This window comes from Suncus etruscus, chromosome 17 (assembly GCF_024139225.1).
Source record: "Suncus etruscus isolate mSunEtr1 chromosome 17, mSunEtr1.pri.cur, whole genome shotgun sequence".
NCBI lineage: Eukaryota > Metazoa > Chordata > Mammalia > Eulipotyphla > Soricidae > Suncus > Suncus etruscus.
Window position 1 is genome coordinate 330,239 of NC_064864.1, and position 71,705 is coordinate 401,943.

The window sequence follows — 71,705 nt, forward strand, 5'->3', positions numbered from 1 at the left end:
GTAAGAAAGAAATAGTGGTTCCCACTGTGGCACACGCAAGACCATAATCTGAATATTCACATGAGGACAGCATCTGCATTTTCTCTGTGACAACCTGTAAACCAGCCAACAGTATGCTTATCATCACATCCTTGTATAATCTCTGAAGCTCTCAGTTGTTCAAACATTCAAGCAAGAAATATCCATACATTGAATAATATAAGCATGGGGAAACTTGCACTGGCATGACATAAGCCGCCATCTACATTATAGTGATACTTGTTAGGTGAGTGGCTCATTCCATGGGGGAAAACTGTCCACTGAAATCTGTGCCTAGGGGCCCTGCTCTCAGGAGAGAATGGACATTGCAGCGCATTTCCTGTCATCGGGGTGTATGGGTATATTATAAAAGCAGGCTTTTAAGCCTACCACAGCCAAAGCCAGTCTTTGAGAATAAGTGCCTCGGTTGGGAGGCTAGGTTGCAGGGCCTCCCGGGGAACAACGGTTTAATTCACAGACCTTAAGTCAATTAACAATTGCCATCTGCCCAATTTCATTTGTATAGCAAAGTACATGATTCTATTTTTTCCTAATAGCTACATTACTCCAGTGTCAAAAAGATCCTTTATCCTCTCATCCAGATCACAAATGTTGTAAATAGTGTCTCTCAAGAGTGACTGTGAGCACATGGCCCGAGTAAACGTGACCACCACCTGGTGGGGACCCTGGAGCACATAAAATACTGAAAGGGAAAAGCCCGACGTCTCAGAGGAAGAGGCTACAGTGGGACGTTTACATTTTTTGTTCAGGGCCCACAAATAGCAAGGTTCGGGGGTTCCTTCCGTCTGCATACAGGAGTTGCTCCTGGCTACCTCAGGGAACCTCTGGGATGTCTGGGCTGGAACCCTGCTGGCCGCTGGGAGGCACGCTCACTCCTGAAGTCCCATCACTCGGGCCCCGGGGAGGTCTTCTAGATGGCAAAAGGGGCGTTTCCTTGCGGTTCTTGCGGGCCATGCCCCTGGCCTTCGCACCCGTGTTCATTGCTCCACCTTGAGTCTGCACAAGTCCCAAGGATCCATGGGAGCGTTGGACGCGTCTTTGGACGCGATCCTTCCGTCTCTGCAGCCAACCGATCCCCAACACCCGACGAGAGAGCAGGAGGAACCTTTCGCTCCTTGCGGGCTAGGGGGAGGCGCCAGCTCCCCGGCGCCTGCGTCTTTAAGGCCCGCCGGAAGTCGCGGCCGCCATTTTCCCCTCCCTGGGAAGCGCGTGGCCGCCTGTCTGCCTGCCGGGAGCGGCGGCTGCTGGTGGGTCCCGCGGGCCGGGCCGAGGGGGCTCTGGAGGGACGACTTTCTCCGCGCCTCGGCAGGGCCCGCTCTGAGCGCCGGCTGCGCGGCCCGCGGGCTGGACTGGGCTTTGCTGGGGTGCGGGACTCGGCCTTTGCCCGGCTCTGCGCTCAGCGCTCGCCCCTCGCCCCGCGCTCCCTCCTCTGATCGCGGGCCCGGAGAAGGAAGGAAGGACCGGTTCTGGCTTTGCCGAGCACTTCCCGCGCCCCGTCGCTCAGGTGAACCCCGGCTCGGGGGTGAGGACTGGGGGGGGGTGGACTTTCCCGCAAGGTGGTTCTTTCTGCAGGGGAGCGTGGGGTCGGTCCGCCCCCGAGTGCACCGCTTGCATCAGCTGCCTGCAGGCAGAAGCCCGCCCTCCCCTCCCCTGCCCTCCCCTGGGGACTCTGCCCACTCCCCAAAGAGCCGCGACCTTTTCTGTGCCCGGCTCACCCCCGGGAGCAGTCGGGCGCTGCTCCGTGTTCTGCGCTCCGGACTCGCGCCTGGCACGTCGGGGACCCAGTGGCTGCCTGGGCACGAACCCGGCTCCTTCCCAGGCTTCCACGTGCTACCACTCCAGCCCCCCCACCCCCCCGGCAGAGTTTCATCTGGAACTTGGACGTGCGGACACACGGCGCATGGCCCTTGGAAGCGCGCGGGATGGTGGGCTAGTTTTGCCGGACAACACGCTTTCCGGGCCCTTGCCACACGCTCCCTCTCAACGGGGCAGTTGCTGGATGCCGAATTCAGATGTGCGATCTGCTTAGGGTCTAGCAAGATGCAGCTGGGCAGAGGTGGGCAGAGCCCATCTTTGTTGCTCTGGGCTGTGACTTTTCTGCAGGACTTTGTGCAGGACTTGTGGCTGCTCTTCAGCAATAATCCAAGCTGGAGAAGAGGGGACTACACCGTTTGACATCCTGTCCCCAGGCAAAGGTGCATTATGTCCTCTTTGGAGGACAGTGTAGGGGGCAGTCGTTTGAAACCCCCATCCCCTGGGACCTGCGGAGGCCCAGAGATGTTTTTAGGAAGGAATTTGGGGTGGGGTGTGACGGCTGGCACTCCTTGCCAGGGGCACTGGTCTCTGTAGTTTGAGGACACTTTCATCCTTGTTTTTGTCTTGGATTTAGTTCGAAGCCCACTCCAGGTGGTGCTCCAGTTTTCCTCCAGGCTCAGTGTTCTTGGGTCACTTCTGGCAGCTCTAAGACCCTATTGGATGCCAGGTTCTAGGGTTGAGCTCCTGGTAACATGGACCTGGATGAGACCCTGATTGTAGTAATCATTCCTCAGGTGGGCAGGAATAAATAAATAAGTAAGTAAATAAACAAATTCGATTGATTTCTAGCTTCCGGCACCACAACTGGAAGGGGATTCTCCTGGCTCTACATTCTGGAATCATACTTTCTGGACTAGGGGATCCTATGGGGTGTCTGCGATTCAGACTGTGACAGCCCCATCCGAGGCCAGCACACACCACATTGTCTTGTTGGTCCAGCACGAAGTTCTTTTGTATTTTGCTCTGTCCTAGATGCCAGGCTGATGTCTGAGGTCTCTCTCTCTCTCTGAGCTCCTGCTCAAATGTTTTCTGCGTACCTGAAAGAACACATCAAATTCTTTTCGTACATGTGTATTTTCATTTGGTTTTAGTTTTGGGTGCATTGTGTTAGGCTGTGCCTGCTTGGTTTTTTTTTTTTGTTTTTTGTTTTTTTTTTGGTTTTTGGTTTTTGGGCCACCCCCCGGCAGTGCTCAGGGGTTATTCCTGGCTGTCTGCTTAGAAATAGCTCCTGGCAGGCACGGGGACACCATATGGTCCCCCGGGATTCGAACCAACCACCTTTGGTCCTGGATTGGCTGCTTGCAAGGCAAACACCGTTGTGCGTGCTATCTCTCCAGGCCGCTTGTTTTGTTTTGTATTTACTTTTGTGCCACATTGACGGTACTCAGGGACTTTTTTTTTTTGGTTTTTGGTTTTTGGGCCACACCCGGCAGTGCTCAGGGGTGACTCCTGGCTGTCTGCTCAGAAATAGCTCCTGGCAGGCACGGGAGGCCATATGGGACACCATATGGTCCCCCGGGATTCGAACCAACCACCTTAGGTCCTGGATCGGCTGCTTGCAAGGAAAACGCTGCTGTGCTATCTCTCCGGGCCCGACTTTTCTTGACTCTACACACAGAGGGTTCACTCCAGGCAACATTATGGGACACTAGCCTAGGATTAACCTCGTGTTGGCCCTGTCTGTATCCTCCCCAGCTCTGTTGCTTCTGTTCCAGGGCATGCAGCTCAGCTCTTGTCCTTCTCTCTACAGAATCTCGCGTCCTCCCTGCATCCACATTTCTCCTCAATAAACCTCTTGCACTTTTAAAGCCTCCCTGTCTGCAGTCCCATGACTGGCAGTTCTGATTGGGAAGCAGGAGCAAAGGATTTTTCTGGAAGCCATAGTTGCTGGGTGTCTGGTCATTTTGACCTGTACCAGGAGGGATTTGTTTGGGAGTGAACTGTGAGTGCTTATAGCCCGGAGCAGAGGTTTGATTCACTTGATGGATCCTGCATTTACCTTCTTGCCTCTTTTCTCCTGGGCAGAGATGGGCTCTGGGAGCAGAAGGGGCTACTATGTTTTTAGCATTTGGGTCATTCCCAGAGTTGATTTTTCATCTTTTTCTGGCTCTGTTGTCAGTGCTCAGTGAATCTAGTGCAAGAATTGCACTGGGTGATCTCTGTGCAAAGGAGCACCTCTAATCTAATCTTCTAGATTACTGTCCTCATATCACATTAGCTGATCTGGCATTCTAGCATGTTGTCTGGGGACCTTCCCCTCTGCGTGCCCATGCAGTGGGATATGGAGACTAGGTGCTCAGGAGGACAGAAGGAAGAGGCCCTGAGTCCTTCTAGGACCCTTGGTGGGATGGGGGGCTGGCTGGTCCTGTCCTCTTCCCAGGGCTCTGGGTTTGCCTTGGCATTGATCTCCTCTTTGTGTGCTCAGGACATGGTGACCTTCCCTGACGTGGCCGTGAGCTTCTCCCTTGAGGAGTGGCCATGTCTGGACACCTCTCAGAGGAAGCTCTACAGAGACGTGATGCTGGAGACCTACGAGCACCTTCGGGCAGTAGGTGAGAGTTTCTGGACAGCTACTGCTGTGGGCTATATCCCGGGGTGGGGATGTGCTGGGATCAGGCAGGGATCTCGGTTCAACTGAAGACATGATGTCTGACTCCCCAGCCCCTGACTTTATTCCTCAGATGAGTTCAGCCTTTATATTTTTAAATGTCTTTTGAGTGGTCAGATTAAACAGTCCTAAATTTTGTCAGGAGTTTGCCATATCTGAGCCAAATTGGATTTGATACCTGGTTTAGTTACTAAGCCTGCCAGGTTTTCTCCTCAACTACAGAGTCAGGAGTCGGTCTTGATCACTATATGTTTGGCCCAAAGTGAAGTGATGTCATGTACTGAGAGCTCTTACCCACACCTAGGTGTGCTCAGAACTTATTATGAACTCTGAATTTAAGGGTCACTTCTAATGGGTTTCGGGTATCATCTGGGGTACTAGCAAGCATTTCTTGGTTGGCCTTGCTTGTGGTTACTTGTGCCCTTCTCTACCATTGCTTCAGTTTTCATGACTGACTGCAAAATCTATTTTTTTTTCTTCATTTATTTTTATGATTTCAATAGTGCCACTCAGCAGATCCTGGGGTAACTTCAGTGCTTCTTGAGACATTATATTGTCCCAATATATCTGATCTTTCTGTATGCAGACAGAGCATGTTCCCCAATTCATTACATTCTGTCCCTGGCCAGCCAGGGACAGTGTCACTTTATATATATATATATATATATTTTTTTTTATGTGGATTATACAGGCAGTCCAAGAGCTTATCCGCAAGGTCTGCACCCAAGATTCCCTTCTGGTGGGGCTTGTTGGAAAGTATATGGATTTTCGGGATTGAATCATTGTTAACTGTCCATGACACATGTCATACCTACCATAATATCACCCAGTGTCTAACCCCAAAGTCCTTCCTCATGGTTCCAGGAAAAGTCCCTTCAGTCACATTTGTTGCAGTCATGCTTCTGTAATTAGATATTTTGGTTTTTGCACAGATCTTATGTCATAGGGAGGGTGTCACAGAGCATCTCTTGGTTTCATCTCACCATTAGGTGGTGAGGCAGGGAAACCCATCTTGAAATTGAGTAGTTGCTGTTTCCCAGTCTTCAGGGTGTCCTCTAAACCCGCCCTGGTGTAAGTTGGTGCCAGGGCATCATTAGGGCCTTCAGCATTAGAAGTTTGATTCCTGGGCCCGGAGAGATAGCACAGTGGCGTTTGCCTTGCAAGCAGCCAATCAGGACCAAAGGTGGTTGGCTTGAAGCGAATCCAGGTATTCCATATGGTCTCCCGTGCCTGCCAGGAGCTATTTCTGAGCAGACAGCCAGGAGTAACCCCTGAACAACGCCGGGTGTGGCCCAAAAACCAAAAAAAAAAAAAAAAAAAAAAAAAGAGGTTTGATTCCTGGTAGTGGAACAGAAAACAATTCCAAGGATGGGATCCAGGGTTCGCGGTGGGGTGGAGGGGTGGCCAATGTACTACCAACTAAAGCCTGCCAACTCACTGAGATAAATCTGACAAATGTTCAGGGTGAAAGGGCCCCCTGCAATATAATTTAGGAGTCCCTATCCCTATTAGATATGAACTTTCTGTACCCAAGATTTTTCCATTTTAATGTGTCTATGCAAAAAAGAACAATGACACATGATGCTACTGGTGCATGGGGGTGTGTGTGTAAAAATAACAAGCTAAGCAATCCCTATAACCTGAACTAACATGAACTCACAACCCAAGAGACACTTACTTACTAGACTTTTCTCTTAAACAAATTTAAAATGGGATGGGGAAAACTGCATCTACATTACTACATAATGAAATACACCATAAAGTTATATCTATTAAATATATGCATGTAATGAAATATTCAAAGGAAGCATCCATATCTTCTTTAAGTATTAAAATAATCTTGTTTGATGGGAATAAAATCTGGAGCACAGCTTAAGCCTGCAACATGGTCTTTTGGAGTCTGAAAAATAACTCACAGCAGCCAGAGATCAGGAAATGTTCTCAAGCTGAGAGTCTCACAAACGGTGAATCCAGTAGTGAGTAAAGCAAAGGTTGGTGGGAGAAAAGTGGTCACAGAGAGCAAATCTGCAGCAGCAGAGGTGGCAGCTTCTTCCTGGGCCGAGGCAAGGTGGGGTTGGAGGCATTCCTTTCACTTTGTTGGGAGACTGGCAGCCAGTTTGGGAGGGTAGTGTTCTGGGTCCTGAGGAGTTAAGAACTGAGGGTGAAAAGGAAGAAATAAGAGATCAGGGGTGAAAGTACAAAAGAATTTGTAAAGTGGTAAGCAGAGGGAGGGAAAAAGGAAAGATTATATATAACACGGAACGACTATTACATTATTGATAGACATTACGTACAATACAGAGAAGTAGACAATGAAGATTGATCCACAGGTTACAGTTGAAACACTGACCCATGTGGAACTGGTCAGAGCACTTAAAAAATATCAAGCTGATAGGTCAGATGGAAAGGTTTTCAAATTCCTAGGTAAATCACCATTGGTGAGGGTTAACTTTGTTGAAAGGGTTTCAGGTTAGATTCTGCATAGAGGTCTACAGGGCTGGGGCTGGAGTGATGGAAATAAGGTGCTTGCCTTGCACGGAGCCTTCAGAGTGGACCCAGTTTGAATTCCAACAGCCCATATCATCCCCCGAGCCTTCCAGTAGTGACTTCTGAGTGCAGAGCCAGGAGTAACCCCTGAGAGGTACAAAACAGACAAAAATAAAAAGAAGACTACAATGCTAAATTACATGGTAATGAGTGCTTGAGCATCCAGGTTAATTTCCTGAAAGCAAACTGAAAACGTGGACATCAATATAATAGTAAACTAGCTTGAATTGAAAATAAATTGCAATAACATACTCAGTGAATGAGCAGTGTAGCGAGTCTGGCAGTAGTTGCCTATTGCATTGGTATATGTGGACATAAACATTAGATCAGGTTGGGCAGGTATAATCAAATGGAAAAGGAATAGAATATTTTCAGGACATAATGAGCACTGTATTTGGAGACTAATCTAGCACTGTCATGCATAACTAGAGCTACCAATCTATATGTCCAAGAACCACTCTGAGCAAAAAGATTCAAGAATTATTATAGACATAGTAAAATTAAGACACAAAAACAGTCGTATAGTGAACACTGTAGTAGGGGTCCATGACTTCCAAATGCATTGTGCCCCTCTTTCTGTGGGGAAAAGCATTTATACATTATGATAGCCCTTTATAAAGAGCAATTGATTGAACATCTGCTCAATCTAAACAGCTATCTCCATTGCTGCAGTTCTTTTTGATGAATAGAAGGGAATATGTGCTTTTGTGTTTTCTTCTGACGCAGTTTGTTTTCTTCTTACGGTTTCTTGGATGGAGTCAACGGTGTTCAAGACAACTACCATTAAGACCAGGGGTCTCCAACTCAAGGCCCGAGGGTCTTTTGGGGCCTTCCGTACAACACAACAAGAAAAATAAAAATTACACGATCACATTATTAGTCATAGGAAAAGCATTTGATAAGGTCCAACACCCATTCTTGATAAAAACTCTCAGCAAGATGGGAATGAAAGGAACCTTTCTCAATCTAGTCAAGGCAATCTACCACAACGTAATGGCAATCAGTCTTTTTCTGTTTTTGTTCTTGGGCCACACCCTGTGACGCTCAGGGGTTACACCTGGCTATGTGCTCAAAGACATTGCTCCTGGCTTGGGGTACCATATGGGACTCCAGGGGATCTAACCGCGGTTCGAGCTAACAAGCACATGCAAGGCCTTACCAGTTGCGCCTTCACTCTGGAAGAGCCACAAAATGTTGTACGGAGGGCCTTTTGCGGCCTGCAGGCTGTGAGTTTGAGACCCCTGCTTTAGGGTTTTCTAAGTAAAATATCATGTCATCTGCAAACAGTGAGAGCTTGATTTCCTCCTTTCCTATCTGGATTCCCTTGATATCTCTTTCTTGCCTAATTGCTATAGCAAGTATTTCCAGTACTATGTTGAAGAGAAGTGGTGAGAGTGGACAGCCTTGTCTTGTACCAGAATTTAGTGGGAAGGCTATTAGTTTTTCTCCATTGAGGATAATTGCCATTGTCTTGTGATAGATGGCCTTGACTAGGTTGAGAAAGGTTCCTTTCATTCCCATCTTGTTGAGAGTTTTTCAAGAATGGGTGTTAGACCTTATCAAAAGCTTTCTCTGCATCTATTGATGTGATCATGTGATTTTTATTTTTATTGTTGTTGATGTTGTGTATTATGTTGATAGATTTACGGATGTTAAACCATCCTTGCATTCCTGGGATGAAACCTACTTGATATTAGTGAATGATCTTCTTGATGAGACATTGGATCCTATTTGCCAGGATTTTGTTGAGGATCTTTGCATCTGTGTTCATTAGGGATATTGGTCTATAATTTTCTTTTTTTGACAGCATCTCTGTCTGGTTTTGATATCAAGGTGATGTTGGCTTCATAAAAGCTGTTTGGAAGTGTTATAGGTTTTTTAGTTTCATGAAAGACCCTGGCTAGGATTGGTTCCTCTTGAGAGATTTGAAAGAATTCATTAGTTAATCCATCTAGGCCTTGACTTTTGTTTTGGGGCAGACATTTGATTACTGTTTTAATTTCCTCAATAGTGATGGGGGTGTTCAGATATGCTACATCCTCCTTTTTCAACTGTGGAAGGTTATAAGAGTCCAAGAACGCATTTTTTCCATGTTCTCATGTTTAGTGGCATAGAGTTTCTCAAAGTAGTCTCTGATTACTCTTTGTATCTCTGCAATATTTGTAGTGATCTCCCCCTGTTCGTTTCTAATACGGGTTATCAAGTTTCTCTCTCTCTCTTTGTGAGTTTTGCCAATAGTCTATCAATCTTGTTTATTTTTTTAAGACCAGATTCTACTTTCGTTGATCTTTCGGATTGTTTTTTGGGTTTCCACTTCATTGATTTCTCCTCTAAGGTTTGTTAGTTCCTTCTGTCTCTCTACTTTTGGTTTCTTTTGTTGATGGTTTTCTTATTCTATAAGCTTCATCATTAAGCTGTTCAAGTATTCTCCTTCTTCCTTAATGATATGTGCTTGCAAAGCTATAAATTTTCCTCTCAGTATGCTTTTGCTGTGTCCCATACATTTTGATAGTTTGTATCTTCATTGTCATTTGTTTTCAGGGAAGTTTTGATTTTCTCTTTGATTTCCTCTCGGACCCATTGGTTATTCAGTAGTAGACTGTTTATTTCCAGTTGTTAAAGGTTTTCTTCTGTGTCCCTTTGTGTTTTAGATCTAATTTCAGAGCCTTGTGGTCAGTGAAGGTAGCCTGCAAAATTTCTATTCTCTTGGTTTTATGGAGGTATGTTTTATTTGACAGCATGTAGTCTATGCTGGAAAATGGCCCATGTACATTTGAGAAGAATGTATATTCAGGTTTCTGGTGATGGAGTGTCCTAAATCTATATCTACTAGTCCTCTTTCTTCCATTTCTCTTTTCAGGGCTAGTATATTTTTGTTGGGTTTCAGTCTGGTTGACCTATCAAATGTTGACAGGGCCATGTTGAGGTCTCCTACAATTATTGTGTTATTATTGATGTTCTCTTTCAAATTTGTCAATAATTTCATTAGATAATTTGCTGGTCTCTCATTGGGTGTGTATATGTTTAGTAGTGTGATTTCTTCCTGTTGCACATATCCCAAAATTAGTAGCAAGTGTCCATCTTTGTCCCTTACAACTTTTCTGAGTCTAAAGTTGGTGCCATCAGATATTAATATGGCCACCCCAGCTTTTTTTTGGGGGGGGGCCACACCCGGCGATGCTCAGGGGTTCCTCCTGGCTGTCTGCTCAGAAATAGCTCCTGGCAGGCACGGGGGACCATATGGGACACCGGGATTCGAACCAACCACCTTTGGTCCTGGATCGGCCGCTTGCAAGGCAAATGCCGCTGTGCTATCTCTCCGGGCCCCACCCCAGCTTTTTTAAGGGTGTTGTTTGCTTGGATGATTTTCCTCCAGCCTTTAATTTTTAGTCTATGTTTGTTCTGACTATTCAGCTGTGTTTCTTGTAGGCAATAAAAGGTTGGATTCATCTTTTTGATCCATTTTGCCACTCTGTGTCTCTCTCTTTTTTTTTTTTTTTTTGTTTTTGGGCCACACCCGGCATTGCTCAGGGGTTACTCCTGGCTGTCTGCTCAGAAATAGCTCCTGGCAGGCACGGGGGACCATATGGGACACTGGGATTCAAACCAACCACCTTTGGTCCTGGATCGGCTGCTTGCAAGGCAAATGCAGCTGTGTTATCTCTCTGGGCCCCACTCTGTGTCTCTTAATTGGTGCATTTAGTCCATTGACATAGGATTTAATGTCATCTTTGTGTATAAGTTTGGTGTGTTTGTTGGTCAGTCTTGTCTTAAGGTAGTCCTTTCAGTTTTTCCTTTAAGGGTCGTTTTGCATCTGTGAAGTTTCTGAGCTGTTGCTTATCCATGAAGTTAAGTATCCTTCCGTCAAATCTGAATGTGGGCTGGGCTGAGTGCAGTATTCTAGGTGAGATATCCATTTCATTCAGTCTTGTCACAATATCCTGCCACTATCTTCTGGCCTTGAGAGTTTCCTGTGAAATGCTAAAATTCACCCATCAACCTGTCTGGTCCTGGACTTTTATTCTTAGAGTCTTAATTACAGTTTGACTTTTCTTACTTGTGATTGGCCTGTTTAGGCTTCTAATTCCTCCTCATTCTGTATTGGTAGATGATATGTTTACAGAATCTGTTCATTTCTTCTAAGTTTTCTAGGTAACAGAGTATAATTACTCACAATAAGCTCTCATGATATCTTGTATTTATGGGGGTTCTGTTGTAATCTGTCCCCCTTTCATTTCTGATCCAGTTTGAGTATTTTCCCTTTTTTATCCTTTTGATTCTTTCCAGCAATTTGACTATCTTCTTCATTTTTTCCCATAAAAACAATCCTGGTCTCATCAATTCTTTGTATTGTTTTCTTTGTTTCCTTATTTATTTCTGCTATAGTTTATATTATTTTCTGCTGTGTTTGGGTTTCTTTGCTGTTAGTTTCCCAGATATTTAAGGTGTGCCTTTAGGTTGTTAATTTTATCTTTTTCTTTCCTATTGTAGACTTGTATTGCTCTGAGTTTCCCCCTAATTACTGCTTTTATTGGGTCCCATAGTTTTTTTGCAATTTTTTTCTTCTCGATTATCATTTGTCTGAAGGAATCCTTCCTTCCTTCCTTCCTTCCTTCCTTCCTTCCTTCCTTCCTTCCTTCCTTCCTTCCTTCCTTCCTTCCTTCCTTCCTTCCTTCCTTCCTTCCTTCCTTCCTCCTCCCTCCCTCCCTCCCTCCTTCCCTCCCTCCCTTCTTTGATCCAGTTGCTGTTGAACAGCCTGTTGTTCCTTTTCTAGGTGTTAGATTTTCTCTGCCCCTTCTTTTTACAATCAGTTGGGCGTTTTTGTTTTTGTTTTTGGGCCACACCATGTGACGCTCAGGGGTTATTCCTGGCTATGTGCTCAGAGATTGCTCCTGGCTTGGGGGACCATATGGGACTCCAGGGGATTTAACTGTGGTCCATGCTAGGCTAGCACATGCCAGGCAGACGCCTTACCGCTTGTGCCACCACTCTGGCCCCTCCAACCAGGTTTTTTTTTCTGTGTGTGTCATACCCAGCAGCGCTCAAGGGTTACTCCTGGCTCTACGGTCAGAAATTGCTCCTGGCAGGCTCAGGGGACCATATGGGATTCTGGGTTTCGAACCACCAACCTTCTGTATGCAAGGCAAACGCCTTACCTCTATGCTATCTCTCTGGCCTCTCAAATCAGTCTTGATCTTGTGTCGTTTTGATCTGTTAGAGTGTCCTAAAATGTGGTCTATCCTAGAGAAGGTTCCATGTGCACTTGAGAAGAATGTGTATTTAGCTTTCTGAGAATGAAAGGCCCAGTGTAGATCCAAGTCAGGCTTGGGAGACCATATGCGTTGCTGACGGACTTGAACTGCAGTCAGTCCTAGGCCATTCGCTAGCAAGGTAACCCTACCGCTGTACCACCACTCCGGCCTCATCTATACATTTTTTAAGTCTGCTGGATCGTGACTCCTTGATTTCTGGTGCCAAAAGAGTAAGCATTATTTTAGGTTCTCATCTATAATCAGGTGTTTTGGTGGACTTGGAAATTTGCCAGGTTTACTCTCCATATCCCCAACTGCAGGTGTCTTCCTTAATTTTCTTTCCCTTTCAGGGTGTTTAAGAAAGTGATCCATTGAACTGTTCTTTTAGAGGTTGACTAGAGTATTATCTACATTAGAGGTTGTTTTTTCTAATGAGGCAAGGTTATCTGTATAAGATAAACATATTGTTAACTAATTAATAGGTTTGTTCAACTGGGTTTTGACTGTACTTTTTTTTTGGTTTTGGTTTTTGGGTCACACCCAGCAGTGCTCAGAGTTTACTCCTGGCTCTACACTCAGAAATCACTCCTGGCAGGCTCGGGGGACCATATGGGGTGCCAGGATTTGAACCACCGTCCTTGTGCTTCTAAGGCAAATGCCTTACTGCTGTGCTATCTCTCCAGCCCCAACTATACATTTTCTAAGAGAAAGAATTGCTTGGTCCAATCTTCCTGAAATATATAAATTGAAATGTCTTTGCACAGATGCACTAGCATGCAAGTGAATTGAGAAAAGGAGGGTTGATGGGAGGGACCAGAGGGTTCCTGTCTCCATCCACACATAGACCTGAAATAGGGCACAGGACAGCAGGGGATCAGTACCAGCAGTCTCCAGCCTTTTTCTGTTTTGTTTTGTTTTGTTTTGTTTCTTAGCCATACCCGGTGGCGTTCAGGGGTTACTCCTGGCTTTGTGCACAGAAACCAGTCCTACCAGGTTTAAGGGATCGTATGGGATACCAAGGATCAAACCCAGGTTGGCTGTGTGCATGGCAAATGCCCTACCACTGTGCTCTCACACTGACTGCTAGCCTCCTCTTTTTAAGACACCATTGGGCTTTGGCAGTACTTTGATTTACTCCTTTCTCTTCACTCATGCTCAGTCTCTGAGGGATTCAGAGAGCTATAGAGGTTGCCGAGGTCAAATGCAGGTCAGCCATGTAAAAGGCCAGTGCTGTTCTATTGCTCCCCCATCTCCCCACTGTATTATCCAGACCCCTCAGAATCTTTCATTTCAGCCTATTCAGTCTGCAATAACCAGTGTGCATATGGAAAGCAGAGATTCTGTTTTCATCTGGTCTGTGATTTGGTCGTTTTTATTAGAGACCTAGACTCATGCATGGGCTGCTATCCCCTTCATTGTTTCTAACCCATAATTCATCCTTCGCAGGCTATTGTGGAGTGAAGCCAGAGCTGATCTCCTGGATAGAAGGAGAATTCCTTGGGAGGCTGCCGAGAGGCGTGTTTGCAGGTGAGTGTGGGAAAAGACCCCTGGGCTCAGGGCCTGCTAAGATGTGGAACATTGTAGGCACTTGTGAGATGTGGGCCGGGGGCATGGACATTGGTCACCCAGATTGGATTGCAGGGCCTCTCCTGCTCCCATTGACTGCTCTTGAGCCTGAGTCCCAGAATGATCTGGAGCTTTGCTGTCTTGCCTTTGCCCTTTCTTGTTCCCTCTCTCTGTGTGTTTCAAACAGATCCTGAGATTCTGAGCTATCACTCACTATGCTCTCAGGATGGCTTCAGAGCCCCATGTTGGAATGCCCTTCTCAGTCCCCTCAGCCCTTTTCCTTTACTCTGGCCTTTGCCCTTGGATCATTGTGGGATTTTTGAATTCCCCAATAAAGTCATTTTCTTTTCTCTCCTTTTATTTGAGGTTATCTCATTGATGGTACTTGCGGATATTTTTTTTTTTTTGTTTCGTTTTTGGATCACGCCAGGCAGTGCTCAGGGGTTAATCCTGGTTCTTAGCTCAGAAATCACTCCTGGCAAGCTCAGGGGACCATATGGGATGCTGGGAATCAAACCACCTACCTTCTGCATGCAAGGCAAACACCTTTCCTCCATGCTATCTCTTCGCCCCACTTGCGAATATTTCTGACCCCGTTCTACAGGAATCACTTCTGGTGGTCTTTGGGGCGACATTATGGGATGCCAGGAATTGAACTTGGGCCAGCCACTTGCAAGCCAAGCACACTCAAGGATTTGTGCTGAGGGATCACTCCTGGCAGTGCTTGGTGAGCCAGATAGAAAGTCAGGGTTTGATCTGGAATTCGCCACAAGCTAGGCATGCACTGTAAACCTTGTACTATGTCTCTGGCCCATAAATATGCCTTTTAGATGGCAAGACTCAAATTTAAACTTACTCATATATAATCTTTCTAACCATAATCCTTTCCTTCCATTGGTAAAACTGCAAGGTAGATACATCCTAACTATATTAATACCTTTTTCCTTGTATGATGTCACTAAGGATGTTTTGACCTCATGAAATCAAGTATCACTACATCTTAGCAGGTTTAAAAAAAATTTTTTTAGGGCTCGGAGAGATAGCACAGCGGTGTTTGCCTTGCAAGCAGCCGATCCAGGACCAAAGGTGGTTGGTTTGAATCCCGGTGTCCCATATGGTCCCCCGTGCCTGCCAGGAGCTATTTCTGAGCAGACAGCCAGGAGTAAACCCTGAGCACCACCGGGTGTGGCCCAAAAACCAAAAAAAAAAAGAAACCCCCCCCCCCCAAATTTTTTTAGTGTAGAATATCTTTAGAAACCACATCACAGAGTAATGATTTCATGGTGCTGTATATGCAAAGGTCACTTAAGATCTTCTGTCATAAATTTCCAGGATAGCAAGTTGAAGCAATAGTACAGTGGGTATGGTGTTTGTGTTTCATATACCAAAGCAAGTTCAGTCCTCTGGACCCTATATGGTCTTTCGCTGCCATACAGGATAACAAGTACTCAGTGATGGTCCTTGGGGTTATTCCTGGCCCCATTCTTCAAAAATCACTTCTGGTAGGGTTAGGGTTAGGATTAGGGTTAGGGTTGGGGACATTGTGGGTTGCCAGGAATTGGCCTTGGGTCAGCCACTTGCAAGGCAAACACCCTCCCTGCTTTGCTTTATCTCTTGACCACCCAGAAAAACTTTTTGTCAGTAGTTTCAAACCATTGATGTGTAAGCCCAGCACAAAGTTAATGTGGATTTTACTAAGCTACTCACCATGATCCTCCCTACTTCTTGCATTTTCTATCAGCTGATATAGTACGTGAAAATAATGTGTATTTCATGCCATCCAGGTTACCACATTCAACCAGGTTTTATTTAACTAATTATTTTATTTTAATTATTTTTTTCCGGTGGGAAAGAATACTGTGCCCTCCCTCCCAAATAATATATTTTTTATTATTATTTTTAAATATCTTTATTTAAGCACCATGATTATAAATATGTTTGGAGTTGGGTTTTCGTTATAAAACGGAACACCCCCCCTTCACCAGTGTAACATTCTGACCACCAGTCCCCCCAAATTCCGCTCCTCTCCTACCCCTTGCCTGTATTCATGACAGGCATTCTATTTCCTCACTCACTATCATTGCCATAATAGTTGTCAGTGTAGTTATTTCTCTAACAGGACTCACCACTCTTTTTGGGGAGCTTCATATCTTGAGCCAGTCCTTCTGGCCCTCATCTCTGGGAATTATTACACTGTCTTATTTTTCTTAAAGCCCATAGATGAGTGAGACTATTCTGTGTGTATCTCTCCCTCTGACTTATTTCACTCAGCACAATAGATTTCATTTACATCTATGTATAGGAAAATTTCATGACTTAATATCTCCTGACAGCTAGCTACATAATATTCTATTGTGTACATGTGTCATGGGTTCTTTAGCCATTCATCTGTTGAAGAGCATCTTGATGTTTCCAGATTCTGGTTATTGTAAATAGCGCTGCAATGGATATAGGCATGAGGAAGGATTTTTGTATTGAATTTTTGTGTTCCTGGGCTATATCTCTAGGAGTAGTATAGCTGGTTCATATGGGAGCTCAATTTCCAGTTTTTTGAAAAATCTAAATATTGTTTTTTTATAAGGGCTGGATTAAACGGCATTCTCCCCAGCAGTGAATGAGGGTTCCTTTCTCCCCACATCCCTGCCAGCACTGATTGTTCTTTGTGATGTGTGCCAATCTCTGTGATGTGAGATAGTACCTCATTGTTGTTTTGATTTGCATCTCCCTGGTGATTAGTGTTGTGAATCATTTTTTCATTTGCCTTTTGGCCTTTTGTATTTTTCTTTTTTTTCCTTTTTTTCTTTTTCCGGGCCACACATGTTTGATGCTCAGGGGTTACTCCTGAGCACTCAGAAATTGCCCCTGGCTTGGGGGGACCATATGGGACGCCAGGGGATCGAACCGCGGTCTTTCCTAGGCTACCGCTTGCAAGGCAGACACCTTATCTCTAGCGCCACCTACCCGGCCCTGGCCTTTTGTATTTTTCTTTGAGAAATTGTTCATTTCTTTTTTTTTGTTTTTGTTTTTTTGGCCACACCCGTTTGATGCTCAGGGGTTACTCCTGGCTAAATGCTCAGAAATTGCCCCTGGCTTGGGGGGACCATATGGACGCCGGGGGATTGAACCACGGTCCTTCCTTGACTAGCGCTTGCAAGGCAGACACCTTACCTCTAGCGCCACCTCTCTGGCCCCAAATTGTTCATTTCTTCTCCTCATTTTTTGAGGGGTTAGAATTTTGTTGGTGTTTTTTTTGTTTTGTTTTTTGTTTTTGGGTCACACCAGGCAGTGCTCATGAGTTGCTCCTGGCTCTAAGCTCAGAAATCGATCCTGGCAGGCTCGGGGGACCATATGGGATGCCGGATTCAAACCACCATCCTTCTGCATGCAAGGCAAATACCTTACCTTCATGCTATCTCTCAGGCCCCAGGTTTTTTTTCCTTGTTAAGATTTGTCAGTACCTTGAATATCTTAGGTATTATTCCCTATCTGATGTGTAATGAGTGAATAGTTTATCCCATTCTGTGAGTGGCCTTTGTATTATCCTTACTATTGTCATTGAAGAGCAGAAGCTTCTCAGCTTAATATGGTCCCATCTGCTTTTCTCAGTTTCCACTTGTTTGGAGATTGCTGTTACGCCTTGAAGATGCCTTTAATCTCAATGTCATAGAGTGTTTTACCTACATATTGTTCTATATACTTTATGGTTCCAGGTCTGATATCAAGCTCTTTAATTCATTTGGATTTGACCTTTGAGCATAGTTAGGTGGAGTTCCGAGTTCATGTTTTTGCATGTGGTGATCAGTTGTCCCAACACCACTTGTTGTAGAGAGTTTCCTTGATCCATTTTGCATTTTTTGCCCCTGTATCAAAGATTAATTGATTTCATGTCTGGGGAACATTTTCTGAATACTCAAGTCTGGGCCCGGAGAGATAGCACAGCGGCGTTTGCCTTGCAAGCAGCCGATCCAGGACCAAAGGTGGTTGGTTCGAATCCCGGTGTCCCATATGGTCCCCCGTGCCTGCCAGGAGCTATTTCTGAGCAGATAGCCAGGAGTAACCCCTGAGCACCGCCGGGTGTGGCCCAAAAACCAAAAAAAAAAAAAAAAAAGTGAATACTCAAGTCTATTGCACTGATCTGAGGGTTTGTCTTTATTCCAATAAAATGCTGTTTTAATGAGTATTGCTTTGTAGTACAATTTAAAGTTGGAGAAAGTGATGCCTCCCATTCTGTTTTTCCTCAGGGTTGCTTTAGCTATTTGTGGATGTTTATTGTTCCAAATGAATTTCAGATGTGTTTGATCCACTTCTCTGAAGAATGTCAGGAGTATCATTCGAGGAATGGCATTAAATCTTTACAATGCTTTGGGGAGTATTGCCATTTTAATGATGTTAATCCTTCCAATATATGAACAGGGTATGTGTCTCCATTTCCTTGTTTCCTCTTTTATTTCTTGAAGCAGTATTTTGTAGTTTTCTTTGTATAGGTCCTTCACCTCCTTAGTTAAAGTTGACTTCTAGGTATTTGAGTTTGTGTGGCAAAATGTGAATGGGATTGTTTCTTGAATGTTCATTTCTTTTCTATCATTTGTGTATAAGTAGGCTATTGGTTTTTGCATGTTAATTTTGTAACCTGCCTCTTTGCTATATGAATCTATTATTCTTAGAAGTTTTTGGTAGTTTTAGAGTTTTCTTTTTTTTTTTTTTTTTTTTTTTTTGGTTTTTGGGCCACACCCGGTAACGCTCAGGGGTTACTCCTGGCTATGCGCTCAGAAGTCGCTCCTGGCTTGGGGGACCATATGGGACGCCGGGGGATCGAACCGCGGTCCATCTCCTAGGCTAGCGCAGGTAAGGCAGGCACCTTACCTCCAGCGCCACCGCCCGGCCCCAGTTTTAGAGTTTTCTACAGATAGTATTATGTCATCTACAAACAGTGACAGCCTGACTTTTTCCTTTCCTATCTGGATGCCTTTGTTATATATGTATTTGTTGTTGTTGTTTGTTTTTTGTTTTGGTCACACAGGCATGCTCAAGGATTACTCCTGGCTCTGCACTCAGAGGCCACTCCTGAGGGGCTTGGGGGATCATATGGGATGCCATGATTCAAACCAGATTTGTCCTGTGCTGGTGCATGCATGTCAAAACGCCTTATTGCTGTGCTATTGCTCTGGCCCCTGTTCTTTTTCTTGCCTAATTGCTTTGGCAAATAGTTCAGTACCATGTTGAATAGGAGTGGTGAGAGGAGGCAGCCCTGTCTTGTGCCAGATTTTAATGGGAAGACTTTTAGATTATCTCCATTGAGACTAATATTTGCCATTGACGGAGTAAATGGCCTTGAGTCTATTGAGTTCCTTCCATTTTCATCTTGTTGATAGTTTTTATCATGAATGAGTGTTGGATCTTATCGAATGCTTTCTCTGCATCTATTGATATGATCATATGGTTTTTATTTTTCCTTTTGTTGATATAGTATATTATGCTGATTGATTTGTGCATATTAAACCACCTTGCATTCCTGGGATGAATCCTACTTGGTCATGGTGTATGATCTTTTTGATGAGGCATTCGATCCTGTTTGCCAGGATTTTGTTGAAGATTTGTATCTGTGTTCATCTGGAATTTTGGTCTGTAGTTTTCTTTTTTTGTGTTATATCTGTTAGGTTCGGTATTAGGATGATGTTATCTTCATAAAATCTACATGAGTGTGTTTCTGTTTCTTTAATTTCCTGAAAGAGCCTGAAAAGGATTGGTAGTAACGTGTATACTCAAGTATAAGCCGGTTTTTCCAGCACAGACTTGACTTATACTCAGGTTGTACAGGTTATTTGATTCAGTGCGTGTGCACTGAAGAGGTAGGCGGCTGAACTGAGCTGTATGCCACTGAAGTAACTCATAGTACTCAATGGCAAATTTAATGAAGTGAATAAATCATTTGAGACAGTAAAGGCTTGTGAATGTTTCTAAATACCCTCACATCAGATAAAACTGAAGCTCATTTTGGATATACAGATGAACTGGAGGAGGAATCCAGTTTTGAAAGTTTTTAACGTCTGTGATTTAGCTTGATTACCTTTTAAGGTACAGTTTTCTGCACTTTATTGAAAAATTTAAAGTTATTTTTTCTAGTCTACAGTTTTTCCCAGCAATAAATATCATAAAGCTTTTAACCTACTGATTCCTCAATTATTGTAATTGTTTTGGATATATATTTTTCTTTTTGAAATGTACCAATGGCTGCTGCATTTTTTCATCTCAGCTTATACTCGAGTCACTAAGTTTCCCAGTTTTTAGGGTAAAATTGTGTGGTCTTATACTCGTGTCGGCTTATACCTGAGTCTATATGGTAGTTCCTCTTGAAAGGTGAATGAATTTATTAGTGATTTATCTGGGCCTGGGCTTTAGTGTTTGGGAAGACTTGATTACCTTTTTAATTTTCTGAAGAGTGATGTGTCTGTTTAGATAGGATATATCCACGATGGCGAACCTATGGCATGTGTGCCAGCGGTGACACACGAATGCCTTGCACCTCGCATGTGGGAAGGTCCGCAATTAAGATATGCGGCACGTGCTGCATAGTTTTTAGATATTAAAATCTTGTTATTAAGGTTTAATTGATGTGCTGGCACTTTTGAGGAAATTCTTTGGTTTTGTGCGGCAGTTGGGCACTCAGGCTCAAAAAGGTTAGCCATCATTGGACTAGATGATCCTGATTCAACCACGGAAGATTGTAAAAATTCAAGAATTTAGCCTTTTTTCAGGGTCTTCTGATTTGTGGCATAGTGTTTCTCAAAGTCTCTGATTACCCCCTGAATCTCTCAGTATCTGTAGTGATCTCCTCTCTGTTTATTTCCAATCCAGTTTATTGAGTTTCTCTCTCTTCATTGTGAATATTTTGCTAGTGGTTTATCTATTATTTTCAAGGAACCAACTTTTGCTTTCATTGATCTTTCGAATGTTTTCGGGATTTCCACTTCATTGATTTATGCTGTAAGCTGTGTTACTTTCTTCTGCCTACCTATTTTTGGTTCCCTTTGTTGATCCTTTTCTAATTTTATAAGCTGTGTCATTAAGCTATTCATGTAGGCCCCTTCTTCCTTAATGTGTGCTTGCAAATCTATACATTTTCCTCTTATTAGTGCTTTTGCTGTGTTTCATAAATTCTGATAATTATGTTCAGGAAATCTTTTGATTTCCTATTTTATTTCATTTCTTTGATTTCATATCTTCACTCATTTTTTCAGTAGTGAGCTGTTTAAATTTTCAGTTTTTAAACTTTTTCTTCTGTGTTCCTTTGTAGTTGGCTTCTAATTTCAGTGCATTGTGATCTAAGAATTTCTGTACAATTTCTTCTTGATCTTATGGAGGTATGTTTTATGGGCTAGTATGTCTATCCTGGAGATTGACCAAGGTGCATTGGAGAATGTATATCCTGTTTTAGTCTAGGTTCAAGCCCACCTTCTTTTATTTCTCTTTTCAGAGCTAGTATATTCTTGTTGACTTTTAGCCTAGTTGACCTATTGAGGTTTCCCACTATCATTGTGTTGCCATTGATGTCTTTTAGATTTGTTAACAATTGTATTAAATATATTCCTGGTCGGCCATTGGGTGCTGCAGGCATCTTGCATCTCAGCATCTCTGGTAAGGATGAAAATCCTTCATGAGAGGAAAATGAGTAACACAAGTGGTCGAAATGAAATATGAAATGAGACCACACAAAATACATTGTATGGGGACCCACGTCTGCAATAGACATGAGACAATTTTACTTCTCGGGCTGAAGAATTTTAAGCACACTCTGGTATGCCAGGTTTTTTCATGAAAACAAAGGGCAGGGAATCTTAGGAGAAGGAAGACAATTATAGCAGGCCCTAGAATATACATATCAAAAACTAGGCGATACAGATGAAAAGAATCCCCAACTAAAAAATGAGGAAGTGCATAATGGGGTGTTCTGGTTTAGCAAGTATGTTTTTATAACAAAGAAAGAGAAATTGGTTTTGTTACAGTTTTGCAGCCTGCCAGAATAGTAAAATGCAAGGAAGATAGGAGCTGTGTGTTTACTACCTAAAAGCTGAACACAGAAAAACAGGTTGCAGGTAACTGGCTCGACTTGTCTTTGAGTTGCAAATATACTTAGCCAGCGGGGAACTTTGGCAGCCTTTGGTACTGAAATTTTTCTGACTGCACATAGACTGAGGCTGAATTTTGGTCTGTAGTTTTGCAAGAGAGACAAAGCCAAATGATAAGAAAAGAGATTTAATGTTACCGCCGTCACATAACAGAAATAAGCCAGTGATTCACGGAGTGGTTATGATTAACTTCCTCCAACGGGCCTGCTGGCTAAAATATTTCTTGGGAGAATATCAAGCACTGCACAAGGAAAGCCAATAGACACATCTGGTGTGTGCTTCCCCTAAGATGGAGACATCTATGCTGTATGTTGTGGCAATTGCGTGCATATATATTTAGGAGTGGATTCTTCCTGTTGTATATATCGTTAATTATTAGAAAATATCCATGTTTGTCCCTTATAACTTTTCTTTTTTCTTTTTTCTTTTTTTTTTTTTTTACCACACCCGGTAACGCTCAGGGGTTACTCCTGGCTATGTGCTCAGAAGTTGCTCCTGGCTTGGGGGACCATATGGGACACCGGGGGATCGAACCGCGGTCCGTCCAAGGCTAGCGCAGGCAAGGCAGGCACTTTACCTTTAGCGCCACCGCCCGGCCCCATCTTTTCTAAGTCTAAAGTTTGTGTCATCTGATATTAATATGACCATTCCAGCTTTTTTTTTTTTTTTTGGTTTTTGGGCCACACCCGGTGACGCTCAGGGGTTACTCCTGGCTATGCGCTCAGAAGTCGCTCCTGGCTTGGGGGACCATATGGGACGCCGGGGGATCGAACCGCAGTCCGTCTCCTAGACTAGCGCAGGTAAGGCAGGCACCTTACCTCCAGCGCCACCGCCCGGCCCCCCATTCCAGCTTTTTTACAGATGCGTTCTTTGCTTGGAAGATTTTCCTCTAACCTTTAATTTTGAATCTATGTTTGTTCTGCCTATTCAGAAGTTCTGCCTGTGTTTCTTACAGACAGCAGAAAGTTGGATTCAGCTTTTTATGCATTTGCCACTCTGTGTCTCTTAACTGGTGTTTTAGTTCATTGAAGTTGAGAAAGATAATTGTCATGGGTTTTAGTGTTATCTTTATGTAGGACTTTGGTGTGTCTCTTTGTCTGTTCTGCCTTAAAGTAGACTTTTCAGTTTTTCTTTTAATATGAGTGGCTGTTTATCCATGAAGCTATGTATACATCCTTCAGACCTGAATGTGAGTTAGACTGGGTACAGTATTCTAGGTGAAGCATTAATTTTATTTAGTTTTGTCACCATATCCCCCAGTGCCTTCTGGCTTTGAGGGTTTCTTGTGACAGATTTGCTGTAAATCTTAAGGATGCTTCTTTGAATGTATTTTCCCTTTTTGATCTTGCAGCTTTTAGTGTTCTGTCTCTATCTGTGGGACTCATCATTGTTACTAGAATGTTTCTTGAGGTGCATTTCTGTTTTGTTTTATTTTGTTTTTTAGTTATTTTGGCCACACCTGGTGATGCTCAGGAGTTACTCCTGGCTATGCGCTCATAAATCGCTCCTGGCTTGGGTGATGCCAGAGATTGAATCAGGTCCTGGTCAGCCATATGCAAGGCAAACACCCTATTGCTGTGCTATCATTCAGGCCCTAATATTTCTTGGGGTGCTTTTCTTTTTCTTTTTGGTTTTTGGGCCACACCCGGTGGTGCTCAGGGGTTACTCCTGGCTGTCTGCTCAGAAATAGCTCCTGGCAGGCATGTGGGACCATATGGGACACCGGGATTCGAACCAACCACCTTTGGTCCTGGATCGGCTGCTTGCAAGGCAAATGCCCCTGTGCTATCTCTCCGGGCCCGGGGTGCTTTTCTTCAGGCGGCTTTTAAGCTGGTACTCTTCAAGCATGCAAGATTTGGTTACATGCACTCTATCTCCAGTAATTTCTTTTTTTTTTTTTTTTTTTGGGCCACACCCGGCAGTGCTCAGGGGTTACTCCTGGCTGTCTGCTCAGAAATAGCTCCTGGCAGGCACGGGGGACCATATGGGACACCGGGATTCGAACCAAACACCTTTGGTCCTGGATCGGTTGCTTGCAAGGCAAACACCGCTGTGCTATCTCTCCGGGCCCTCCAGTAATTTCTTGGCAATGATGTCCTTGACTGAATTCTTCCTGGAGTTTTGCTTCCTGGGTCTCTGGGACTACAGGGATTCTTAGGTTGTTTCTGTTGAGTTTATTAATGACTTCTACTTTCTTCTGTTTACATTCTTTGAGGAATTTTTCCATTGTTTGATTGTTTGTGTTAAGGTTCTTTTCCAGTCTCCTCTTTTGTATGGATTTGCTATGCATCTCCTCTTCCTACTCACTGATCTGGTCCTCAGTAGATATTACTCTGTTGGAGAGGCTTTCCAGTGAGATTTTCATTTTGCCTACCATGTTTTTCAGGTCTTTTATTTGTTTGGTGTTCTCTGATTTCTATTTCAAGAGGATTTCAAATCCTCTTGATTCTTACTTGTGGTATGTTCAGCTCATCCATACTTTCTTTGAGTTCTATGAACATCCTCCATATTTCTTCTCTAAACTCATCTGAAAGGCTTAAATAAGTGGTTGGGACTTTTCAGGTCATCATAGTTGCCATATGCATTCTCTTTGCATGGTGTTTCCCTGCATTGTTTCCCATTGTTCTGCTTTTAGTGTGGTGTTTCCTTGGCGTTGTGCTACTAGGGTTCTTTGGCTAGGATATATTATTTTAATTAATTTATTTCAGCATCATGATTGCAGAAATGTTCTTAGTTGGGTTTTTTATAGAATGTAACACTGACCTTAACCAGTGCAACTTTTCAGCTACCAGTGTTCTCCATTCCCTCTGCCCATTCCTGCCTGTCTGGGACAGAGATTCTGTTTCTCTCATTAAAACTGTCAGGTAAGGGCCTGGAGAGATAGCACAGCGGTGTTTGCCTTGCAAGCAGCCGATCCAGGACCAAAGGTGGTTGGTTTGAATCCCGGTGTCCCATATGGTCCCCCGAGGCTGGCAGGAGCTATTTCTGAGCAGACAGCCAGGAGTAACCCCTGAGCAACGCTGGGTGTGACCCAAAAACCATAAAAAAAAAAAAAAAAAACTGTCAGGCTAATTATCACTGTAGTTAGTACTTTAACTGTACTCACTGTCATTGTGGTAAAGTATATCATGGGCTGGTCCTCCAAGCAGTCCCTCTGATTTTTGTCTCTGGATACTATTACCATACAGTCCTTTATTTTTCTTATATCCCACAGATGAGTGAAGCTGTTCTATGTTTATCTCTCTCCCTGTGATACATAATATAAGAATAATAATTTCCTTGCCAGTTCATGTATAAGCATATTCATGACTTTATTTTTCCAAATGACTCCATAGTATTTCATTGTGTAGATACAGTTTCTTTTGCCACACATGTGTTGTCCTGCACCTGGGTTGTTTCCAGATTCTGGCTATTGTAAATAGTGCTGTGATGAACATAGAAGTGTAGAGGGCATATTTGTACTGTTATATTTTTTCTTCCTAGGGTGTACTTGTTTTTTGTGTATACTAGAAGTAGTTTTGCTGAATCATATGGGAGCTTTGTTTCCACTTTTTTGAAGCATATATATATTTTTTTCCCCAAAAGTCTGGAATATATAACTTTCTACTAGCAGTGTAAGAGAATTCCATTCTCGCTGCATCCATGCCAACACGGGTTGTTCTAATTAGTTCTTAGAGGGTACTCAAGAAGCAGTGATTGCAGTTGTTTCCCTGTGATGTTGGGAGGTCATGCCATGCCTGGAAATCTTACATTCAGTGTTGGCTCACTAGCCATGTTTTATTGTTGTAGGGTTTACTAGGTCAAGTAGTGTTCACAGGGCTCACATCCAGCAGTGCTATCGGTCCACATAGCTTTCGGGTCAATCCTAAGGGATTGTCACTTGAATAATCAATCTGCTTTATAACTTTTGGGCTTTTTGAAGAAAGAAGTTGGGCTATCCACTATTAATACTCAGGCATTACTCTTGAATTTGTGCTCAGAGATCATTCCTGGCAGTGCTTCGGGAACTAGATAGAATGTCATGGATTGGGGCCGGAGAGATAGCATGGAGGTAAGGTGTTTGCCTCTCATGCAGGAGGTCATCAGTTCGAATCCCGGCGTCCCGTATGGTCCTCCCGTGCCTGCCAGGAGCAATTTCTGAGCCTGGAGCCAGGAATAACCCCTGAGCACTGCCGGGTGTGACCCAAAAACCACAAAAAAAAAAAAAAAAAAAAAAAAAGAATGTCATGGATTGGGGCTGGAGAGATAGCATGGAGGTAAGGCATTTGCCTTGCATGCAGAAGGATGGTGGTTCGAATCCTGGCATCCCAAATGGTCCCCCGAGTCTGCCAGGAGCGATTTCTGAGCATAGAGCCAGGAGCAACCCTTGAGCGCTGCCGGGTGTGACCAACAAACAAACAAACAAGTCATGGATTTAACTGGGATTGGCTACAAGCTAGGCATGCAGCATAAACCTTGTATTATGTCTCTAGCCCCTAAATATGCCTTTTTAGATGGCAAGGCTCTAATTTAAATTTATTCACATGTAATATGTCTAGCCATAAGCTTATCCTTCTCAATACCTTTTCTCTTGTAGAATGTCACTAAAGATGCTTTGACCTCATGAAATCAAGTGTCACTACATCTTAGTAGAGTAAAATATCTTACAAACCACATCACAGAATAATAATATGATTTCATGGTGCTATGTATGGCAAGGTCACTTAAGATCTCATGTAAAAACGTTCCAAGATAGAGGATTGAAGCAATAATATAGTGGGTTGTTTGTTTTTCTTTTTTTTTTTTTTTGGTTTTTGGGCCACACCCTGTGACGCTCAGGGGTTACTCCTGGCTATGTGCTCAGAAGTTGCTCCTGGCTTCTTGGGGGACCATATGGGACGCTGGGGGATCGAACCGCGGTCCGTCCTAGGCTAGCGCAGGCAAGGCAGGCACCTTACCTCCAGCGCCACCGCCCGGCCCCGGGTTGTTTGTTTTTCATGCACCAACCTAAGTTCAATCTTCTGGACCCTATATGGTCTTCCAAGCCTAAAAAGAGTACTTGCTGCGTACAATGGGAGTAACCCCTGAGCCTTGTGAGGTATGTTCCAGAAATAAAAACGAAGAAAAGTTTCTGGATACAGAATTTTAAAATTTACAAGATTTCCGAATAGAAATGAAATGAGAAAACACTGTTTGGGGCCAGAAGCATAGTGCAGTATTCTGTACAGTTCTTTATTCCTGCCAATTGTTATCCAAAGCACAAATCAAGGAATAAACTCTGAGCACTCTTGGGCATAACCACAAAATCCAACTGGACAAAATTCCTCCCGACTATTTAGGAGCATGAAGGTTTTATCTTGCTTTATCAGCAAAATGAGGAAAGCTAGTAGAACAGACTTTAGCAAGAGATAAATCTATAGTAGAGACAGCCTTATTGTCTACTCTGACCTACTCTGACCAAAACCTCCCTTGTTCAGCAGAACCAAAGCCAGAAATCCATCTATGTCCCTCCTGCTCTTTGGCCTTCTCCCATCAGAAAATTCTCTGTCGTCACATGAGACATTGTCACCCATCTCGGATCCTTCCCGGAACATCTGTAAGAAAGCACCTTCAATCAGAGAGTTTCAGTCCACGTGACAAGAACCAATGGCAACCACATTCTGATCCATATAATGACCAACCAAGGGATGACATATTTGAAAATCAAAAGCACAAAGAAAGCTCCATGCCTTTGTCTAAGAAGATTAGACAAAACAGAATTTCAACAGCCTTTTCTAGCCTATGTAACAGTCCAATAGGGAGCTTTAATAAACATGAGATTTCAATGGAGAAGGAAAAGAAAGCAGACCAAAAGGGAATTCCAAAGGACACAGGGAAAGTAGTTCCAGGCATAGGAATGCCAACAATTTTAAGTGAAAAGTATAGAAGACCTGGTCATGGCTTCAGTGGTGAATCTAATCTCATCACACACCAGAGCACTCAAGCACAGGAGAAGCCCCATACTTGCAGTGAGTGTGGGCGAAGCTTCAGTCAGAGGTCAGGTCTCATCAAACACCAGAGGACACACACAGGAGAGAAGCCCTATGTTTGCAGGCAGTGTGGGCGAGGCTTCAGTCAAAAGTCAGGTCTTATCACACACCAGAAGGCACATACAGGGGAGAAGCCCCATGTTTGTAGGGAGTGTGGACGAGGTTTCTGTCAGAAGTCAAGTCTCATCACACATAGGAAGACACACACAGGAGAGAAGCCTTATGTTTGCAAGGACTGTGGGCATGGTTTCTCTCAGAAGTCAGGTCTGATCAGACATCAGAAGACACATTCAGGGGAGAAGCCCCATGTTTGCAGTGAGTGTGGGCGAGACTTCAGTGAGAGGTCAAGTCTTATCATACACCAAAGGACACACACAGGGGAGAAGCCCCATGTTTGCAAGGTGTGTGGACAAGGCTTCCGTGTGAGGTCACATCTCATCACACACCAGAGAACACACACAGGAGAGAAGCCCCATGTTTGTAGGGAGTGTGGCCGAGGCTTCCGTCAGCAGTCAATTCTCATCACACATCAGAGGATACACACAGGGGAGAAGCCCTATGTTTGCAGGGAGTGTGGCCAAGACTTCAGAGTGAAGTCACATCTCATCACACACTTGAGAACACACACAGGAGAGAAGCCCTATGTTTGTAGGGAGTGTGGGCGAGGTTTCATTACAAGGTCACAACTCATCACACATCAGAGGACACACACAGGGGAGAAGCCCCATATTTGCAGGGAGTGTGGGCGAGGATTCAGTCAGCGCTCAACTCTCCTCACTCACCAGAGGACACACACGGGGGAGAAGGCCCATATTTGCAGGGAGTGTGGGCGAGGCTTCAGTCAGTCCTCAGGTCTTATCATACACCAGAGGACACACACAGGGGAGAAGCCCTATGTTTGCAGGGAGTGTGGACGAAGCTTCAGTCAAGTGTCAAATCTCATTACACATAAGAGGATTCACACAGGAGAGAAGCCTTATGTTTGCAGGGAATGTGGGCGCGGCTTCAGTCGGAATTCAGATCTTATCACACACCAGAGGATTCACATGGGAGAAGCCCCATATGTGTAGGGAGTGTGGACATGGCTTCAGTAAGAAGCCATATCTTATCAGACACCAGAGAATTCACACAGTAGAAACCCTTGTTTGTGGACTGAATGAGACTGCAGTGAGAGGTCAGGTCTCATCACACACTGGAGAACACACAATGGAGAAGTCCTATGTTTTCATGGAGTGTGGATAAGGTTTCAGTTAGAGGTCATGACTATTTGTACACCAGAATATTCACACAAAGAGAAGCTCCAGATGTGCAGGAGGTGGGTGAGACTTTAGTTGGAGGTCAGGTTTTATCACAGCAGAGGACACACACAGTTTTAAGCCCTATGTTTGTAGCAGTGGTGACTAATGAACAGTAAATAATATCTCAGCATTCACAAGGAACAAATGCAGCTACCACAAACTTCATGACATAACAGAAAAGATACCTGGGAATTGTACTGACTTCTTACTACCTCTCTATTTTTTTCTGTACAGTAATAATAAACTTTGTTTATATATAGTTTAGATCTCTACAATTTCTTCCCCCCCTTGAAGTAGGTGGAATATTATAGACAATTTTGACCAGATTCTAAAGAAATCAGTCCCATATAAATTGTTTGAGATTTGGTTAAGTTATTAATTGATTCCTACGTCCGGAAAGAGAAATCTCAGATTTGAGATAAAGTCCTGGAAGAAAACATCTGTATGTCCTTGAAAGTAATACCTTTTCTTGTATGTATTTGATTTTGATTTTTTTTTTTAGTTTGCTTTTTTTTTTAATTTTGGGTTACTTCTGGCTTTATGCTCAGGTTTAACTCTAGATGGACCAAATGTGGTGCTGGCTATCAAACCTTGGTCACCCACGTACAAAGTAATTGATCTACTTACTGAAGCATTATGTCAGCATCAAAATTGGATTTCTGTATAAGGAACATTCAATTTTCTGAGAATTTGTGTCTTGTTTTTGGAAGAGAAAAAGAAATGACTTCATAGGAATCCCCATTCAGAGAGAACACTACACACTTTCTATATTCTGTGACTTCATTTGAGTTTTCTTTGGGATATAGGAGCAATAGGGCACTTTTTAGAGAATAAAAAATTTGAGGCAGATCAATCAAACCTCTAGATGAATGTCACATCTTTATTCCACCTAAATTGACCCTGCAGGATTGAATAATTGCTTTACTGAGGAGCAGAGGGCCTTCCGTTTCCTCTCAATCAGTAATAAACCACATTATATTGTGGCCATGATCTTCAGGGTATCCCCAAATCCACTTCCTGCTAATGCAACCTCTTTGGAAAAAGGGAGTGTGTTATCCCAAAGCTGAGTCATGTAAAGGTATTATGACTTCAGACTTCCTCTCCAGGGTAGAGACCACTGCCTTCTTCCCACTGATGCTCACCTGCTGTGGCCATTATAATGCTGCTGGAGGAAGCTCAAGTGAGACATTCCTGCATCCACTATGTCTCAAGTTTCTGTCTCAAAAACAAAGGAGACACCTTCACCAAGACTTGAGTTCAATTCTTTTGTGTGTGTGTGTGTGTGTGTGTGTGGTTTTTGGGTCACACCCTGCAGTACTCGGGTTATTCCTGGCTCCAAGCTCAGAAGTTGCTCCTGGCAGGCACAGGGGACCATATGGGACGCCCGGATTCGAACCAATGACCTCCTGCATGAAAGGCAAACTCCTTACCTCCATGCTACCTCTCCGGCCCCTAAGTTCAATTCTTGACCAACTCTGGGCATTTACAGCTATTGCCAACCATTGTGCCTCCACTAGAAAATTATTTCTGGAGGGGTAGGACTACATTCTTGACAGTATGCAGAATTTGAGGCAAGAGGGGCAAACACTGAATGTATACATTCATTCAGTCAGTTGGTTATTCACAACATGTAGCAGCCAAGGCCAGCCTTCCTACTCAGGAAAAGGCATTGCCATCATTGTAGGGACTGTAGTTGGGCAGTGAGGGCCACTAAGATCCAAGAGCAGCAGTGTAGTTCAGAGCTTTAGTGGGGTGAGCCTCAATTAGTATCAAGAGATTTAAGATTTCTGAAACTTGGTACATATGTCTTTTTTTTTTCTTGTGTGGTTTTTGGGCCACACCCGTTTGACGCTCAGGGGTTACTCCTGGCTATGTGCTCAGAAATCGCCTCTGGCTTGGGGGGACCATATGGGATGCCGGGGGATCGAACCGCGGTCCTTCCTTGGCTAGCGCTTGCAAGGCAGACACCTCTAGCGCCACCTACCCGGCCCCGGTACATATGTCTTTAAACCTACACCTTAGCACTATTTGAATAAGCACTAAATGTCTTGTGTCTGAACAAATTACTCAAAGTTTTCTTCAAGGAGATATACTACCCAAAGATGCTATCTTTAAGGTAGCATGAGATAATGGAGACAGCTCAAGTGGTTGAGCATTTTGCTTTTATGTGTGAGGCACTGTGATCCCTGACACTTCATATCATGGCTATGGGTAAGAGTAGCTCTTGGGCCTTTGAACATTACTTGTTAATGGTCCCTAAAATCTTAAACCAGATTCATGGGCCTGGAGGAATAACAGACTCTGAGCCTCTTTCTTGCAAGCTAATGGTCATAAATTTATCCCTTGTATCCCACTTTCATGTTTGCTTTTAATTTGTAGTCATACCAGGAAGTAAAAAAGGCTTCTCTGTTAATGCACTCAGGGATCACTCAAGGCAGAGCTCAGGGGATCATATGGGTTAACAAGAATCAGGAATGGGTCAGTGGTGTGCATGGCAAGTTCCCTGCCCACTGTTATCACTACATCCCCACTGCTCTAGATTTTATTGTTTTAATTTGGGGGGGCATGTTTGGGGGGTTACCCCCAGCAGTGCTCAGCTGTTACTCCTGGCTGTTAACTCGGGAGTTACTCCTGGCAATGCTAAGGGGTCTTATGAGGTGTCAGGGTCCAAGTCCAGGTTGGTTGCATATAAGACAAGTGCCTGTTGTCCTATTATTTCTCTGGCTTGTTTTTAAAGTGTTTTGAGTCCTGTTGTTTTAATTTCTCAGTGCTGCAAGTATACTGTGGCTAGATGTGTAAGCACCACCAGTGAGAGTGATCGTTCAAGGAAGCAACACGCTACAAAAGATATGCAGGGCCAGAGCAATAGCACAGCAATAGGGTGTTTGCCTTGGCATACAGCCAACACAGGATACATGCATCCTGATTCAATTTCCAGCATCCCATATAGTCCCCGAGCTGGCCAGGAGCGATTTCTGAGTGCAGAGCCAGGAGTAACCCTGCAGCACCACCAGGTGTGATCCAAACTAAAAAAAAAAAGATGCAAGTTCCATGACCAGGAAGTGATCCCTCGCAAGCATGTGTGAAAGGTGAAGTGATTTTTAGGATGTACAGCTATAATTTGTGTGCAAGAACACAATTAAGAACACTAGCCCCGGGGCCGGGAAGGTGGCGCTAGAGATAAGGTGTCTGCCTTGTAAGTGCTAGCCAAGGAACAGACCGCGGTTCGATCCCCCGGCGTCCCATATGGTCCCCCCAAGCCAGGGGCAATTTCTGAGCACTTAGCCAGGAGTAACCCCTGAGCATCAAACGGGTGTGGCCCAAAAACCAAAAAAAAAAAAAGAACACTAGCCCCAGAAAAGTACAGAGCCCCAGAGAAGTACAACCATGTAGTTGAGTGTATAAGCAACCCTACTTGATGTGTGGTGTCCCTGTCACAGTTAGAGTCAGAGATGAAAACATGTGAGCACTTAGCCATGTGTGTAACTGTCATCATTGAAACTATTACAATAGGGCCCGGAGAGATAGCACAGTGGCGTTTGCCTTGCAAACGGCCGATCCAGGACCAAAGGTGGTTGGTTCGAATCCCGGTGTCCCATATGGTCCCCCGTGCCTGCCAGGAGCTATTTCTGAGCAGACAGCCAGGAGTAACCCCTGAGCAATGCCGGGTGTGACCCAAAAACCAAAAACCAAAAAAAAAAAAAAAAAAAAAGAGAAAGAAAAAAAATAAAGAAACTATTACAATAAAGAAAAAATAATAAGTTGAAAAACCGTAGACTTGGACCAGAGAGATAGCACAGTGGTTTGGTGTTTGCCTTTATGCAGCTGATTCAGGACAAACGGTGTTTTGAATCCCAGCATTCTATATGGTCCCCTATGCCTGCCAATAGCAATTTCTGAGCCAGGAGTATCCCGAGCGCCACCAGGTGTGACTCAAAACCAGAAAAACAAAAAACCCAGAACTTGAGGTACCAGGGAGCTACCTGTAACATCTGAGTGCTTACACTGCTTACAGTATTAATGGTGGGGCTCACTTCCCAACACTGCATGGGCCCAAGTGAGATGGAATCTAAATTACCAAATATGTTCCCCAAATACAATAAGTTACATTTGGTGCAGAAGATTTAACCAGTGATAAAATATCTGCCTTGCCCTTTTGAGATCATAAGTTTCATTCTAGAATCCAACAAATCATTATATATAATAGGCATGCTTTTTTTTTTTTTTATAAAAATCAAACTTAGAATAGAGATAGTATAGAAGTTTTAATGTATCTGACCCCTGTTCAATATTGGGCAGCACAGGATCCATTAAAAGGGGCTCCAGCTTTCTTGACACCACTCTAGACCCAAAAATAGACTCATGATTTACTGAGGAAAGCACATTTTTTTCCTAATTTGGGTCATATTCAGTGAAATCAGGACCTACTCCTGGCTTTGCCATTCAGGCAAATGTTCAAGGGACCAGATGGGATGCCTAAGATTCAAATCCAAATTAGCTACATTTGAGGCAAGTGTCATACAGAATACTATTTTTTTTTTTTTTGGTTCTTGGGCCACATCTGTTTGGCGCTCAGGGGTTACTCCTGGCTATGTGCTTAGAAATCGCCCCTGGCTTGAGGGGACCATATGGGACACCGGGGGATCGAACCGCGGTCCTTCTTTGGTTAGTGCTTGCAAGGCAGACACCTTACCTCCAGCGCCACCTACCCGGCCCCAGAATACTATTTCTATGTCCTCTAAAGCACTTGATTTAATTTAATTTTTGCCACAGCCATCAATGCTTAGGAATTACTCCTAGCATTGCTCACAGAAACAGACATACAGGATGCTAGATATCAAACCCAGGTTGCCTGCATTCATGGAAAGTGTCTTACCCATTGTGCTGTAGGCTCAGAATGCACTATTCAATAACTGAAGATGGTGGGAAAGAGAGGTCATATCCAGGTAGTATTTAGGGGCTATTTATAATTCTGTGCTAAATTATGACTCTGGCAATGCTCAGGAAGCCATATGTGGTGCCCACGATTCACACTGCCAACAGCAGCTTTCCTGCTGTATTAATTCTAATCTCTCCATTTCTATATCTTTAGTTTTTTTTAAAGTGGTTAATTCAGAGCCGGAGAGATAGCACAGTGGTGGGGTGTTTACCTTGCATGTGGCCGACCTAGGAGAAACCTGGTTCGATTCTCAGCATCCCATAAGGTCCCCCAGCCTGCCAGGGGCAATTTCTGAGTGCAGAGCTATGAGTAACCCCTGAGCATCACTGGGTGTGGCCCCAAAACCAACCAGTCAATCAATAAAGTTTTAAAAATAAAAGTGGTGAATTCTATTTACCAGAGAACACTGTGTCACATTGTGAAGCATATGCATTAATATTAATCTTATGTGGTAGGAATGTTGCACTGTTGAACGGGGGTGTTCTTTACATGACTAAAATCATACAACTACAATCATATTTGTAATCACGGTGTTTAAATAAAGATAATTTTAAAAAGATATAAAAAATCTCAGTTTGAAAGATTCAACTGTAAACTTTTTTTCATTTTACAGTGAAGAGAAGCAAAATTCAGTAGTATGTAACAAAATAATTGTTGAAAGTAAGTGTTACAGAACACTTTAAAACATACACACACACACAAAAGATTTTTAAAAGGGCATGTGTTCTGCCTCACAAATTGAGGGGGAAATAATGAAGGGCAATGAGACCAAACTGTCATACGAATATTGAGTAGAAATAAAAAAATGATCAGACTTAAACACCAAAGCCAAAGCCAACTACAACAAAATTAATACCCCATCTACAACAAGCTAGACACAGATGGACTGTTGTGCATGTAAATATTTTAGGGGATTATTATGTTACTGACCCTACCCTGATTGGTGATTGTGCCCTACTCTAGGGTGTGACCTGGCATTCTGCCCCCACCCTAGGATAGTACCTGATTCTGCTTCCACCATTGGGTAGTACCTGATTCTGGGGGATAAAAACAAGGGTCTGTGGAAGGCGAGAAGCTTTTTGCTGGAACTGAGGCTGAGTCGTTGGACTTCAGTCTTGTCCACCGAATAAAGCTAATATTTCCACAAGCCTGACTGTCTGCGAGCTGTTTACCTGCCGTTTCACCTCAGAACTGTCGGCTAGGCAGGGTGGCAGACACGTGCTCCGAGCTGAAGGGGAAAGACCTCATCCTCCATCCCTCCATCAGTCAACCTCTTCAGGGGCTGACTTGCAATATAATGGCGCCCGAACAGGCTGAACCTGGACCCTCAATAACTGTAAGTGAAATACTTCATTGGAAGTTTCCTCTGCTGACCATTAAATGGTTTCTGTGGGTAGTCATGTGGATTCTGCCACCTTTTTTCTTACGCATTGGTTCTCTAGTATACAAGTGGATTATTCCATTTTGTTTAAAACTAATTGGTTTTGATCTAAGGACAATCACTACAGTTGGATGGTTGTGGTCTATATTTCAAATGTAAATTTCATTGTCTCCAGCCGTCGTAGTTTGTGGAATTTCTGTGTTGGCTCACGTTATTACTGTGAGCATAGTTATTGGCTGGTATTTAGGAAATAGAAAGTGTAGAAATGGTGAGGCTAAAACCAGTATAGATAATAAGGAAATCTATCTGATGAAAACTCAGACCAAGGTGCCGGCTGACGAATCCAGCCCCGCCATCAACAGTATAGAAATTTTTGCTGGAAGAAAAACAAGTCGGAAAGTTAAGCCTGATTCTAGTGAATCGCATGACAGTAGTGTCTCAGACAATGATCAACCTCCAGTGCTAACTCCAGAAGAGAGGCCTCGTTCTATTCACAAAATTGAATCGCACAACAGTGCAGATTCAGACGATGAACCACACGCACGGCATCAGAGCTCTATTCAGAGTAATTTTGCTAATCCGGCCTCATCCCCTTTACACGGGGTAAATGTTTCTAACTATGTACCCTATCAGATGGAAGAATTAGATCAGTTTAAAAAGGCATGTAAAGAGTATGGCCAAAAATCACCATACAGTGTGGAGTTACTAAGACTTTGGAGTCATAACTCATCTTGGAGTTTGTATGATTTTTTTTTTTTGGGGGGTTTTTGGGCCACACCCTGTGACGCTCAGAGGTTACTCCTGGCTATGCGCTCAGAAGTTGCTCCTGGCTTCTTGGGGGACCATATGGGACGCCGGGGGATCGAACCGTGGTCCGTCCTAGGCTAGCGCAGACAAGGCAGGCACCTTACCTCCAGCGCCACCGCCCGGCCCCGAGTTTGTATGATTTTAAAAGAAATGCTGAAATATGCCTGTCGTCTAAACAGCGAACTGAATGGGAAATGTACTATTCAGAAGGCGTAAAAGCCAAATTATATAGCCCGGATGGTACGAAAAAGCAAGTGGCAGATGTTACTCTAAAGTATGAATTATTGATGGCAGAAAATCAATTTGCAAATATTCAGACACAAGCAGCTTTACCTAAAGAAGTCTTAAATTTAATTAGGGTTATTGCATTGTCATCATGGGAAAAAATTGATTCTAACAGCATGGGTAGAGGAACCGTTTTAAAAATTAGCCAAGCCCTTATCAGTCATATGCAGAGTTTGTAGGTAAGATTAAAGATGCTCTGAAGTTACATGTCGAAGATGAGAAGATGAGAAACTTCCTAGTAAAATCTTTGGCTTATCATAACGCAAATTTGGCCTGTAGATTAGTATTAAATACATTAAATGAAAAGGCAGATGTGAATGATTACCTTTTTGCCTGTCGGAATTTCTATGGGGATCCCCAACCCCCACCCCATTTAGACTCAGTACAAACCTTCCCAGTTACCAAGGGAATGATGCCAAAAATGAATTAGACATCTTCTTGAGCAGATTACAAAAATCGTTTCTCTTAAGATTCATCCCAGGAGAAAAGGTATTTCTGTTAATCTTCCCTACTATAGAAACCCCCACAGGGGCCTTGATGCAACAGGCAGGACCTTTGGAATGGGTGTATTTACATAACAAACAGCCTCACTCAGTTGTCCCCTACTTGCAACTGATTTCAGAGATTATTATCAAGGCAAGACTCAGATCTATATCTTTACTAGGTTTTGACCCAGATATAATAGTTTTGCCAATAACAAAAAAGGAAATTGAGTCAACATTGCCTCTTTTTTTTTTTTTTTTTTTTTTTTTTTTTTTTTTTTTTTGGTTTTTGGGCCACACCCGTTTGATGCTCAGGGGTTACTCCTGGCTATGTGCTCAGAAATCGCCCCTGGCTTGGGGGGACCATATGGGACGCCGGGGGATCGAACCGTGGTCCGTTCCTTGGCTAGCGCTTGTAAGGCAGACACCTTATCTCTAGCGCCACCTTCCCAGCCCCTCAACATTGCCTCTTAATGAATCTCTACAAAGGGCCCTCTCAGATTTCACAGGAGAAATATCCTCCCATTATCCAGCAAGAAAAACTTGGGACTTTTTAAAGAAAACTCAGTTTGTTATTTCTTCAATTGTTCGGGATTCTCCTATTCCCTATACCAAGGTTTTTTACATCGATGGATCCCAAAATGGAAAAGGAGGAATATCCGGAGACAACATTAATATGACCATAGATACAAAATATAAATGCACAGAAAGTTGAATTAGCAACATTAATTTACCTATTAGAAAATGTATCTGTGTTGGGAACTGACTTGTTTGAGGACATTTTGCGGTTCTTTCTGCCATAGCCCAGCTTTTCACCTAAAAGCAATATGCAGTCTTGCTGCAAATTTTTGAGCTAAGAGAAAAGAATGTGCAGCTGCAGGACATAATTTAGCTCTAAGCCCGGAGGAGAGTAAAAACTGCCTGGTACAGTTATCAGAAACTAGGCCCCATTCCTTAAGACCACATTCCGGAGTGAATTAGGCTGTTTTCAATAAGTATATGCTACATTGTCTGTTCAAGATCACTGAGACAAGCACATCTTGCACCATTTCCTGATAGTCAAGCAATTAGGAATGCAGCTAGAAGGACACTAAAAGTTTCCATTGAAACAGCACGTTCAGCATAGCTTGAAGGTCATCCAGCCCCCTAGCCCACTGTCCATTTCGCGCCAAAAGTATGATTGACAGCACCTTTGTACTGCCCCCTTCTCCTTCACTATAAAAGAAGGAGTTGTATTTCAATAAACGCCTTTGAGCAGTGAAATATTGTCTTAGGCCATTTATTATTAACCTCTCTTAAATTTCTTACAGTGTGGTTGTGCTTCTACTCAGCAAAATAGAAGTGCGGTCGTCTGAGAAGCCTTCCCAGCTAATTCCTGCTGGCCGGGCCCCCCTGGGGGGCTTCTGGACCCTGCATATCTGGGGGCCGGAGAGATAGCAAGGTAAGGTGTTTGCCTTTCATGCAGGAGGTCATCAGTTCGAATCCCGTTGCCCCATATGGTCACCTGTGCCTGCCAGGAGGAATTTCTGAGCCTGGAGCCAGAAATAACCCCTGAGCACTGCCGGGTGTGACCCAAAAACCACAAAAAAAAAAAAGAAAAAAGAAAGAAAAGAAAAAAGAAAATGTATCTGAAGCCATGAATATAGTTTCTGATTCTTTGTATGTGGTAAATTTATGTCATGTGATAGCCACTGCTTCCCTTAATGCTAATAACCGATCATACAGAACTTACTTAAACGATTACAGCAGCTTCTTCAAAAACGAACTGAGCCCATCTTCATCACGCATATTAGAGCCCACTCAGTTCTTCCAGGACCGATGGCTCAAGGAAATAAAACTGCTGACTTGCTAGCAATGACTATATTTAAATCACCTGTAGAGGAACATTCAGCCCTACACACAAATGCTCGCCGTTTACATGTGAATTACCAAATTCCATGGAGGCAAGCTAGAGAAATTGTAGAAAACTGCAACATATGTGCACCGTTAACAAAAAAGACTCACATAGCAGGAGCAAACCCAAGAGGCTCACAGTCTAACGAACTTTGGCAAATGGATATAACTCAAACAGATTTATTTCCAAGGAAACCTTATCTTCATGTTGTGGTGGACACTTATTCTCGTTTTATGTGGATAATTCCCATGTCTTCTCAAAAATCTAAGACTGTTTGTAGTTTTCTTTTACAATGTTTTTCTGTGATGGGTATTCCATATTCTATAAAAACTGATAATGTGCCAGCCTATGTTAGCAAAACTTTTGATATTTTTTGTAAAGAATGGCAGATAAGACATCTCAAAGGAATTTCTTACAATTGTAGGGGACAGGCCATTGTAGAAAGTACTCACAGAACATTAAAAACTCAATTACAAAAAGATAGAAAAAGAGGCTTACTAGCAACGGATTTGCTATCTTTGACTCTTATCACACTAAATTACTTAAACATACCCCAAGGGGATAGTTAAACTGCAGGGGAAAGACATTTTAAAGAAGATATTCAAAGACCAGAAACAACCCATAAACCTATCTGGATCAAAGAGGATGAAAAATGGATAGCTGGATATCTTCTCCTAAGATGAAGGGGGTTATGCCTATGTTTCTATAAATGACAACCCTCTCAAGAAATTTTGGGTTCCATTTCGCCTCGTTAGAAATCAGGCTAGTACAAATGATCAGGTTCAAACTATAAACTCCCTTTCGGAGCAAAAACAGAATACTCCAGACACTAACAGCAGTAAAATTGCTGAGGTCTCTGGGGCAGGGAACAAGGATTTTGCTGTCACACACCATACATTGAGTGAGACTGATGGTAGTGATAAACCCTTACACTCCGAGATGCAAAAGGAAAGACAGGAACCTGTCTTAACTGGGCTCCAAAATAGAGTAAACTCTTGTTAGATGAACTCAGTATTGCAATGCTTGTATAATATTTCAGACTTGACTCAGTATTTTCATAAAGATCATTATAAAAAGGATATTAACAAGAAAAATCCGATGGGGCATGAAGTTAAATTAGCCGAAGAATTTAGTCGGCTCATCAAAATCATGGGAAATGGATTTCATAGATATATTAACCCTGAAAGCTTCAAAGTAACAATTGGTTTACTTAATGACCAGTTTGCTGGACACAATCAGCAGGATCCACACGAACTACTGATGTTCCTAATAGAGGGACTACATCAAGACTTGCTTACTGTAAATCTAATGACAGACAAAACTGCACATCTTATGGAAAATGAAAATTATGAACTGGAACACCAAAAGGCTCACAAATCTATTATTTATGATCACTTTCAAGGACAATTCAAGTGTATACTACAATGTCTCACATGTCACCTAAAGTCTGAGGTTTATGAGATATTTGTTCATTTGTCTCTGGCTGTTACATCTATAGATAAATGTGCATTACAGGAATGCCTCTCTGAATATTTTAAAGAAGAAGAGTTAAGGGATGACAACAAAGTTCTATGCAACAGCTGCAAAGCTAGAAGGGATTTTTCAAAGAAAACGTACTTATGGACACTGCCACTAGTACTTATAATTCACTTGAAACATTTTGCTATCAGCAAACAAATAAAAATATTGCACACTTATGTATATTTTCCTTTAGAAGACCTCAATTTAGTAGAATTCACTTCAGAGAAAAGTAAGATTAAAAAATACAACTTATCATCAGTGTCAAACCATTATGGTAAAGTTCACTATGGACACTGTACTTCATACTGTAAAATTGCTACAAAACAGCACTGGATCAATTTGATGACAAGAAGATCAAAAAAGTCCCTAATACATTGGTGAAATCCACAGCAGCATACATCCTGTTTTATACTTCTTAAATATTTACAATGAACACCAGATAATCATTTCACTTTCTTTTCAGTTGCTATTAATGCTCTAGTATTCTTTCCACAGGCATGATCAATGAATATGGATTGAAAATCATGGACCCCCAATGTGTTTCCTTGTATGATGGATTTATGTCTTAATTTCATTATTGCTCTAGGTCTCAGTTAATCATGAAATCTTACAATTTAATTTAGTAAAGGTTCACCTGAAAGAAAAATTTCTCATCATATTAATGTTGTTTTTCTTTCTAGGTATACTCATTTAACGACTTTCACTCTTTTTTTTTTGTTTGTTTTTTTGTTTTTGGCCCACACCCGGTGATGCTCAGGGGTTACTCCTGGCTATGCGCTCAGAAGTCGCTCCTGCCTTGGGGGACCATATGGGATGCCGGGGAATCGAACCGCGGTCCGTCCTAGGCTAGTGCAGGCAAGGCAGGCACCTTACCTCTAGCGCCACCGCCCAGCCCCGACTTTCACTCTTTTTATTTTAACATCATTGCTTTATTTCCCTCAATTTAGGTTTTAAGACGCTGACATAATGATAATTTTTAGGTGGACTTTCTTCATAGATCTTCTTGCCTATGATTGATTGTCAGAGTTACTATTATACAATAACTTTGTATATATACTGTTATAAACTTATAGTAGAGTTTTCCATGTTTGTATTATGCATGAAATTCTCTTTCAGATCTGCTCTGCTCTGCCATAAAAAATTTTTTTTGAATTTGAAATGATTTATCTAAACAGTTGCCGGCTATTACATTTTAAGGCGCTTTTAGTTGATTCAGCTGAAATCTCTTTTCTTTTGCTCTATTTTGGATCCTTTTCAACAAATATTTTTTGGTATGAGTGAGTGTTATGGCCATATTTTTTGTGAAGTCTGTATTTGTATGTCTTGTTCAGTGTCTGTCTGTTTTGCATATTTTGTATATAGTTCCCTTTTTCCTAACTTTATCTTTCTTCCTAACTTTGTCTTCCCCTATTTATTCTTCCTATTCCTTCCTTCCTAGTCCTTAACATTTAATTCTCAGGATTCCCTTCACATGTGCAACTCATCTCCTTCATCCACAATTACAAGCCTCCTGATCTCGGCCCAAGGAAGAAATCCGTGACTGTTGGAGTTTTGTACCCCGTTTGCTGCAAACTTGTTGAAAATGAAGCCACCTGGAATTTGTGTCACAATGAAACCCCAGGAAAAAGATCCATGGAGAAGAACCACAATCTCTGGATCCCATTTAAACTTTGTCATCTGAATCTCTGGTTTTCCATCCACATACATAGGACTATTGTTGACCATCTCTACAATGGCTACCCCAAGATTGCACCAATCCCAAAGAAAATGCAGAGCCCAACCAACTCATGATGGCTTCAACCCGCTTTTCCAGACCCATCAAGTATCTTTGGCTGGTCTTTTCCGAGTTCTAGACCCCTCATCTTTACAGATTGGTATTGGACTCTGTAGAAATTTTACCTTTTGTATTTTTCTTATATTTGTAATCCTTTGAATTTATATTTGGTACTACACTTCTTTTGACTATTGTAATTAATGTCTTTCTATTTTTGTTTTGTTTTTTGGTTTTTGGTTTTTAGCCCACACCCGGTAATGCTCAGGGGTTACTCCTGGCTATGCGCTCAGAAGTTGCTCCTGGCCTGGGGGACCATATGGGATACCAAGGGATCGAACCGCGGTCTGCTAGCGCAGGCAAGGCAGGCACCTTACCTTTAGCGCCACCACCCGGCCCCTCTATTTTTGTTTTTAATCTTAGGAGTTGATGTTGTATTACATTAGGGTTTTGCTTTCTTGACTTTAGGTTAGTGGGTTAGATATTGTTGTCTATAATTTCCTAAATGATATTTTTGTCTGGTCTCAGGGCTTTTTGCGTGGGCACATCATAGGCAAAATACTAGGTTTGTAGTAGGTTCCATCCATTTTGGATGGGCCCTCAAGTTGTTTATTTACACAGGGAAGGTCTCTGCCTTAAACATTTTGTTTTGGTTTGTTATGTAAGATCCAATCTATAAATAATCAATCTTATTGGTACATCAATTTTGGACATCATATGGACTTCAGCCTGGATTAAGAAGTTGTATTAAGTTCAGAAGCCTATTGATCATCTTTGCAGTGACCCCCCACTGTGCAGGGGGTATATGCTTCTTCCTCCAAAATAAGGGCCTAATTCAATGACCTCAAAGATAGGCTTTCTGGTCTACCTGGACTTGAATGAAAAAGGGTTCGGAAAGGCATTTGCCTCACATGCGGAAGGTCATTGTTTTGAATACCAGTATCTGCCAGGAGCAATTTCTGAGCGTGGAGCCAGGAGTAACTCCTGAGCACTGCCAGGTGTGACCCAAAAACCAACAACAACTACAAATAAAGAAAAGTTGCTTTTTCTTGCCTGCTACACAACCTTTCTGGTGTCTCTTCGAAGGATCTATGTACGTCTTAGATTTATCTTCTCAGGAGCATGTAGTTGATTTCTTGATATATATATTTCTGGTTTTAGACACCCTGTGTTTAGGTTAGAAGTTTTTCTTTACATTTTCCTGTGATGCGCTTATGCAAACAGCCACTCTTTTATTATTGACTAGTTTTTCCTTTAATAATTGTAGACAATATTGTTTGTTTATTAAAATCAAACGGGAGAATTGTTGTGTATGTAAATATTTCAATGGGATTATTATGTTACTGACCCTACTCTGATTGGTGATTGTGCCCTACCCTAGGGTGTGACCTGGCATTCTGCCCCCACCCTAGGGTGGTACCTGATTGTGCTTCCAGCATTGGATGGTGTTTGATCCTACCATTGGGATTCTGATTCTGGGGGATAAAAACAAGGGTCTGTGGAAGGCGAGAGACTTTTGGCTGGAACTGATGCTAAGTCTTTGGACTTCAGTCTTGTCCACCGAATAAAGCTAATATTTCCACAAGCCTGACTGTCTGCGAGCTGTTTACCTGCCATTTCACCTCAGAACCGTCGGCTGGACAGGGTGGCAGAAGCGTGCTCTGAGCTGGAGGGGAAAGACCTCATCCTCCATTTCTCCATCAGTCATCGTCTTCAGGGACTGACTTGCAACACTCTGTGGCGTGAGATGGTACCTCACAGTTGTTTTGATTTGCATCTTCCTGATGATTAGTGATGTGGAGCATTTTTTCATGTGCCTTTTGGCTATTTGTATTTCTTCTTTGACAAAGTGTCTTTATTCCCATGTTTTGATGTGATTATATGTTTTTTCTTGTAAAGTTCCGTCAGTGCCTTGTATATTTTGGATATTAGCCCCTTAGCTGATGGGTATTGGGTGAATAATTTCTCCCACTCAGTGGGTGGCTCTTATATCCTGAGCACTATTTCCTTTGAGGTGCAGACGCTTCTCAGCTTAATATATTCCCATCTGTTTATCTGTGCTTCCAATTGTTTGGAGAGTGCTGTTTCCTCTTTAAAGATTCCTTTAATCTCGGGGCCGGGAAGGTGGCGCTAGAGATAAGGTGTCTGCCTTGTAAGCGCTACCAAGGAACGGACCGCTACCAAGGAACGGACCGCGGTTCAATCCCCCGGTGTCCCATATGGTCCCCCCAAGCCAGGGGCGATTTCTGAGCACATAGCCAGGAGTAACCCCTGAGCATCAAACGGGTGTGGCCCAAAAACCAAAAAAAAAAAAAAAAAAGATTCCTTTAATCTCAATGTCTTAGAGTGTTTTACCTACATGTTGTTTTATATACCTTATTCTTTCAGGTCTGATTTCATTTGGATTTGACCTTTGTACATGGTGTTAGCTGGGGGTCTGAGTTCTCTGTTTTGCAAGTGGCTAACCAGTTGTGCCAACACCACTTGTTGAAGAGGCTTTCCTTGCTTCATTTAGGATTTCTTGCTCCTTTATCAAAACTTAGGTGATTGTATGTCTGGGAACATTCTCTGAGTACTCAAGTCTATTTCACTGATCTGAGGGTCTGTCTTTATTCTAATACCATGTTGTTTTGATAACTATTGCTTTGTTAATCAGTTTAAAATTGGGGAAAGTAATGTGTCCCATATTCCTTTTCCCAAGGATTGCTTTAGCTATTCAAGAGTTGTTGGAGGCTGTTAGAGGTAGAGAGCAAAACGGAGTCTCTGATGCCTGAAACATAAGGCCTGTGTACATGACAGGCGGCCACTGTGGCATTTCCCCCATGGACCTAAAGAAAAAAACAGCCATATAGTTCAGTTAGCAAAGGTCACAAGATGTTCCAGTAAACCGCCCGAGTTGCTAAGATAAGATCACACATCCTGTTAAACTACCATTGTGAAAGAATTTGCTGTGCCCCATAAAGATAATGGATAAGTGGAAAGTGCCCCCTGCTTCAACGCCCCCTCCCTTTTGCAAAAATGCATGGAAAAGTACTGACTGTTACTTCCGTATTTTGCTTATGCTATAAAAGCTAGCCCCCTTTCAATAAACTTTGGCTCTTGATCACCAAGCTTGACTTGAGCTCATTTCTTTCTCAAACTCTTCTTTTTTAGTCGGATCCCGCTCAAGACCCACGAGTTACTTCGCGATCCTCAGTCCACCCTGCGGGCAGGGTCCCGGGGTCACAAAGAGTGTTTATTGTTCCAAATCAATTTCAGAAGTGTTTGATCCACTTCTTTGAAGAATGTCACAGGTATCTTTAGAGGGATTGCATTAAATCTGTACAATGCTTTGGAAGAGTATTGCCATTTTTATGATGTTAATCCTGTTAATACATGAGCAGGGTATGTGTTCCCATTTCCTCATGTCCTCTCATATTTCTTGGAGCAGAGTTTTATAGTTTTCTTTGTATAGGTCCTTCACATATTTAGTCAAATTGACTCCAAGATATTTGAGTTTGTGTAGTACTAATGTGAATGGGATTGTTTTCTTTTTTCTTTTTTGGGGGGGTTGTTTTCTTAATGTCCATTTCTTCCCTATCATTAATGGTATATAAAAAGGCCATTGATTTTTGTGTGTTAATTTTGTAGCCTGCCTCATTGCTATATTAATCTATTGTTTCGAGAAGCTTTTTGGTAGAGTCTTTAGGGTTTTCTAAGTAGAGTATCATGTCATCTGCAAACAGTGAGAGCTTGACTTATTCCTTTCTTATCTGGATTCCCTTGATATTTTTTCTTGCCTAAGTGCTGTGGCAAGTATTTCCAGTACTTTGTTAAATAGGAGTGGTGAGAGAGGACAGCCTTGTCTTGTACCAGAATTTAGAGGGAAGGCTTTTAGTATTTCTCCATTGATGATAACATTTGCCATTGGCTTGTGGTAGATGGTCTTAACTATATTGAGTAAAGTTCCTTTCATTCCCATCTTTCTGAGAGTTTTTTTTATCAAGAATGGGTGTTAGACCTTATCAAATGCTTTCTCTGCATCTATTGATATGATCATGTGTTTTTTATTTTTCTTGTTGTTGATGTTGTGTATTATGTTGACAGATTTATGGATGTTAAACCATCCTTGCATTCCTGGGATGAAACCTACTTGATCTTAGTGAATGATCTTCTTTATGAGGCATTGGAGAGCTTTTAGTTTCAAAAATAAGGATTTATACAGACAAATATAGCCGTGATTTAATTTCTCTTTATCTGGAAAAATCAACACCAAAAGATATTTAAAAAAAAAAACTTCATTTTTAATTTTCTTCTAAATGCCCTTGCAGTTTTAAACAGAAAGGAATGTTCTGCTTTTGGGACATTCTAAAGGACTTTGAATACTTGCTAACTAATTCTTGCCTCAGAATTTACATCCAAAGTCTTGCCAGGGGCTAGAGAGATAGCACAGCTGAGGGACCTGGTTTCATTCCCAGTATCCTGATGTCTGAGTGCAGAGCCTGGAGAATACCTTGAGCACTAATGGGTGTGGCCCAATAAATAAATAATAAAGTTCAACGTTTTGGCCAGGAAATAGCATTGGGCTGAGGCATTGCTCTGATAGACCTTTTCCTTCTCTGACAGAATGGTGGTCTGAAGTAGTGAGTGATTGGGTGGAAATCTACCTACTCCACATCTTGGAAACTCAGCTCAGCTCAGGAGAGAGTCAGGGATCTCAATGCACTTGAAAACCAAGAAAATCACTAGTTAGCCAATGTGAAGAACAATTTTCAGGTCAGCTGTATCCAAGGCAGTCAGTCGCCCTACCCACACCATAGTCACTCTTGAAGAGCAATTCTCTCATAGCAATGTGTAGTATGTGATTAAAGTCCTATTTTCTTTTTGCTTTTCTTTCTTTCTTTTTCTTTCTTCTTTCTTTCTTTCTTTCTTTCTTTCTTTCTTTCTTTCTTTCTTTCTTTCTTTCTTTCTTTCTTTCTTTCTTTCTTTCTCTCTCTCTCTCTCTCTCTTTCTTTCTTTCTTTCTTTCTTTCTTTCTTTCTTTCTTTCTTTCTTTCTTTCTTTCTTTCTTTCTTTCATTATTGGGCCACACCTAGTGATACTCAGGGGTTACTCCTGGCTATGTACTCAGAAATCACTCTTGGCTTACGGGATCATATGGGACGCAGGGGGATCGAATCTCAGTTCATCATAGGCTAATGCGTGAAAGGCAGACGCCTTATGGCTTGCACCACTGCTCTGGCCCCATAAAGACCTATTTTTAGGGGGAATGTTAAGGAGTAATCCCCATTAGTTGCTGCTTTGTCAATGAGCTAACCTCACCATGACCATACCCAACGTAGTGTATACATCATAAGCTAAGAATGAACTATCAAGTCCTACGTAATAACATGACTTTTTCAATAAGGACATTAAAATGAAAGGTTTTATGCTTTGCTATTTTGGCCATATTAAAATATAACGTTCAGGGACCAGAGAGAGAGCACAGCGGTAAGGCATTTGCCTTGCATGCAGAAGGACGGTTCAAATTCCGGCATCCCATATGGTTCCCCAAGCCTGCCAGGGGTGATTTCTGAGTGTAGAGCCAGGAATAACCCCTGAGCAATTGCCGGGTGTGACCCAAAAACAAACAAACAAAAGTAGTACATCCAGATATAATGTTATTTTTGCTACTAACTAATTATAATACATAGTTGATTGTTACACTGTGAAGATGATTTGTGAGAATTAATTACAGAGGTTACTAGGAAGTTTGTTTTTGTTTTTGTTTTTACTTGTTGATGCTAAAGGATCAATCATGGCTCTACTCAGGGATGCTATATGATGGGATCAGGATAGCATTGAAATTTCTAGGGAGTAAATCTAGTAGGCCACATGCAAGGCATGTCCTACCTGTTGTACTATCTGGCTTCATCATTGGGAAGTTAAGAAAAAATTTTCATTGACTATTTATGATATACAGTTATAAGCTGTTCATGATTGAGTTTCATTCATGGAATATTCCAACAATCATTCCTTCACCAGTTCACTTTTCTCACCAACAATGACCCCCGTTTCACCCACACAACCCACTATGTATTTTTATAATTAACCACTTTATTTCAACATTTTTTTAGATGTTCATGATTGAGTTTCAGGTATACAATATGCCTAACCCTTCACCACTGCACATTTCTTGCCCCCATTGTCCCCAGTTCCCTCCCACCCTCTCAACAGCCGACCTCTGGGGAATATGTTTTTCTTTCTTTCTTTCTTTTTTCCATTTAGACACTGATTTGAAATATTGTTGCTGAAAGTATTTTATGCCTATCACTTTATCACCTTTCAGCATCCAGTTCTTGTCCAGGGGGATCATTTCCCTCATTGTCATAGTGGCCCCTTCTCAGCCCTAAATGCATTTCCCCACTATTTGTGTGAAGCTTCCTACCATGGACTGGTCCTAGCTCTTTTCTCTTGTCTCTGGATACTATTACCATACAATCTCAATCTTTTCATCCCCCACAAATGGGTGTAATCGTCTATGTTTATCCCTCTCCATCAGACTTCTTCATTCAGTAGAATACTCTCCATATCCGTCCATGTATAAACAAATTTTGTAGAGGCATGCAGCATGCATGTCTCCAGTTATTAGGGAAGCACACACCAGACGTGGCTTTGGCTTTCCTGGTGCAGTGCCTAATTTCCCTCCCAAGAAATATTTCAGCCAGAAGGCCCGTTGGAGAAGTCAATCATTGACCCTTGCGTGGATTACTGGCTATATTTCTGACATGTCTGTGACATTATATTTCTCTTTTCCTTTTATTTTTATTTTTGTCTCCTTTTCTACTACAGAAATTCGGCCTTAGCTATCCTGCAGTCACAAAGAAATTTCAGTACCAAAGAAAGCCCACCAAAAGCTCCCCACTGGCGAGTTTATTTGTAACTCTTACTTCGTGTATAACCTGGTGCCAGCACCTTGTTTTTCTGGGTCTAGCTCCATGATGGTAAACAATAATTTCCATCCCCCCCAAAAATCCATTTCCGGCCACTGCAAAAATTTTCAGAACCTGCTTCTCTCCTCCTGTTTCTTGAAAAACCTGTTTTTTTGCTAACCCAAAAACATCTTCAGCTCGTGTTTCCCCTTACCTCTAGCAGGGCTCTTTCTCACCTATATTGGGTAGTTATTGGGTAGATTCTAGGGTCCAGTACCATTGTGTTGTCCCTCCTACAGATCCTCTGCCCTTTGTTTTCCCTGAGACACCTTGCATACCAGAGTTGTGCTTAAAATGTCATCAGCTGAAAAGTAAAATTTGTCTCATCTCATGGAGTGGGTCCCCATACAATGCATTTTGTGTTGCCTCAATTATTTCATATTTTATATTCGTCTGCCTCGTGTATGTGCTTTCTTCCAGGAAAGTTTTTCTGTTCCCACTAAGGTTTTGCTTAGGGACACAAGACGTCTGCAGCAAAATTTCATGACTTCATGATTTCCTATCAGCTTTATTGTATTCCATCTGCACAGTTTATTATGACAGTCTTTTTTTTTTTGGGCCACACCCTGTGACGCTCAGGGGTTACTCCTGGCTATGCGCTCAGAAGTTGCTCCTGGCTTCTTGGGGGACCATATGGGACGCCGGGGGATCGAACCGTGGTCTGTCCTAGGCTAGCGCAGGCAAGGCAGGCACCTTACCTCCAGCGCCACCGCCCGGCCCCCTATGACAGTCATTTTTAATCTTTTTTCCCTCTCCCTCTTTATTTTTTCTTTTTAGACAATAGTATTTCTTTTTTTTTTGTTTGTTTTGTTTTTGGGCCACACCCGGTAACGCCCTGTTAAAATACAGGGTTTGGACTATATTCGCTGTATAAGACTACCTCTCTTTTATCGCACACCAAATGCAAATTAAAAAATGTAAGAGAAAAAGAACCCTTAATGGTTAACAGTATATTTTTAATAAAGCTAGACTTTGGAGTGCCAACGATCATTTTGCATTTGTCATTTGTAGTGAGTGACTGTGATTTTTAATTGTGACCTACGTTGAAAGCAGGGAGAGGGGGATCCTCCAAGAGCAGCTGGCTGGGGTGCAGTGATTAATAGAATAGCTAGAGAGAGACAGAGCGCCTCCTCTGTGTCCCATAAAAGTTTACAAAGGACTAAGCACTGGAAAGCTGCATACCCAGCGCTAGATGAGAGGCAGCGCTCAGTAACTCAGCTCAGCTCCTCTGTGTGCCCTAATAGATGAATCAGGACAAGCAGAGGACTGAGTGATGAAGCCTGGCAGCTAGCTGGATGGGATGCGGCAGTAAGAGGGGGTTGGATCGCTGTCCCTTAAGCTGGAATTTCAACATGCCATATACTAGCATATGAGACTTTTAAGAAGATTTTCATGGATTAAAATGTCATCTTATATGCTAGAAAATTCGTTATTGCTCTTTGAAGGAAACATTTAGAAGTTTTTTCAGCAAATGTCAGGCAGGCATTTAATCTTTACTCAAACAGTGTTGAGGTGTGGATTTGAAGACAAATGTACCAAATTTCAGAAACCTTTACTCTCTTGTCTGTCTTACACCTGCTAGAGGCTTATCCCAGCCTCTACGAACAGCTCTTCTGTTCTTGAGTCTTGAGTCACCTACTCAGCTAAGATCTCTAAAAAGCCCTAGATGGATTTCCTAAGTAGAAAGCCTGGCCTTGGCTGCTGCAGCAGTTGCCATGACCAAGTGACTGGATGAATGGAGTGGAGGCAGCTAGCGATGCCCCTTTTAGCTCAGTTCCTGCTTCTTACCTGCCAAGAACCTAGTCTTGCTTCTGGAAATAACTTTCTGGTGGAGACTCTGGGGTCAGCATTGGCTGTGGATGCTCAGAAGTGGTCTGGGGCTAGGAGTGAGGTCTTGGTGAAGGTGTCTGAAGGTGGCTGTCTCTGCACAGACACTGAGCATCAGTGAGGAGGCAGTGGTCAGTATCCTGAGAGGATGTCTGAAATCAAAATACCTTGTTATAACTCAACTTTGGGGGCACAAACTTTCTTTTTCCAAAGAGACTGTGGTGGCAGGAAGTGAATTTTGGGGTACCTGGGAGATTGTGGCCACATTAGCAATGTGGTTTATTGCTGATGGAGAGGAAATGGAGAGTCCTCTGCTCCTCATCTGAGTAATTTCTCAGCACTGCATGGTCAAATTTGGTGATACAGTGATGTAAGAAGTTTGTGGTTTCTCTCCCTCAACTTTTCTACTCTCTGAACAGTGCCCTATTGCCCCTCCATTCCCAAGATGACCCAGCTGAAATAACAGAATATGGAAAGTCTGTGGTGTTCCCTCTGAGTGGGGTTGCCTGGGAAGTCATTCCCTTTTCTCTTCCCAAATCACAAGATACACCTACTGCTTCTAAAAGCATCCAAGTGAAGAGGATAGAAGAACTGGTTGTTCTTATAGAAATCCAGTTTTGGTGCTGGAGTGGTGGTTCATTAGGTAGATCACTTGCTTTGAATGTTGCTAACCAGGATTTGATCTCTAGCACCCCATATGGTCCACGTGAAGTGAAATAGGAAAGCCAGGAGTCAGCTCTGAGAACTACCAGGAGTGGTTCCAAAACAAAATGAATACATACACACAAAAGTAAAGATCCTACTTCCCAGGACACCTGGACATTTCCTTCCTTGATTTAATTTTAATCTGAGATTTCTCTCTCTAAGGCTAGGAGTCAATTTTGACTTATCTCAAATACATATGTTATCAGGGACTGACTTGCTGTGTAGACTTGAGTTATCTGTCCCTTCTATTTGCCTTTTTTTCAAAGAAAATTAGAAATTAGAAATATTAGAGATCAGAACTTTATGAAGACAAAGTTTATTAAGGCACAGGGCAAAATATGGAGTGGTTATAGCACAGTGTGGAGAAATGAAGATTAAAGGAAAAAAGTATCTAAGGAGAATTTTGAGGGAGATCTGATGAGGAAAAGGAACTGGGATTGTAAAAGAGGTAATCCTCCCCCTAGAATATAGTGTCTTGTTCATACTTCATCCAGTTTGCCGAAGATTCATCTGTTCCATCCACATGCTCACAGCAATTTCTCCCTTTGATGAGCTGCCTTTAAAAAGGAAGTTAAGAGCTTCTTTTGGTGGACAGGAAGTAGAATGATATCCTCTAGTGTCAGTAGTGCTTTCATGTGCATGGCCTCAGTTTCTAATTGAGACCACACAATATGCTTCTTAGTCATCATCTGTTCATTTCAGTCAACCTGCCTGGACAACCTCAAGACAGGAGCCACTTCTGTGTTGGAAGCACGGTGCTCTCTTCCACCCTTTCGAGGGTAGCTTTATATCAAGCATAGTTACTCAGATATGCTACGAAGATCATCCCATCTATCCAAGTACTAGCAAAAAAAGGGGAGGCCCCCACCAATCTACGGGGGGCGGGGCAGGTGGGAAGTCAGAGAACAGGGCAAAAAGTGCTTCTCACTAGTCCAGAGTACACATTGTTGGCTGCCTCTTCATCGCCTGTGATCTGGCCCTCATATGGGCCAAAATGCAGATCCATTGACAAGTCAGGGGCCTCATTCCATACAACAGTGCAGCCTCAGGGATGCCTGATTGTCTGATTCTCAACCCATGTGGGAAAGGGAGGGATGAACTGTTGCAATGCCCCTTTGCTATTTCTCTGTCCTTTATAAATATAGGCAATCCCTGAATAGAGCAGCTGTTGATGAAGAAGTTCTGACAATTCTTATTATGAACTGAATGGGAGAACAGAGGGATAAGGGGAGGTAGAATGCATACTTTTGGGATCCAGAGAGGTAATACCAGGTAAGACACCTGATATGAATAATCTCAGCTCTATTTTTAGCATCACATAGTTCCCTGAGCACAGATCCTGGAATCATACCAGAGCTCTGCCAGGTGTGGCCCACACTACATAGTATGGAACATGAAGGAGCTCCTGGAAGAGCCCAGCACTGACATCATCGGGATCCAAGTTGAGGCAAAATAGTTACACTGAGTCATCCAGTGTTCTTACCAGTGAGCCAAGGAGGCCACTTACATAAGACATCATCATGTGGGGGCCTGCTGACCTTGTGATATGCATGGCCCCTTCTCTTTATATGGCTTCACCTCTGGATCCTTTCTCTGACTTCTGTGTTGGAGAGTAGGATAGTGAGATCGCTGAGGTACAGTAGTGTTAGTTTTTTCTTTTTCCTCAATAAATGTTCAATATCCTTCCATCAGTTTACATCATTTTATATGTTCAGATCCCCTATCTCTTAATGATTGGTTCAGAGAAAAAGAGCCCATATACACCACTATGGGGTGAACCCTTCCCCAACCTCTTTTTCTCCTAACCTCTTCTTTTAATATGATAAAGTCCCTGGATTAGGAGACCTTTCCTTTACCGGGTTCGGGGGTTGTTTGAATAAAGAAAGGAGTCTGGCTTGGGACTATACAGTATACTTTTATATATACATATTGTATATATACATTATATATACATTTTATTTATTTTCATTTACATATATATACATTTTGTTTGCTCAAAACTTGCAACAATTAAGAATACATTTGAATTTAAACTGGTGTTAGGATTTTTTGTATTCCAAATGATATCCCATGTATACAGTTCTACTTTTTTCTGTTCGTTGGATTTTTCTTGCTTTGCTCGCTGAATTCCTGGGATAGACAGTCTATTAAATATTCTAGGTCTGAGGCCGGAGAGGTAGCATGGAGGTAAGGCATTTGCCTTTCATGCAGAAGGTTGGTGGTTCAAATCCGGCATCCCATATGGTCCCCTGAGCCTGCCAGGAGCGATTTCTGAGCATAGAACCAGGAGTAACCCCTGAGCACGGGCCGGGTGTGACCCAAAAACAAAAAACAAACACACACACACACACACACACACACACACAAAACCCTCTAGATTCTGATATTTTGTTTTGGAGCCACAACCCATAGTGCTAAGGATGCCTTCCTTGCTCTGAATACAGCATTCACTCCTAGAGCATACAGATGATCCTGGAATTATAACAGCACTGGCCCTGTCTGTTTGGAAGTCAGACCTGCAGTGTTCATGACTTACTTCTGCTCTGTACTCAGGGATTACTTCTGGCAGGTATCCTGTTAATAGTCACTCAGGGAATGAGACCAGATCAGCAAGATGAGCAGACACAGCATTAATAATTTTTTGTTTTCATTAAATGTGCTTACATAGTGTGCTTCCACAAATGATTCTTTTCATTTTTTTTTCCTTCTTCCCCCTCCCAATTTCTCTCCCTTTCTCCCTTTTTTGCCTTCCATCTTTCTCTCATTCCTTCCTTCTCTTGTCCCCTCCTTTTCCTCATTTCTTTTTTTTTTTTTTTGGTTTTTGGGTCACACCCGCCAGCGCCCAGGGGTTACTCCTGGCTCCATGCTCAGAAATTGCTTCTGGCAGGCTCAGGGGACCATATGGGACGCCGGGATTCAAACCGATGACCTTCTGCATGAAAGGCAAATGCCTTACCCTCCATGCTATCTCTCCGGCCCTCCTTTTCCTCATTTCTTGTCTCCCGTTTCTCTCCATGTCTCTTTCTCCCCCCCCCCTTTTTAATTCTTTTTGTAAATTGGGATAGTTTTATTTTAGGGTCACACCCAGCAGTGCTCAGGGGTTACTCCTGGCTCTGTGCTCAGAAATCTCCTCTGGTGGGTACAGGGGACCATATGGGATGCCTTACCTCAATGCTATTTCTCTGGCCCCGGATAGTTTTATTTTTAATAAATCTGTTTTGGGGGCCAGAGAGATAGCATGGAGGTAGGGTGTTTGCCTTGCATGCAGAAGGACGGTGGTTAAAATCCTGGCATTCCATATGGTCCCCCGAGCCTGCCAGGAGCAATTTCTAAGCATAGAGCCAGGAGTAAGTAACCCCTGAGCGCTGCCCAGTGTGACCCAAAAACCTAAATAAATCAATCTATTTTGCCAAATGCATAAGAGAAAGCATTGAATACCTGCTCACAAGAATAGGGGGTTAAAAGATCAAGCCATAAATTGGAGTTTAAGCTACCTATAATGATAGAACACCAGCAATAACTAAATGAGAGCTGTAAGATCCCATAGAGCCAATGCAAAAACTAGTGAGGGAGGCGCCTTTGCATGAGACATGGAAGTATTAACTATTGGTCAAGCAGAGATTGCTCAGGTGATCTAGAGCAGGCAATTGTGAGATGCTGCTAGTTGCCACAGGCCTTCCATGCCCAATTTCCACCTAAAACATATATCGCAGTCACCTGCCACTTCACCTGTGACAGCAGATAGAAGGCTTCTTGAATTACTGTCACAATTCAGACTCAGGTGCTGATTGATAGGGGAATATGGATCCATACCTTCTATGACTTTCCATCAGTACTGTTAATATGACCAAGATCCTTGCATCATGGTGCAGTTTTAGTGCTAAGTGTTTGTCCGAAGGCCAGGGAGTATCAGGGAGGAGATGAGAGGGGATGATCAAATTGTCCAAGCATGGGCAAGGTTGTTAGTTTGGTCCTGAGAATACAAAGCTCCAATAGAAAAGGGCCATCTTGCCTTCCATATGTTGCTTCCCATGTGCAATTCTCAGCTCCACAGATTTTTCCAGACATTTGCCAGAAGTGACTTGAGACAGATACAAAGGTAAACTCTGGGAACCATGGGGTGTGGATCAAAAGCAAAAAATATACAGATAAAAGAAAATATAGTAAAGGAAGGCAAAAACAGGCTTGCCTTCTCCATCTATGGCAAGTTCCCTGACATGACTTCCCCCATTACTGATCATGTTCCACTCACCAAATTTTATTACTTTTTGGATATACAGACATCCAGGAAGTAAATACCTGAGCTAGAAGTGACGCTGAAAAGGCTATTTAGAGACCCTTCATTTCTAACTACTAGAAAATAGGCACCCTTAGGTAGAAGGCCCTTTGGTGGGGGTGATTCTTGTATTTTCTCTTTTATCTACCATCTCTGTGGATTAAAGAAAACAATCTAGAGGTTTTTATTTCTAGATAGTCACCCGGGCCTCTTTAATATGGAAAGGCCAAGCTAGGTTAAAACACTAGAGTGTTTTCAGTGTTCTGAATTCAGTTGGAGAGCTGTAGAAGAAGGATGTTATTTAGGTCCTTCACCCTTGGACCCAGGGCCACTTTTCTTTGGTACTTTACCTTATCTACCTCCCTCTGCCTACTTCTGGTCTTTTGAAATCTAGACCTGTGACATCTGGACATGGAAGAGAGTGCAGGCTGCAGAGACACTGTACTCAGTGACAGGGCGAGAAGTTCTTCAAGATGGAGAAAGCTACAGTCATCTCTCCAAGAAGCAGGTAGAAACTGTCCTTTGTGTTAGATGTTTCTGAGAAATGGGCAGGCCATACCTGCTGCTAACACACACCTACCAAATGGAAGCCTGCGATTGTTGATCAGAGGCAGGGCATGGTCTTCAGTTTACCTCATCACTCCTGGTCCTTTCCCCACCTTCTATACCTATACCTCTCCAGGGCATGGGGGCCACCTAGGCACTTTTGGGCCTATGTATGCTTCATGTGCCCCACAAACATTTGACACGCAAATCCTGCTCAGTCACAACCTGGCTCTGCCCCTGGGTCTGTGGCAAATCTCTTCCTGGGAAGACATGAGAGGAACCCTGTGTATAATGTTTGCACTTTCTCTCACCTCTGAAAGGGCTCTGGGTATAGTTACTTATGACCTGTAATATAGGATATTGAGGTGGCTGGAGGCCAAGACCGGGTTTTAACTTGAGTTTGGGGGAACAGGAGACTCAGAAAATGTACATCCCCCTTTTTCATACCCAATTCTGGGGATGATCTCACTGGAAGTTGAAAGATCAGCAATCATCTTTCCCTCTGAGAAAGCTACAGCCATCTCTCCAAGAAGCAGGTAGAAACTAGGAAGATTCTACATGAGCAATTTTCATCTAACATACATAAAGCTTGCTAACAAGTTTGCTACTCTCCAGTTTGATAGAATCGGTGATTAAAACCACAGTTTCTAAGTGCCAAATAGACATTTGCTAGTGTGACCTTTGTGCTCCTTCTCCAGCAACCTGCTTGCTCTCTTGCTAAATTCTAGTCATTCCTTGGTGACTTGCGACAATATTCATCTATGCCCGTTCTAACTAGAGGGCTCTCTAGATCCTGCCTCTACTTTCTTGCTTCTCCCTGTAATTTTCCTGCTGTATTCCCACTTCGTAAGCTTTGCTTACTTAATCACTTGCAAGACATACTTAACCTCTCTGAAGCAAAAGATACTGATAATCCAAGAGCCAAAACCTAAGGTACTAACACAGTGATCATTTTCTGGACTCTTGTTTATTAGGTGTGTCCCAAATAGGAGATACCAGACTCCACTGAGGGGTCTCAGGAGTGGGGCAAATGTGGACACTGACAAAAGGCTGACCTTCATGGAGGGTGGTGTTCCTAATGTTATGCTTTTTGGTGCATTCTATACTCAGTATTTCTAATTAGTTCAAAGTCATCACTCATTCCTGACTTCTTGGCATAACAGCTGCATCCTCACATAAGATGACCAAGTTCTTCCTTGCTGTGTACTTAGCACAACTTCTAGTATCTATTTTAGAGGTACAAACTTTTTTTCATCCTTTACCAATTAATGATCACTTAGTTCTTGGCTAATAGTCCAAAGCTATGCGTATTTGAATTCTAGTCTATCTATGAATGTACGTGTTCAATTATCTTGGATATGTACTTAGGAATTAACTATTACCTAGGGCAACAACTAATATAGATTCATTCTTAAATTATTTAAGAACTGTAAAATATATTATAGTTTTATTCACATAAAAATCCTCACCATGCTTTTGGAATTGGGATGGGTTACAATCAGATCTCATTGTAGGTTAACTTAGATTTTTCCTCACAATAAATATAGCATTGAGCATATTTTCTTTTTTGTTTGTTTTTGTTTTTTTTGGGGGGGGTCACACCCGGCACGCTCAGGGGTTACTCCTGGCTCTATGCTCAGAAATTGCCCCTGGCAGGCATGGGGGACCATATGGGATACCGGGATTTGAACCATTGTCCTTCTGTATGGAAGGCAAATGCCTTACCTCCATGCTATCTCGCCGGCCCCTGAGCATATTTTCATGTTTATTGGCCACTTGTACTATTTTATCTGGTAAAGTTTCTATGCAAATAATCTACCAATTGTGGGAAACATATCCAGTTGGATTTGGAAGGTAATCTCAGCTCTGTATTTCAGTGATTATTCCTGATAGTGAACAAGGGACCATCAAACAGAAATTAGACACATACCAACCAGGCTAAACCCAACAAAAATATACTAGCTCTGACGGAAAAAATGGGAGAGGATTAGTAGATATCTATATATAGGGCTCTCAATCTCCAGAAAAAAAAAGGATAAACTGTCTTCTCCAGTGCACATGGATCGTTCTCCAAGATGGACCACATACTGGGTCATAAAATATGCCACCATAAAGTCAAGTGGATAGAAATTCTAAGAACCATCTTCTCAGGTCATGATGCACTGAAATTTGAAGTGAATTACAAAGAGACACAGAGCAAAGAACTTTAACACCTGGGTATTAAACAGATCACTACTATTTTGTCGGAGATGAAATCAAAGAGAAAATTAGAAGATTCCTGAAAACAAATGAGAGAAGACAGGAATTTTCAGAATTTGTGAGACTCAGCAGAAGTGGTACTAAGAGGAAAATCTACCACTTTGCAAGCATTCTTCAGGATGGAAAAGGGGGCATACATATATAATTTAATGGCACAGTTTATAAAATTAGAAAAAGACCAACAACATGAACCAAAAACAGGCAGACGGAAGGAAATAATAAAGCTTAGAGCAGAAATTAATTAATTGAAAATCCAAAAGACCTATAAAAGCAAATCTTTTGAAAACATCTTTGAAAAAAATAAAAAAGATCGAGAAGCCATTAGCCACTCACAAAGTGAGAGAAACTTAATAAACCAAATTGGAAATAAAAAGTATGAGGTTGGGCCCGGAGAGATAGCACAGCGGCGTTTGCCTTGCAAGCAGCCGATCCAGGACCAAAGGTGGTTGGCTCGAATCCCGGTGCCCCATATGTCCCCCGTGCCTGCCAGGAGCTATCTCTGAGCAGACAGCCAGGAGTAACCCCTGAGAAAAGCCGGGTGTGGCCCAAAAACCTAAAAAAAAAAAAAAAAAAGTATGAGGTTATTCGCACCATTAACCTAAGTAAGAGCTCAGAAGGCCCACTGAGAAGATTTTCGCTAGTGTGGATGGCGGATCAAGAGTTCTAAGAGGAAATCTTATCGGAATGCTCACTGATAATTTTTCCTCAGTGTGGATGGCTGATCAAGATTCCTGTTAATGATACTGACATTCCGCTTGTTTATAACAAACATTTAATTGGCCTACAGATGGATCTCCCTTCTGCTGTATTTAGTGTATATAAAGTTGAACCTTTTACTTCCTAACATAAGGATTTCTACAGGCAAATACAGCCTTGATTAAATTTCTCTTTACCTGGAAATCTAGCACCAAACAGACACGTAAAACAACTTCTTCCGGGGCCCGAGCGGACGGACTTCGGTTCAATCCTTAGCGTCTTATATGGTCCCCCAAGCCAGGAGCGATTTCTGAGCACGTAGCCGGGTGTATGCCCTGAGCATCACCTGGTGTGGCCCAAAAGCAAACAAGAAATAACGGGCATGGAGGTAAGGTGTTGCATGCGGAAGGACGGTGGTTCGAATCCCGGCATCCTGTATGGTCCCCCAGCCTGCCAGGGGCGATTTCTGAGCGTAGAGCCAAGAGAAAGCCTGAGCGCTGCCGGGTGTGACCACCCCCCCCCCCAAAAAAAAAGATGGGTTGAGGGGCTTGGCTTGCATGCAGGTTTGATCTTAGGGCGTCACCAGCGAGAACAGACCCGGATACTAGTACTCCTGGGCAAGCACTGCCAGGTACGGCACAGAAACAAACAAAATTCCTAAAAGCCACCAAGAAAACTCAGTCGATTCCCTTTTCCTCCAGGATAACTTTGGAAGAAGGGGCTGCCTGCATGTTGCTTGATCTGTGCAAAGCCCCGCTGTGGGCCAAATCTGGTCTTCGTTCATTTTTTTTTTCTTGTCTAGTCTGTGAGGAAGAAGAAGGAAAAAAATCGCCAAGACGGGAAATGAAAATCGCAGCGCCTCAGCATCACAGCCCTCGATTCAGTATTCGCAGGCTTCCACTGGGAGGGCTGGAGATGGGGCGACTGAACGAGGAGTGGGAAAGCCTGCCAGCTAGTCTCGGACCCTCCTCGGGAGAGCGTCGGGCCCAGGGCTCAGCGAACCGCACACACACGCCGGAGTCAACTGTGCCTCCCGCACATCGGAGTCGGGAGGACTCGAGCTTCCCGGCGGCGGCGGCGGCGGCGGCTCGAGGCCCGGGCAATCCTCCCCGCGTCCCACACGAGTCAGTCTCGTCTTTCTAGGCTTGCAAGGGTCGCTCGGCTCCGAGGGCTGGAGGCCGGACGTCACCTCGCCGGGAGCCCTGCTTGCCGTGCCGGGAGCGCCCTGGGCCTCGTTCGCTCCCTCCCTCCCTTCCCTTTCCCGGGCGACCCTCGGACACCCCCAGGAGGAGCTCAGCCGCAGCGCGTCAGTGTCCGCGGACAGAACGCGGCGCCCAGGCCTTTCTCCGGGGCTGGGCAGGCAGTGCGGCGTCGCGCGGACGCGTCGTAGCCAATGGGGACCCGGCCGGGGCGGGCCAGTCAAGCCCGGCAGCCAATGAGCGCGCGAGCCGGGTCCCGCCCACCGGGCCGGGCCAATCGGGCGCTGCCCGGAAGCGGCGCGTCCGCGTCGCGCCACTCGCCGCCGTCTCTCTGTGTCCGTCTCGGCGGGGTCGGGCGGCGGCTCCCGTCCGGCGCGAGCATGGGGCGGCCGCGGGGCGCGCCGAGCGTGGCGGAGCGGGCGGGCTGCGTGGTGAGCGCGTGGCGCGCCGGGCGGCCCGAGGCGGGCGCGCGGAGCTGCAGCGGCGTGGTGCTGCGCCGCCGGCCGGGCCTGGTGCTGTGCCACGGCGGCGTCCTGGCGCCCTTCCTGCGCGCGGGCAGCGAGGCGCTGGCGGCGGCCGAGGGCTCCGCGCTGCCCGCCGACTGCTGCGGCCGCGACCTGCGCCTGCGCGTGCGCTGGGGCCCCGCAGCCGGAGCCGGAGCCGCAGCCGCCCGAGCCCAGGGCCGCCTCCCCGCCGCGGGCCCGGCGCTGCGCTCCGCCCGGTGCGCGGGGCCCGGCCTCGGCCTCGGACCCGCGCCCGGCCGCCCCCCGGGCCGCCCGGCCGAGCTGCTGCTGCTGCTGAGCTGCCCGGCCTTCCGCGCGCACTTCGCCCGCCTCTTCGGGCCCGCCGACGGGGACGAGGACCAGGACGAGCCCCGGGACCGGGACCCGGGCGGCCGGTGGCGCTTCTCCGGGGACGAGGACGGGGACGGGGACGAGGAGGAGGCGGCGCAGCTCCGCGCGCTCGGCTGGTTCGCGCTGCTCCGCGTGCGGCCGGGCGAGGAGGGCGAGGACGCCGCCGAGGAGGACGGGGACGACGGCTCGGAGCCGGGCCTGGCGGTGGCGCCGCTCGCGGGCCTGGCCAAGGGCGCGCCGCTGCTGGCCTGCGCGTCCCCGTTCGGCGCCTGCTGCCCCGACCTGTTCCTCAACACGCTGAGCCGCGGCGTGCTCAGCAACCGGGCCGGCCCGCTGCTGCTCACCGACGCGCGCTGCCTGCCGGGCTCCGAGGGCGGCGGCGTCTTCGCGCTGGACTCCGGCGCCCCCGGCCTGGACGGCGCGCTCGCGGCGCTCGTGGCCGCGCCGCTGTGCTGGAGGGCCGGCGAGTGGGTGGGCCTCTCGCTGCTCTGCGCCGCCGCGCCCCTGCTGGCCGCCCTGCGCGCCGCGCTCGCCCGCCTGCGCCCGCACGACGGGCCCGCGCTGGCCGCCCTCCTGCCGCCCGACGCCGCGGCCGCTCCGGCGCCGGGACCCCCCCTGGGCCGCCGCGGCCGTGCTCGTCGAGGGCGGCGCCGTCTGGGGCTCCGGCGTGGCCCTGGCGCCCCGCCTCGTGCTCACCTGCCGCCACGTGGCCCCCCGCCGGGGTGCCCGGGTCCTGGTGCGAGCCCCCGAGTAAGGCGAGCCCCGAACCCACCCTTGGGGTTGGGCCCCCGGCCGGGAAAGAGCGGGCGCACTGTGCATCTTCTAAGCAGACCCTCTCTTCCAGCCCCCCACTCCTGACACCAATAGTGAGGTCCCAGGAGTAATAACAAGGACCCATAGATGTTATTTTGCATCTTTCTTTTAATTCTCATTTGAGATTGGGGGCCACCCCGGACTGTGCTCGGGAATCACTCCCTGGTAGTGCCTGGGGAACCACGCTTGAAAGGCGAGAAAGCCTTGCTGTTGTGCTGTGTCCTCCGGCTCCAGCCACGCTGCATGGCCTTTCATCTCTGAGCTTAGTCGAGGCTTTCCTTTCCATTTGTCCCCGGGGAATATGGGAGTGGGCCCGGGAGGGCGGACTTTGAGCACGGATCCTGGTAACACTCAGGTTCGGACGTCAAGCAGAGGTGCCCCTGCTTTCTCCACAGTGCGCACACACGGTGGCCTTGTCTTCCTCGCTGGGGTTTCTTACACCCGTGCCTTCTGGTCCTCCACAGCCCCAGCTGCTTTAGTTCCACCACAGCAAAGCAGTCCAGGATTCAGTATTGGGGCTGACTATCTCCTGGACTCCTGGGCCAGGGAGATAGGACGGTGGGCAGAGGTCATTTGCCTTTCCGCACCCCTGACCCAGGTTCGGTCCCCGGTCCCCTATGTGGTGCCCTGAGTTGCTCCAGAAATAAGTCCTGAGCACAAGCTCAGAATAAGTACAGAACACACAACCGGATTAAGTCCTGAGCACTGCTATGTGTAACTTCAAACACCACCACACACACACACACCCCAAAACGGGAACAAATTCCTAAAGCTAAACTTGTCCTGCCTTGCCATAAAATCCCACTGACAGCTTTTGCAAGGTGATTGAAAAGATGGGAGACAGAGGAACCTGGGGGGGACAAGAGAAGGTGCCAGGTGGACAGAGAACCTCTCTTTGATAATTGGTCTGGAAGCTGCTACGTTCACCTTCAGTGCCAGAGCATCCTCAAAACACCAGCGTTTTGGGAAGCCAACAGCAGGGTCATAAGAGCAGGGCAGGGGCCCCACCCCAACCCAGCTCACTGACAAGGGGAGGGAGGGAAGAACTGAGGGTATTTTCTCTGGCTTCCATCACCTGGAGCAGGGAAAGGCAGTCAGTCACCCTTGGGCCCAAAGACCACCCGCTAGCCAGGGGATAATTCTTGTGTAGAGCCCCATAAGGGCTACAGGGTATTTGGTCTGGAGCATTAGTGGCCTGCCTCACTGGCCTTTACTGCTGGAACCTCTAAGGTACCTGAACCTTGGTAAAGATTCAGGCTGAGCTCCAGTGTTGGTTTCCATCCCGCTGAGAATAAACTTGCTACTGATTGCATGGAGACACTTTTGGATTGGTGCTTTAGACTACTACTACTGGGAGTGCAGTAAAGGCCCTGAGTCTCAGGGAAAAAGGGCTTGTGGTTTCGTTTTCCACCACTGCACTGCTGCTTGCCAGTCTTAGGGTCTGTGAGAGGAAGTTCCTGCACCTTTTTTTTTCCTGGTTTTTGGGCCACACCCGGCGGTGCTCAGGGGTTACTCCTGGCTGTCTGCTCAGAAATAGCTCCTGGCAGGCACAGGGGACCCTATGGGACACCGGGATTCGAACCAACCACCTTTGGTCCTGGATCAGCAGCTTGCAAGGCAAACGCTGCTGTGCTATCTCTCCGGGCCCTCCTGCATCTTTTTTTATCTCCATGTTTGTGTGTGGATTATTTCCTGTGTCGATGTTTGCTTCCAAACCCATTCTGCCCAGTCCCTTGAGCTATGAGGCTTCACTCTGGGAAGTCCTCGCAGTAGTATGAACAGGTTTTATTTATTTTTGTGTTTTTTTGGGTCACACCCGGCAGCGCTCAGGGGACGCTCAGAAATCGCTCCTGGCAGGCTCGGGGGACTATATGGGATGCAGGGATTTGAACCACCGTCCTGCATGCAGGCAAACACACTACCTCCATGCTATTTCTCTGGCCCCATGGGTTTTATTTATTTTTTTGGACAGATTCAAATTGTCCTGCTGGTAGCTTTCTGTGCTTTCCCATCCCAGTCTCTCACTGACTTCCTGCCTCCTTGCTGCCTCCCAAGGAAACTGCTGTCATTTTGTTTTCAGGGGTGCCCAGATCTGGGGGCAGGTGGTGTTCGCCACCCAGGAGACCTCCCCCTATGACATCGCCGTGGTGAGCCTGCAGGAGGACCTGGATGGGGTTCCTATACCTGTGCCCACTGAGCATTTCCACACAGGTAAAGGGCCAGTGGGTTTCCCTGGGGTAGGCCTGGGAGGATCAATCTAAGGCACTGGGGTGGGAGATCCCTGCAGGGGGGCCATGAAGCAAACCAGTTGCAATTGGAGCCCACTTTTTCTATTTGGGGCCATACCCAGCACTGCTCAGGGCTTCTGGCTCTGCACCAGGGATCACTCATCCCTATGGGGTGTCAGGAACCCCGAAAGGTCATTTGCAAGGCAAAGACTTTCTCTGCTGTTGCCTCTCATTTAATGTATCTAAAGATTTCCAGACCAACGCTAATTTATTTTTCTGAAAAGGGGACAATAAGTAAGACCTATGAGTTGAACCTCTGATCACGCACCCCACTCCCATGGTAGCTAGATCCCTTCCCCAATCCTGCTGGAAATCTGAGTTTGGGATCTGAAGGTGTCCAGGCTGGGCCTGGAGTTGTGCCACTCACAGATCTTGTTTTAGGCCTACTTCTGGAGGCCCACATGAGGGTTGTGGAGGTGGGCAAAGCCCTATCTTTCCTGAGACCCTGCAGCAGTGCCCTGTGGGCTACTGAGCCTCTGAGGTGCCCCAGCACTGCTGCAGTGTGGGCAGGAGGCTGCTGCATCTACCGAGCATGGTTGTGTCCAATGTGACCACAGTGTGATAGAGTAACCAAGGACACAGCTTTGGGTCAGACTTGCCCCATGTGTCGTGCCACTTTCTCCTTGCTCCATCTGTGTCCATCCATCCCTATGGATTGGATTTATGAAACTTCTTTTACCAAAGCAGATAAACTTTCTTTCCAAAAAACATTACTGAACTCCCAGCTGGGTGTAAGGAAGCTCAGAGAGGAATGAGAAGCTGTGAGGGAATTTTGGTGCCTGTGGAGTTCTGAGAAGGTGGCTGGGCAGGGCTCTGCAGCCCAGGTGCCACACCTGCTTCTCTCCTTGGTAGGCGAGGCTGTCAGCGTTGTGGGCTTCGGCGTCTTTGGCCAAGCATGTGGGCCCTCAGTGACCTCAGGCATCCTGTCAGCTGTGGTTCAGGTGGATGGCCGCCCGGTCATGCTGCAGACCACTTGCGCAGTGCACGGAGGTTCCAGTGGGGGACCCCTCTTCTCTACCTCCACCGGTAACCTCCTGGGTAAGTGCCCCTCTCCTTATCCTTGTCAGAGGAGGGCCCAAGCCTCAAGCCCTGGAAGTCTTGTCAGCCCTGATTTCAGGCCATTCTGGCCTTTGGCCGGGGAGTTGGGGAGTGGGGGTGGTAGAGATTCGAGTAATGATCTCTTTTCTGCCTTTTTTTGTTTGTTTGGTTTTTGGACCATACCCGGTGATGCTCAGGGGTTACTCCAGGCTGGCTCAGGGAACCATGTGGGATGCTGGGGATCAAACTGCAATGGGTCAGCTGCGAGGTAGTCCCCTCCCCACTGCTATCACTCCAACCCCTCTTCTCTGCTTCATAGCTACTGCCCTTGATCTGTGAAACTTGGGAGTTAGTTGACCCAAGGATCAGAACCTGGGCCTGGGGTGCTGGAGGTGGAGGGCAGCGGTTGAGCTAGGCCAAGCATCACTCACCTCCACACTCTGACACCGGTCTCAGAAGAAACAGGCATCACTCTGACCTGCTCCACTTTCTTGTAAGAAGCTGTAAATCACTAAAAGGAAAGGGACTGTAGTATTGCATGACTGAAATGAATCATGAATAATAACTATCTCACACAAGAGTAACTGACAGAATTTCAATAGTTCCTTACCCCCCCCCATATTTATTTCCACATATTAATGTTATTTTCCCCTAGAGTGACTATTTATGAAGGGCTGGAGCGATATCACAGTGGGTAGGGTTGTTCGCCTTACATCGGTTGACTGGGGTTTGATCCCTAACATCTCATAGGGTCCCCCAAGCACTACCAGGAATGACCCATGAACACAGAGCCAAGAGTAGCACAACTTGTTTGTGGCCCACAAGCAAACAAACAAAAAACAAAAAGGGCCCGGAGAGATAGCACAACGGCGTTTGCCTTGCAAGCAGCCGATCCAGGACCAAAGGTGGTTGGTTCGAATCCCGGTGTCCCATATGGTCCCCCGTGCCTGCCAGGAGCTATTTCTGAGCAGACAGCCAGAAGTAACCCCTGAGCACCGCCGGGTGTGGCCCCAAAACCAAAAATAAATAAAAAGAAAAGAAAAAAAAAAAAAAGAGGCTCCTCAAGGCCTGAGCCGCACCACAAACTCAGCCTCAATACCGAGCTGCAGGCTGATTTTGGGACACGGGGTGGCCCTGGATCTCCTACCCCACTTTGTGCCCCTGACCCACATCCTCTTCCCATCTCCTCTCTAGGCATCGTTGCCAGCAACACCCGGGACAATAACACGGGGGCCACGTACCCGCACCTCAACTTCAGCATCCCCATCACGGTGCTGCAGCAAGCTCTGCAGCGCTACAGCCGCGACGGGAACCTGGGCAGCCTCCAGGAGCTGGACCGGGCCCCGGAGCCTGTGAAGGTGGTGTGGCGTCTGCAGCGCCCCCTGGCCAAGGCTCCCCGGAGCAAGCTCTGAGGCGCGAGCACAGCAGTGGGAAGCCCTGCCAGGCTTTTTATCACCCTAAATGTGGGGATCTGGACGCTGGTGATGCCCAGCAGCAGCCTATTGGGGGTTGCTTTCCTGTGCCCCTCACTTCCCTCCCCCAGAGCTGGTGGGATTGGGCCCAGCCTGCCACTCGGAGGGACGAGGGGCTTCCTCTTCTGCCAGAGTCCCCCAAAGTCAGGTGTCTCGTGTTCATTGGCACCCAGCATTGTGCCTTAAGTGTCCAGTTCACCGATCCGGTCTCAAGGTCCTAGGGGTGGAAATTTTCTGCCTGGGCTTTCAGAATAAACTGGACTCACCGGAGAACTCTAAACTCAAGTTTTCACATTCCTCAAAACTTCCCTTCGTTTCAAGAATTAGAATGGGGGTGCTGGGGCGATAGCACAGCGGGCAGGGTATTTGCTTTGCATGAAGGCGATCCGAGTTCAATCCTCGGCATATTGTCCTCCAAGTCTGCCAGGAGTGGTTTCTGAGCACAGAGCCAGGCATAACCCCTGGGCACCCTCAGCAAGTAGTCTGATTTCATAGTAAAATTCTCTGTTTAAAAAAATAAAGATTTGGGGCCAGAGATAGCATGGAGGTAAGGCGCTTGCCTTTCATGTAGAAGGACGGTGGTTCGAATCCCGGTATCCCATATGGTCCCCTGTGCCTGCCCGGGGCAATTTCTGAGCATAGAACCAGGAGTAACCCCAGAGTGCTGCCAGGTATGAACCAAAACACCAAAAAAAAAAAAAAAAAAAAAAAAAGATTTGGGGACAGGAGAGAGATAGCCTGAAGGTAAGACATCTTCCTTCCAAGCAGAAGGACGGTGGTTCGAATCCTGGCATCCCGTGCCTGCCAGGGGCAATTTCTGAGCATAGAGCCAGGAATAACCCCTGAGTGTTGCCGGGTGTGGCCCCAAAAAAATAAATAAATAAAATAAAGATTTGGATTGGTAGCCCGCAGGCTTTGCTGTGCAGTCCCCCCACCCAGGGTCAGGCCTGGTGGGGTGAGTTTATTGCCCTATACTTCTGTATTCTCTTTAACCACAGCCAGGGTGGGCCAGGACGCTGCTGGGGTTGGACCTTGCCTGGCATCATGGGACAGGGCTTGCAGGTCTTTTAGGGCCCAGCAGGCGGCGCCCCTCCTACAAACAAGAAGCTGGGCCCCTAGGGGTGTGGGCTTTGGGCCACAGCAGTCCTCAAGAGTGCCTGCCAGACAGCCAGGAGCAGGCCTTGAGTGCTTGCATGTGTGGGCTCTCAGTAGTGAAAATAAGCGTGACCAGCCAGGGAGGCTGGGGAGCTCAGTGGAGAGAAGAGCCCCGAGTAGTGGGTCATTCACCATCCCTTTGAGGAGCAGGAACAGGGCCACAGGCTGCCTGCCTGAATGGACGACAGGACTCCTGCCAGTATGGGGCATTTGAGAGGTGATACTGTCAGACTGAACAGAGCAGCTTGGTCTCACAGGGAGGGAGGAGGACATGCAGGGGCCAAGGGAGGGTTGGGAAAGGCCTGTGGGTTGACTCAGGCTTAGACAGACATCTAGCAGGTGATGGAAATGCCGAGGTAGGAGCATTGGGAGCTGAGGTGTGACTGTCTGCCCCTGGGGTCGTTGAGTGGGGAGGAGCTTATAACGGAGCAAGATGGAGTCTGAACTAGACAGCCCAGTGAGGTCACCAGCCTTGCTGGTCCCCAGCACCAAAAGCGATCCCCGAGCTCTTGCCAGGGGTCATTGCTGAATACAGACCCTGGACTAGCCTCTGAGCGCCCCTGGGTGTAGCCTCTCCCTACCCCCCAAGAAAGGGAAACCAACTCTCCTAGGGAGGGAGGAAATGGCTAAGGCAGGACTTGAGGAAGCATAGAGGTCAAGTAATGGCACAGTTGGGGGGTGGCTGCATGTGAAGTCAGCAGAACTCGGGTCCAAGATGCCTAATTTCAAGATGTTCTGACGGCTCAGACAGTCCAAGTTTCCAAATGACGATAAACCAACCTCACTCTGCCTAGGCGGGGGCTTGGGCCTTATGATGTGCTGCCTCACTTGATCCGACTTCCAGTGACTCAACCCCTTCCTGCACATTTCTCTACTCCAAGGCCCGGATCTTCTTGGGATCTTCCTGGCCAGAGCTCATTCGATCCTGAGCTGCCTTAGTAGTTGAGAGTGCAGGTTGCCTCCAGCTGCTCACGTTGGAATTCAGGCTGTGCACGTTGTGCTAGGAGTTTGTATAACTGCCTTTGCCTTTATTGTTGAGTCCTGGTGGGTGGTACATGGTGTTTCTTTGTACCATTAGTAGATGATAATGACCATTAGAGTGACATGGTGTCTGCTACTTCCTGTTCTTTCCTAAGTATTTTCCCTGGAAATATGGTGAGTCTGAGCAAGTATGATTGTTCCTTGGCTAGAAAGTATAGGGATAAAAGCCTTTGCCTTTCATCCTGCGGCCCCTACTTCAGTCCCTGGCACTATGTATTATCCTGAGTCCTTCAAGGGGTAATCCTGAGCACCAGCCAGGAATAACCCCTGGACATCATGGGTATGGCCTAAAAGCCTGTGTGCGAACGAACGAACACACACACACACACACACACACACACACACACATACTTCCTTACCCCCATCTTACCTTCTATGCTTGCCACTCATTACTGTCTTTTTTGAGAGGGCTATAGGCAATGCTCAGGGTTTCTCCTGGCTCTGCACTCAGGAATCATTTCTGGCAGTGCTTGGGGCACCATATGGGATGCCTGGGATCAATCCCTGATTGGCTATTTGCAGGTCAGGTACCTGACTCACTGTAATATCACACTGGCCCCAACCATCCACTATTATCTCTTGATTAAATGACTTGCATGGTTGCCAAATGCCAATTTTCTATTTTTATTTATTTATTTTTTTTGGTTTTTTTGGGAGGGGCCACACCCGGTGGTGCTTAGGGGTTACTCCTGGCTGTCTGCTCAGAAATAGCTCCTGGCAGGCAAGGGGGACCACATGGGACACTGGGATTCGAACCAACCACCTTAGGTCCTGGATCGGCTGCTTGCAAAGCAAACACCGCTGTGCTATCTCTCCGGGCCCTATTTTTATTTTTTATTATTCCTCCTCCATTTATTGTCATTCTATTCTAAGAGTATTCACTTCTGTCTCTTACATTACATACATTTTTATGGACTCTTGGCTTCATATTTTAGTCAGTGGCTTATAATCCGTTATTTATTCTGACTCTCAAATAGTCCTCATGGGAGCTGCTTCCAACCAGCCACCTTGCCATGTCTCTGTCATACTTGGGGTATTTACTGCAAGACAAAATATTTTAGGTTACAGATGAATGTATTTTCTCATAATAACTCAGTTCTTCAGGGATCTATTTCTGGAGAACAATAATTAGAAACCAAGATCCTTTTACTATGCTTATTATGTCTGGATCCATGTACATATCTGACATTTTGTGTGGAGCTACACCTAGGGCTTTCTCTGGCTCTGAGCTCAGAAATTACTTGTGGCCGGCTCAGGGGATGAGATATGGGATGCTGGGATCAAACATGGGTCAATTGTGTACAAGATAAATACCCTATCCACTGTGCTATCACATTGGCCCCTAATACTTTTTTTTTTTTGCCTGTATGAGTCTTTGGGTCTAATCTCTGACAACTGTTCCCCAATACCTAAATGTGTTGTGTGTGTACTTAGTATAAATATATGGACAAAGTTAACACTGATCTTTTTTGTTGGTGTGTTTTTTGTTTTGTTTTTTTGTTTGTTTGTTTGAGGCACACCCAGCAAAGCTCAGGTGTTACTACTGGCTTGTTGTTCAGGGGTGGGTTGTTCCCAGAGGTGCCCGGGGGTACCAAGTAGTGCTGAAAATCAATGTGCGAGGCAAGTGCTCCAGCTCCGAGTCACACTCCTTGTCTGCAGGAGGACTTTACACTGATAAGGTATGAACTTACCACAAACTCTCCCAACAGTGGGGATTTTATTTTATTTTATTTTATTTTTATTTAAACACCTTGATTACATACATGATTGTGTTTGGGTTTCAGTCATGTAAAGAACACCACCCATCACCAGTGCAACATTCCCATCACCAATGTCCCAAGTCTCCCTCCTCCCCACCCGACCCCCGCCTGTACTCTAAACAGGCTCTCCATTTCCCTCATACATTCTCATTTTCAGGACAGTTCAAAATGTAGTTATTTCTCTAACTAAACTCATCACTCTTTGTGGTGAGCTTTCTGAGGTGAGCTGGAACTTCCAGCTCTTTTCTCTTTTGTGTCTGAAAATTATTATTGCAAGAATGTCTTTCATTTTTCTTAAAACCCGTAGATGAGTGAGACCATTCTGCGTTTTTCTCTCTCTCTCTCTCTGACTTATTTCACTCAGCATAATAGATTCCGTGTACATTCATGTATAGGAAAATTTCATGACTTCATCTCTCCTGACAGCTGCATAATATTCCATTGTGTATATGTACCACAGTTTCTTTAGCCATTCATTTGTTGAAGGG

At 44.8% G+C, this 71,705-nt stretch overlaps 2 protein-coding genes across 2 annotated transcripts; both read left to right on the forward strand.

Moving 5' to 3' along the window:
* The first annotated feature begins 2,546 nt into the window (after positions 1 to 2,546).
* LOC125994996 (histone-lysine N-methyltransferase PRDM9-like) lies at positions 2,547 to 29,065 on the forward strand. The gene is made up of 4 exons (XM_049764549.1): positions 2,547 to 2,588; positions 4,280 to 4,406; positions 13,708 to 13,788; positions 27,413 to 29,065. The coding sequence occupies exons 1-4, from the start codon at positions 2,547 to 2,549 to the stop codon at positions 29,029 to 29,031; spliced, it is 1,869 nt and encodes a 622-aa protein (XP_049620506.1). The 3' UTR covers positions 29,032 to 29,065.
* Positions 29,066 to 61,176: 32,111 nt separating this feature from the next.
* TYSND1 (trypsin like peroxisomal matrix peptidase 1) lies at positions 61,177 to 67,226 on the forward strand. Its single transcript, XM_049790493.1, is given in 5 exon segments — positions 61,177 to 62,234; positions 62,236 to 62,400; positions 64,544 to 64,674; positions 65,604 to 65,789; positions 66,984 to 67,226. Coding segments are annotated over 5 exon segments (1,758 nt in total). The 3' UTR covers positions 67,202 to 67,226.
* The last annotated feature ends 4,479 nt before the right edge of the window (positions 67,227 to 71,705 follow it).

Bases quoted from the DNA above. Each gene is read 5' to 3' on its own strand.
- LOC125994996 (XM_049764549.1), top strand. From the start codon at position 2,547: ATGGACCTGGATGAGACCCTGATTGTAGTAATCATTCCTCAG. The intron at 4,407-13,707 runs GTGAGAGTTTCT...CATCCTTCGCAG, and splicing joins CGAGCACCTTCGGGCAGTAG to GCTATTGTGGAGTGAAGCCA. The intron at 13,789-27,412 runs GTGAGTGTGGGA...CTTGTTCAGCAG, and splicing joins GCCGAGAGGCGTGTTTGCAG to AACCAAAGCCAGAAATCCAT.